This window comes from Triturus cristatus, chromosome 3_1 (genome assembly GCF_964204655.1).
Source record: "Triturus cristatus chromosome 3_1, aTriCri1.1, whole genome shotgun sequence".
Classification (NCBI taxonomy): domain Eukaryota; kingdom Metazoa; phylum Chordata; class Amphibia; order Caudata; family Salamandridae; genus Triturus; species Triturus cristatus.
Genome location: NC_140583.1, coordinates 1062111217 through 1062172164, shown reverse-complemented (window position 1 = coordinate 1062172164; position 60948 = coordinate 1062111217). Strand labels below are relative to the sequence as shown.

The 60948-nt window shown below is 46.1% G+C and overlaps 1 protein-coding gene across 1 annotated transcript; it reads right to left on the bottom strand.

Moving 5' to 3' along the window:
- Positions 1–21909: 21909 nt before the first annotated feature.
- CXCR5 (C-X-C motif chemokine receptor 5) lies at positions 21910–56494 on the bottom strand. Its single transcript, XM_085645874.1, has 2 exons — positions 56367–56494; positions 21910–25633 (listed from the first exon to the last, which is right to left on the bottom strand). The coding sequence occupies exons 1-2, from the start codon at positions 56403–56405 to the stop codon at positions 24512–24514; spliced, it is 1161 nt and encodes a 386-aa protein (XP_085502000.1). The 5' UTR covers positions 56406–56494; the 3' UTR covers positions 21910–24511.
- Between the last annotated feature and the right edge of the window lie 4454 nt (positions 56495–60948).

The window sequence follows — 60948 nt, the reverse complement described above, 5'->3', positions numbered from 1 at the left end:
CCCTGCACCTTGTTCACTTCTGAGAAAAGATATGCAAAACCTAATTTGTCATTCTTGTTCCAGAAAGCATTCCAATGCAATGTATCTATAGCCTCAGATATGATGAGCATATCTTGTAATGAACAAACATAATGAATTCTGCTCAATACTGCCTGTTTTGCTTCCAAAGATTTCAGCCTCAATGAGTGCATCGTCTATGTGGGGCCATGGCTAATCGCCAAAGATGGTGGTTGCATAGACAAGAGGCTCCTGACCTGGGGCCCGGTATCCTCTCCGCATCGGCCCACTATCCGAGTCATCGGCCCAAGCCCTCGGAGCTGAGCACTTATACTGTCAGCAGGAGCCCAGAACTCGTTTTTGGCGATGATAATCTGCCATAAACTGAAGAATACAGCAGATGCACAGCCCTGGCAAAATGGCAAACCCCAGCTCATGCAGAAGAAATCGACGGCCAGAGCGCTGTATGATTGCACCCGACTTCCATCCCGGACATCTGGAGCTCTCCCCCGACTGCTGTTGTGTGTGTTGGGAGCCCATGATGCCACCAAAATACACTGAGGAACCTAACCAGGGGCTGCTATCCAGCTTGGCGGTGGGGAGGCACGGGATAGTGCTACCTTAGCCGTCGTTTCCTTCTGGACTCCACTGGACCTCAATCCCTAAGCCCGCGCTGTGAGGGGCAGGTTTTTCTGTGCAGACAAGGAGGCTCACCACTTTGAGAGACCTTGATCTGTGACTGCGATCCTGGGTGGCGGGCCGCTCCGCCTGGGCTCGTACGCCGCAGCTCCAGCGAGTACTCTGCCTTTGGGCCAAAGCAGGAAGAGGCAAAATCATTAGGAGGGCCCGGCTGGGCAGGGAGCTGACTACCGCCTGAGGAGCGGGGCCTGGATCGCGGCTCCCTCCAGAATCATAACCCATTTTTGAAGCAGTAGACCCAAGCCTACTACGACGCGGTTGCATCGGCAATCCCTGCCTTCCCAGCAAGCATTTAATCCCCACACACGCCGGGACAACAAGACCTGGCAGCCGCATTCCATGCTGTGGGAAACTCGGCTGCCCAATTGAAGATCGGAGCTCCTAAAAAAAGACTGTCGAGTAGATTATTGACAACTTGGGCCCCTTGTACAGGCACAACTCACCTACAAAGTCTATGGGACACAAGCAAAACTCCTCATAGACTAATACTGATGGAGGATTTGGTGTAGTAGGCCATGATCAGGGCTCTACCAAGACCCTATACATCACTTGAGTCTCCTGCTGCCCTACATTAACAGCAGAGTTAAGCCCAAGTGCACGTTGATCGACCCTCGCATGTGGCGTGGCGGTGCACTGAAATCACCCCGATCCACACTATCTCTCTTCAGATTAAAGTCAGCAAGATACTGCCCACGCGCCATCCTTGAAAGAACCTGTTTTTTCTACACATCCAAGTCCTCAAGAATATAAACCACAAGGGCAGACTCATTGACAGGACACAGATCCGTGGCACGTAGAACCAAAAATCTCCAAAGAGAAAATCACCGAAACACTCCCAGTAGATTGAAGGACACACACCACAGCCTTTCCTCAGAACCAGGAAAATGAGGCTGTAGAACAATGGGATGGACTAAAGGAAAATAACAGGACTCTGAGGGAACAGAAAATATTGACATTAATGCTCTCCCTGCCATCGTAACAACAGATATAGTGCCCCCACTGTAGGCAGTTCACAGCCGGATAAATTAGATCTTATCCTGCAAGTAAAAAGGGAATCTCGCACAGTAATGGAACAGCAGCTTGGCTCACTTGCTACCGAGGTCACCCTAATCAGGGCTGACCTCAAGAAACTGACAGATAAAGTAAACGCCAACAGAGCAACACTACAAGATATAGCGCCATGGTGAAAAGAACACCCTGGAATAGTAGAAACACCTCCAGCACCAAGTCGCGATACTGCAATAACAGATTGAAGAATCGGAAGGGCAATCACGCCGCGACAACATCCGCATAGTAGGCCTACCCGAGAACAGTGAAGGCCAAAATACAACACTATTCATAGAATCGTGGCTGCAAACAATAAAGCCACTGGGAGGATTATCCGAAACCGTTTGTGTGGAGTGAGCCCACAGTGTCCCTACCAGGAGACGTGCACCTGGGATGCCGCTTCGTCCTATTGTTGCTCGAATTCTCAACTACAGAGACCGCGACCAAATCCTACATGTGGTGTGTGAAAAAGCTCCCATCAAACGTGATATCGCACGCATTTAATTATTCCTGGACTACACTCTACAGGTCCAGAATAAGCTTGCATCATATCACAGCATCAAAAAACACCTTCAATCACTTAATCTGAAATATCCCCTCCTCTATCCAGCTAAGGTCAAGATCATCCATGACCATAAAAGCAACTTCTTCGACACTCCAGCCGAGGCCTGGGAATGGATCGAACACACCTTTCCTGAGTTGCCTATAGATGTGTCCCTCAGGCAGGATTTGGAACCTAAGACTGGAAGATGACACAGACCGCAAACAAACTATTGAACTGAGAACAAGTGCCACTTAAATATCACCATCCCACAGGTCCATGTGAGAACCATCACGCCTACTGCTTGGTGTTAAGGAATTAACAGCATAAGAATTGTACTGATGCCATACGATCCTGCGGATACTCAGGAACAAGGTGAGAAGTCCACAAGAGACTACTAGGGGCGCTGCTTACAGCTGACCTCCGTGGGTTCCCTTAATTGGCAAGGTAATGTTGGAACTTTACATTTAGCTTCCACTATGGAAGCCCAAATAGACAAGAGGCTACATGAGACTGCCACAAAGGGGCAATTGCTAGATGCTTACAGGTGCTACTCTTTGATGCCACTGTGGGGGCAGGCTGGGCCCCGGGGTGGGAAATCACACCCCTTAAAGGAGACCTACCCGGTAACTCTTGGGGGATCCCAGGTAATGTTACGCCACTATGACCCTTATTTGCAGCTGCATGTTCTGCAACCAATTGGTTAATGAAAGTTGTATACAATGTTTGGTCAAACAAAGTTCCACAGTTGGTCCTAGTATTGGGTTATTTATGGGAAATGCTGACGGACTTTCAAATTTTTCAACTCAGAATCGACCAACACAGAAACATACTCCTAACATTATACACGAGAAACAAACGTGGAGCACAACAATATAATTGCATTACCCGCTGCTAATGTGTTATTAGATCTAAGCGCGGCCTTCGACACGGTAGATCACGAAATCCTTGTCAACAGGCTCAAAGATATTGGGATTAGAGGTACAGCCATGCAATGGGTGGCCTCATTCCTGAGCGACAGATCCTTTCAGTGTATGGAGGCCGGCATTTTGTCAGACACTTTCGCAGCCCCTTGGGGAGTAGCTCAGGGATCCTCCCTGAGCCCGACCCGTTTTAATATTAATATGTCCCTATTGGCTCATCTAGTACAGGAGTTTGGACTCTCCATTGTGTCATATGCCGATGATGCCGGTGGTTTTGATTGCCGATTCCCTTAATTCCAACCATAGGCAACCAACCCCTTGCCTGGAAAAAATAGGAACATGGATGGCTGACTGCAGTCTTAAGCTGAACGGGGACACAACCGAGCTCATGATCCTGGGCAGCAGTTTTAACCCATGCTCAGAGATCCCCTGGCCAGCAAATTGGGGTCCACCCCCAACTCCAAAAAGCTCCATAAAAGATTTCGGTATGTGGCTCGACCAGAATTTAACCATGGAGACGCAAGCCAAAAACCTGGCGAGTACCTGCTTTGGCATCCTCCAGATGAGCAGGAAAATTCTGAGCCTACTCCCAGAGAACTCAAGAAGGACGGTGGTGCAAGCCTTGGTAGTTTTGAGACTTGATTATGGCAACTCATTATACCTTGGCTCACCTAAATTTGTCACCGATAGGTTACAGGTGGTACAGAATGCGGTAGCTAGACTGCTTCTCAAGATGCCCAGGCATCAGTCAGTAAGATCGTCCTTGAGGGAGCTACATTGGCTTCCCGTTCAAACCAGGATCAAATTCAAGTCCCTCTGCCTGGCACACAGAGCCATGTTTGGTAGAGGCCCCGCCATGTTACGAACTTTGATCTCCCACTATTCACCCCGCCGCTGTCTCAGATCAGGGTCAAATTTTCTGATGAACACCACCAGAATCAAGAGGTCAAGGTGGGGTGGAAGATTGTTCTCACACCTGGTGCCCAAACTCTGGAACAGCATGGACCCAGAGTTGCGATTGATTGAAAATAAAAACTTAAAACATGGCTGTTCCCCTAACTCTCACATCAGATAGCCTCCCTTACCTGTCATAGCGCTGGGTGCCTGTGGGTAGCCATGCGCTCTACAAATACCTAAACATACGAGGTATGGGCTCATCAAACAAAAGGCACAAATTGAATGCACAGCTAGCTAGGTGGAAAGCACATATAGTGCTACTGCAAGAGACCTACCTAATGACAGCAGAGGCCACTAAATTACAGAGGAGGAGGGGGTATTTGTATGCTACAACACACTCTGCGTTTGCCCGAGTTTCTGCGATTTGGTTACGGTCAGGGATCCCATTTATTGCACATGAAAAACGTATTGACAGAGAGGGTAGGTACGTTTTAGTTCACGGTACTGTAGATGGTAGCCCAATAGTGAGAGGGAGCCTATACGGCCCTAATGTAGACCAAGAAGCATTTTACGCCCAGGTGGGAATGGTGCTCGCGGACTGGACCCTGTTCCCCTGGATACTAGGGGGTGATTTCAATGCAGTTATTCACACCACATTGGACGGATCCCATCCCCCCTTCCCTGGAGCGGTCTCGGTATGCCAAGCTAAATCGTTACAGATCTGGTTGCAAGGGTGGTCTCTGAGGGAAATATGGCATATCCATAATGAGGGCATGCGAGAATACTCATATTACTTGCCCACACACGAGCTGCATGCTCGGATGGATAAAATATTCTGCAGTACATCGCTCCTAACGCAAATCACCCACACGGCATACATCGGTAAAACAATATCAGATCACAATTCTTTAGAAGCCACCATCTCCTGGGGATGCATCCCCACCCCAGTTCCAACATGGAGGCTAGACCCTCGCCTCCTAGAAGATAGGGTGTTCAGAGACATCCACCATTATGAATTATTTCACTGAAAACGCTGGTACAGCCTCCTCGGAAGGGGTGGAGTGGGAGGCATTTGAGGTGGTAGTACGCGGAACAGCAATCAGCTCAGTCACGGGCACTCGTCAGAACATCAACAGGGAACTAAAACAGGTGGAAGACACCTTAGGCAGACTCGAACACGAAGCAGTCCAAAACCCAGTTGCCAAAACAGATCTTCGAGAGGCTTGTTTAAAATACGCAGAACTTCTAGAGCAATTGTGAGTTACAGATTATCGAGCATATACTCAAAAAGTTCATACAGAAGCAGACAGACCAGGTACACTGAATGATCCCCCCTCATCGCCGATAACAGAAATAACTTCACCACAACAGACTGGTGCAACCACACAAGATGAAATAAACAAGGCCTTCTACAACCACTACAAAGCTCTGTGCACCGCCCCACAGAAAGCAAACCTGCGGGAACTCCACACCTTCTTGGCCTCCAATACCTTGCCTCTAATAACAGCAGAAGCATGAAAGATACTAGCCGCTCCAATAACATTGGCTGAAATAAGGGCAAATATTAAAGATCTTCCCAAAAATAAAACTCCACATCTACAAGGCTTACCAGTTGAACAATACGCCACTTATGCCCAACAGTTGGCCCCCGACTTAGTAAACTCTACTAAGAGGCGTACCCAACTGGATCCTTACCCCCTACCACAGTACAGCCCTTAATAATCTCACTGCCTAAACCCAGTAGGGATCACACAAAACTCTCTGCATATCGCCCGCTCTCTTTACTGAATACAGAATTCAAAATTCTTCTTCTTCAACCCCTTTTACCAAGATTAATTCATACTGACCAGTGTGGATTTATACTAGCACAGAACACATCCCTCAACATACGCAGACTGTGTAACATCATATTCGCCTACACCACAGACATGCCCGAAGCGGGACGCATCTCACTTGATATCTTCCAAGTCTTTGATACTCTAAACTGGAACTATATGTTAACCGCCCCACAGAGATTTGGTTTCCCCTGGAATTCATACAATGGATCCAGATACTATATCATTCCCCAACAGCCAGGGTACGCAATGGGTCACACATATCAAGAGTATATCAAATACAAAGGGGCACGAGGCAGGGTCGTCCCCTATCACCCAAGTTATTTGTGTTTGCACTTGAACCCTTGGCCCATAGATTGCGAGCCTCATCCAATAGCTGGGGTATTACAATTATTCATACCCTCCACGCAATATCCCTTTACGCAGATGATATTAATTATACTCCAGAAACTTGAAGGATAATTTACACTCGGAAGGGCAAATCTTTACCCGGTTCGAATCCATCGCAGATCTCACCATTAACTACGAGAAACAAATTCACCATGCAAACTATCCCCTTTGGAGACCGAAAACATAACAGTTGCCCCCACTACCTTTCGGTATCTAGGAATACAAATCTACAGAAGCCCGCTGGACCTCATTGATGGGAATTAACAAAAAGCAATAGTTTCCATGAGGGCCCAGATCACCTTCTAGACATCCCTACCCCTTTCGATTGCTGGTCGTCTGGCAATATCTAAAATGGGGATGCTCCTGCGGCTTCTTTATTTCTTCACCAATCTGCCAGTGGTGATTCCTAAAACTATCTTCAAAACATTGAACACATTACTGACTGACTTAGTGTGGGCACAAGCCGCCAACATATTAGCCTGGAAAAGTTACAAGTCCCGTCAGATGCCTGTGGGATGGGGGCGCCTAATTTAATGCATACTGGGTAGTGGGCCGTAATCTGCATGAAATAGTCGACACAAATCAGATGATCGCTTGGGTACATTACACACCTTGCTGTGCCCAGGCAGCACTATCCCACCTTCAGCCTCAATGCTGCTCAGGAATGCACTTGCTTACTGGAAGCAAGCATTAAAATACACAGTAAATACTCCAACATACGCTCCAATAATACCATTACTGGACATTCCGACAGCTATGGGGACTCTCACAAGCCATAGACTATCTCCATGGACACAGGCAGGAGTATCTACAATAGGGGACCTGTTTGGGGATGGGATGCTATTGACACATACAGACTTCATAAATGAACAGGGGACTACAGTAGCACTATTTCTAATACATGCCACCCTAGTACGCCCATTAAACGACTTTGGGCACATCAGGGGTCAGAACCTGCCACGAACAAACAAGTTCACCTAATATTCCTAATGGGAACGGGAAGACACCTAACCCGCTAGTCTTATCGAGGGATTTGCACGCACCAATCTTCTCCCCTGATTTCGATATGCCTCAAGTGGGAACGAGACATTAATAGACCACTCTTAGATAAAGAATAGAAAACAATATTAGAATTCATCAAATGAGTATCTCGTAATACATGCTTTCAATTCATACCTTATATGATAACTCAATGAGCATGCCTAACACCAGACAAGTTACACTCCATTTATTCCAGCATCACGGCGGCCTGCGCAAATCTGATCCACATGATATGGTCCTGCAACGGCTTACAAAATTACTGGGATAAGGTGGTGGCAGTCCTGAGGGAGGTGGTGGGGGATCTGGGTTGCCAATCGGTGGAAACATTCATACTGGGCCTCTACCCATGGCGGAAGGGATAAGAAGATCAGGCTACATTTTCGTACTTAGCTCGTATCCTGGCGAAGAGATGTATCACCAGGAGGTGGAAATCATCAATCCCCCCCCCCCCCCCCCCCAAAAGATACAGTCCTGGAAGGAAGAAGTCGAAAGATGGGGGATAGCGGAAAGCTTGACCATCCTCAGAGAAAAACGTAGGGGACTTCGGAAGAGGCCCATAGCTATGAGTTGGGATATCTTATTAAACACCTTCAAAATATTAGATATACTAAATTCCAAAATGTAATGACGCTATAATAATTGAAACCTCCATAGGCTACATAGGGATCCCCCACAGGTCTCAGCCCGGGGTCCCCCACCTACCTCTTTGCCTTGTGGCACATCGTAACACCGACAAACTCGCTAGTAGCCTGAATCAGATCTACCTAAGAAATTGCGCCACCAGGCCCTCTCTCCCTCTACAGTCTGTGCCTTTTGCAACTGTAGGGACACCCTAGAACGTGGCGGTCCGTAGGTGCTAGATCAGCCGCCCCGCGCCCGTCATCGGGGGGTAGCTTTATCATCTTGCTGTTTTTACGAGTTCTTTCCGATAGAATCTTATACGCAGTCGGCAGACAGGTCTTAGACGGCCATCTTAACTGTTGATATGTGATACTCAGCTATGTTTACTATGAGACATAATGTGAATGTACCATGCAAAGTAATTGTAATAATATAATTTCTGGTTGATCCAGCTCTTACATTTGTGATAATATTGTATACACTGGATATGTCATAGCCTGAAATAACCAATAACATTTGTTTAAAAAAAATAAAGTTCATTGTTGTAAGAAACTGGCTCTATATACACTACACCAAAACGAAGTGTATAGAGTCCAAGTGACCCCAGAGGTAGGCAGAGGTTAAAGTTAGATAGAACCTTTCTCTCTGTTTGTGGTAGAGTGGTCGAGCAGTAAGGCAGTATCAGAGGACAGTGTTCAGCATTTGTTGTACACACTCAGTCAGCAACTGAATTGACACACTCGAAGACTGAACTTCAGACCAATTTATTTCTAGAACCAAGCAAGCCTGGCACAGGTAAGCAATAAATACTTTGCAGTAATAAATGCTGAATGTTATACAGTTGTATTGCAATTGTAAATGTACTTTGGTTTGACTTACATTATTGTTTCAGGAAAATGTAATCACTTGTAAATACAGCACATAGACTTCAATGGGATTTTCAGTAAAATAGCAGGTAAATTACTTTTGGATTACTTTTCTTACTCAGTGCTGTATGCCTGGATGCAGCACTGGGACATTTTCTGTAAACAGGTGAGTAAAAGCGTTTTGGTTAAATCGTACAATTTTAAAGCATTTCTTTAGTTTTTAAAACTTCACATCTTTTCAGGAAAAAGTGTCAGTGTTATCCTATGGAGGAAAAACAGGTTATCGGTTCTTAGGTAAGTATTCGACTGTGGGAGTTAAGGTTCTGGGGTTAGACTCAGGGGTCCCCCAGGGTCAGTGATGCACTGTTGTTGCACCCTCAACGGCACTAGGACGGCCGGGTGCAGAGTGTTGAGGCCCAATGTTATCCTATGGAGGATAGGGGTTCTCCAGTTGGTGGCTGCTGGCAAACAGGCCACAAGGTTGTGGGAGCAAAGCTCCTAGGGTTAAGGTCAGGGCAAATGGTGAAGAAAAGTAGCACAAAAGGTGCACCCTCAGCGGCACTGGGGCGGCCGGGTGCAGAGTGCTGTTTCGAAATCGGGCGCCCTGTTGTTCTCTATGGAGAACCTTCGTGTTGCAAAAGCATGGCAAGCAGGGAAATGAAGGACTTCTGGGTGCGACCACCACTTGGAGAGGTAAATTGGGAAGTTAAGGGTTGGTTAGGCACCGTCAGTTTGGGCACACAAGGCCGTGTGGCGTGGGGTCCAGGGGTGCCTTTTGGGGTCGGATCATCTTACCAGCTCCTGGTCGCGGTTAGTGGGGCCTTTTGGATTTAGACTGCAGGCGTCGACTGGAGGCTTAAGGCAGGTCAGGGGTCACCGGATCTTGGGTCAGGATCGCCGGGGTGACCTCCTCGTGGTGTTTTTCCACTCGAGCTCAGGCCGGGAGCAGAGTGGGCGGGATTCGCGGTCTCTGGCTGCTGCCAGGTATTGCTGTTGAACAAATCCAGTGTTCACAGGAGAAGCAGTCTTTGGAAGTGAAGGCAGGCAGGTCCTCCGGGGTTTTTGAGGTTGCTGGCTGCAGGACACACCGGGATTTCACAGGTTCAAGGGGAGACAGGCCGGTAGGGCTGGGGCCAAGTTAGTGGGTGTCTTCCTCTTGTTAGCTGCTGCACGGCTGTTCGGTCCTTCTTCTTTTCTTCTTGTTTGGATCTGAGGAAGCAAGGTTCAGGGTGCCCCCTAAATACTAGATTTAGGGGCGTTGCAGGTAGGTAAAGGGCAGGGACCAATGGGTCCCTTCCCTGGGGTGGGTACACCCCCTATTCTGCCACTCTCCAGTGGGAGGGGGGCAGGAGCCTGTCCCTGGTTGGCTGGGTCCCCCATCTTCAAGATGCCGGGGACTCAAGGTTGTGCTTCACCTCGCCTCCCCCACCTGAGGGATGGAGTTTGTAGAGGTGGGCACACCTCTCTTCCTCACTTGTTTTTCCAACCGGTTCTCCCGCCCAAAGTGGGGGGTAGAACCAGTGGGGATCAGTTGCTGAAAGCAGCAAATGGTCTGTAGAGGCTCAAAAAGGCGGCATGCCGTTGAAGCTTCTCCTACATGAACAGTGCCCATCTTGGGGGAGGAGGCTTGGCACCTCGTCCCAGGATGTGGATTGTTTCAGGTACCCAAGAGCAGCAGCTCTCAACCCAGGGGTCCAGAAACATGTCTGTTGGTGGCAGCCTGAGCAGCCCCTCAGTCAGGTCACTAGAAGTTGGTCGAGTTTCAGGGGGCATCTCTAAGATGCCCTCTGTTGTGCATTTTACAATAAATCCCACACTGGCATCAGTGTGGGTTTAATGTGCTGAAAGTCTTTAATGCAGCCATTATGGTGTGGTGGAGTTCGTAATGACAAACTCCCAGCACCATATACTCTTTTTTTTTTTTTTTTTTTTTTTTTTTTTGAAACCGTTTATTGCATTCGTAAAAAAGGTTACAGGTATGGGCCTACAACCACACGGCCGGCCGCTAGAGCATCACAATATAGTACATACAGACAGTAGCGGTCTCTCAGCGGTGCACAGTAGAAACACAGGAGTAATCAATGGTGCGGGCCTCACGGCATCCTGCCACAGAGTACGGTTTCATTTTTAAGACTAACAACAGCAAAAAACCACAACCGCAAGGCAACCCGAGATTCAAGGTGACAACATTTGCTCCTTAGTGGGGGATCCAGACTGGTAGGAAACATCTGAAGAAGGGGATGGGAGAAGATCAAGGACTGGGGGGTCGCGTGCCCGCGGCCAAGCAAGAGGGTCCAGCTAGGGAGACGGAGCAGGCGAGGCAGCCGGCAGCTGTGGCGGCTCACAAATGCCCCCACGGTAGGCGTTCCAGGGGCCCCAGATTTTCACCCACGCCCCAGGCTTACCCCTCGCCACATACACCACCTTTTCACGGAACATACACCAATCCATGTGCTCTTTCCAGGCTGACACCGCAGGGGGCCTCTGGGATCCCCACAATTGAGCAATATCACGTTTCGCTATCATGTATCCCAGAGTCACCCACCGCGTCTGCGGAACCGAGTAGTCATTCGGCTCCCATACATTCAACAAGCACCTCCTCGCTTCGGGCAGCAGCGCTACACGCGTGACCACACGCAGGACCTCATGCACACCACGCCAGAATCGCTCCACCTTCGGGCACTCCCACAGTATATGCATAAAAGTCGCCAACGCACCACAGCCACGCTTACACAGTCCGTCACCGGCAAAACCCATACGTAGAAGCCTTGGCCCCGTCACGTAGACCCGGTGAAGGATCTTGAGCTGGACGAAACGAAGGCGAGCCGGGATGGCCACCTCTTTCGGAGAGGCCACCGCGGACATCCAATCCTCGTCGTCCAGCTCCAGCCCGTCGGCCACCCACGCCTCGCGTAGACTAGTTAACAGGCACGATCTATCATTAATCAGCTTCTTATATATGAGGGAGATCGTGCTGTCCGGGACATGGCCATCCAGCACTCTGTCCTCCAGGGGGGACGACTCCGGAATGGATGCAACATCCGGGAAGACGGAGCCCAGCGCATGGCGGACCTGCAGGTACCGAAAGTACTCACTGCCCTGCAGCTGGAACTCCGCCTGCAGCGTCTCAAAAGTTTTGAATCCCCCCCTCGTCCAGAGATCCCCCACTGTGCTGATTCCGATCGTGTCCCACTTCTCGAAGCCCTTCGATGTCCACAGGGAGCCCAGCCTCTCAGATGCATACAGTGGAGACGCCCGGGTCAAACGGTCCTTCCACCCCATAGCTGCACTAGCCGCGTGCCAAACCCGCACCATGACACGCGTCGGTCCCGTCAGACGGGAGTCGGGCGCGCCAGAGTACAGCGCTCGATTGTAATCGCCACCGGGCAGGAGCATCTTATCCATCTCAAATGCCGGGTTCAGGGCGGGCCCGTAAAGGCCGTGATTAATTGCAGCTAGTTGGGAGGCCCAGTAATACCGTTTAATGTCCGGGAGGGCAATCCCTCCGTCGTACCACGGGAGCGTCAGTTTAGCCAGGGCGATACGCGGCCTCCCGTCCCAGAACAGGCGCCGCTGAAGGCCCTCCACCTCACGAAAGTAGCGTGCCGGAACCATATCCATGGTGTTCTGGAGGGCGTAGAGGAAGCGCGGCAAGGACATCATTTTAAACAAGGCCGCTCGGCCGAGCGGCGAGAGCGGGAGACGCCGCCAGCGCACCACATCCTCCCTCAAACGCTGGAGAGGGGGCAGCAGATTCCGCTCATAGCGGGCCTCCGGGTCAAGAGTGATATATATACCCAAGTACCGGAAACCCTGGGAGGCGATCTGGATCGGGCAGTCCCGCGGCAGGACCGGAGCCTCCCCAGAGAGCACGTAGACACAGGATTTCGCCCAGTTAATGACTAGGCCTGAGTTGCGGCCGAAGGAGCGCAAAACGTCAACTAGGACGATCAGGGACTTGCGCGGGGAGGCAAGATACAAAAGGATATCGTCCGCGTAGAGGGACACACGGTCCTCGTGCTCGGGGGTCCAGCGGAGACCACGGATGGACGGGTGCCACCGCAGCCACTCCGCCAGGGGCTCCAGGGCCAGGGCGAACAGAAGAGGCGACAGGGGACAACCCTGTCGCGTGCCCCGCCCCAGCGCGAACGGGGCCGACACACGCCCGTTCACCACCACCTGCGCCATCGGGCCCGAATACAGTAATTTGACCCAGCTGATGAAACCCGGGCCGAACCCAAACTTCGCGAGCATCGCCCAGAGATATGGCCACTCGAGCGTATCAAACGCCATGGTGGCGTCCAAGGACGCCAAGATGGCTGGCTCCCGCACGAATGGGACACGCGCAAGCACACCGTGCAAGCGCCGCAGATTAAGCGCCGTGTTGCGGTGTGGGATAAAGCCCGATTGGTCTTGGTGGACCAAATCGCCCACCACGCCAACCAACCGGTTGGCCAACACCTTGGCAAGGATTTTGGGCTCCGCGTTCAAAAGCGAGATCGGCCTATAGGATGTGACCCGTTCACGGGGCTTCCCCTCCTTGTGAATTACTACAATTGTGGCCAGACGCTGGTCCGGCGGGAGGGAGCCCTGCGAGTGGGCCGCGAGAAACATCGCACGCAGGTGGGGTGCCAGCACATCCGGGCGTAGCTTATATAGCTCAATGGGGATGCCATTGGGGCCCATGGCCTTGCCGGATGCAACCGAGCGAATAGCCGAGGCAATTTCGTCCGAGGTGGGAGGGACGTCCAGCGAATCCCTGTCTTCCGCCGTAAGGGAGGGCAGTGCAATGTCCCGAAGCAGGGCACGGGAATCCGCCTCCGAACAGGGAGAAACAGGGGAGTAAACTCCGCGGAAATAATCCGCGAAGCAGGAGACAATGGCTTCCGGCTCCGTGGCACACGCACCATCCACACTCTCAATCAAAGGCACCACGCGGCTCGCTCTCTCTCTCTTATCCAACCACGCAATCAATTTGCCGGCCTTGTCACCCACATCATACAAGCGCCCCTGCTGCTCTCTACCAAGGCCCCTGGCCGCCTCCGTGACGAGGGCCCGGTAGGCCGCCTGCTTTAACTGCAGAACATGTAACTTGGCGTCTGTTACCCCGCTTCCCAGGTCACCCTCCAATTCCGCGATCTCGGCCTCCACCCGGGACACCTCCTCCCGCTCGCGCCGCCGGGCATTGGCAATAAAGGAGAGGGCCTCCCCTCTAAGAACCACTTTGAAAGCCTCCCATAGGGAGATGGCAGATGGGACCGACCCCACATTCTCCTCAAAATAGCGCTGCAAGGATGTGATCAAGTCGGCACGAATGGTGGGGTCGCGCAGATACCAGGCGTTAATCGGGGCCACCCTGCCATCCCCCCTCGAGAAGACATCGAAATGCAACAACAATGGGGAGTGGTCTGAAATACCCCGTGCCAGATGGCGCACCTCCCCCACCCTCCCGGCATGGGCCGCCGGGACAAGGATGTAATCAAGCCGCGAAAGACTACCATGGGCCCCCGAGTGGAAGGTGTATTGTTGCAATACGGGATGCTTTAGGCGCCAACAATCCACCAGGCCCAGTGTGTCTAAGAGGCCAGGCAGCCACGCCTGTGCCCGGGGGAGGTCCCTAGGGGGGTGGCGATCCATAGATCCAGAAGCAACCGCATTAAAGTCCCCTCCAACCACCAACAGGCCACTCGGAAGTTCCAGAAGGAGGCGCCCCAGGTCCGCAAATGTAGTGGCCTGTAGCCCAGGCGGGACGTACACCGACACAAAACTAAACACTCTGCCCTCCATACGTCCCACCAGAGCAGTGTAACGCCCCCTCTCATCGTGGTGCACCTCATCAATCTCCAACGGGAGCGAGTTCCTAACCATAATACCCACCCCCCGCGAACCCGAGGTGAAGCCAGAGTGGGCCGCCAAACGATATCCCCTCCGATTCATTGCATGAAAGGTGTTACCTATAAGGTGCGTCTCTTGCAGAAAGACAACATCTGGGGAGACACGTTTTAAATACTGCAGGACCACACCACGCTTAATCCTATCCCCCAGGCCGTTAACATTCCATGACAACACAGTCAAGTCCCTACCCCCCATCATACGTCGAAACAATCGGTCGTCTCCCACTGAGCAGTCTAAAGACAACAAAACAATTGCGGGTTTGCCTTGCGGTACGAACAAACAACACCCCCCCCCCACCCCCCGGTCCCAACAAAACTCCCCCCTCCCTGCACCCCTGCATGAGCCCAGACAGCCCCCCCAAAGTGCAGTGTGCCTGTCGCCCCATAGCTAAATACTAACTAGTCCCTCAGAGGAGGAGGGAAGCCCCCAGCAGACCCCACATGACCTCCATGGGAGGGGAACATACTGAAGCAGTATATGGTGAAGGAACAATGTCTCGAGCAAGGCAATACAGTCACCCCTCAATTCTGGTCCAGCGGGCCCTCCTCGCCAGCCGCGCTCCCCCCACCCCCCCGGCCCCGATCCCCAGGCAAGGTGTCCAACCAGTCCCCAGCCGCCTCGGGCCGGTCGAAGAAATGCGTTCGACCATCCACCTCCACCCGCAGCTTAGCCGGGAAGAGCATTGAGTACTTAAGATTTAGGTCCCTTAAACGACGTTTGATGCCAATAAAGCTCTGCCGCTGCTTCTGGACCGCCGGGGTAAAGTCCGGGTAGAAGTTCACGTCCATGTTGTCCAACCTGACCGGTCCCTGTTGCCTGGAGGTCTGGAGGATGGCATCTCGGTCTCGAAAATTAAAGATTCGGGCAATGAGGGGCCGCGGCGGGGCACCGGTCTTAGGGCGGCCCCCGGGGACCCGGTGGGCACGTTCCACCGCAAAAAACTTACTCAGCCCCCGGGGCTGGAGATGGGTCAGGATCAAGTCTTCCACGAAGAGATCCGCCGCCTCCGCCTCACGTCCCTCCGGCACACCAATAATACGGATATTATTCCTCCGGGCCCGACCCTCGGAGTCCTCCAGTCGCCGGTCCATCAGGGCGCTCGCCTGGCCAAGCCGGCGCACCTCCCTCTGGAGGGCCACCACGTCAGTCGTGAGGCTCGTTGTGGTGTGGGTCAGGGAGTCGACTCGGTCGTTCGTTTTTGACAAGTCCGCCCTCACCAGGCCCACATCCACCAGGACCGAGTCAATCTTTTGCGCCAAGGTATCAAAACGCTGGTCCACTGAGGCCTTCAGTTCAGCGATGGCGCCCATGACGTCCCGGAGGGTTAGATCCACTGGCTGGGCAGGTGCCTCCGTCGGGCCCACCGGGGATGGCCGCGATGTCTCCGGAGAACCCTTTTGGAGCGTGTAGCGGTCCATACTATTGGCCTGGTGCGCCGTGCCACGGCGGGTCGTCTTCACCTTCGCACGGTCGCCATCTTGTTTGGTGGCCATGCTGGCCCTTCCACCGTCGTGCCAAGATCTCCAAACGGGCCGCCACACCAAATCACGGGTGTCAAGGGGGCGACCACCGAGCCGCGGGTCGACCCACCGCCGGCTGGTCAGCTGGGCACCTGGACAAGGCCACACCACCGCACCCCGCTCCGCAGCCCGACCTCGTCAGAGAGCAAGGAGGGCGCAAAAGCGAAAGTGAAAGCGCGGGGTACGCGAGTCGCCCAGCCCCGCACGCCGCTGTTATTCACCTTGTCCCCGGATCGCGCCACTACTCCAATCCGGGGGGCCGGCGAGGAGAAGGCCGCAACCTTCAGTCGATGCTCCCACCGGTGTTCGGGGTCCGATTTGAGCCCAAAAAACGGGTAGCGCCTCAGCTCGGGTTCCCCGACACAGTCCCCTTAACAAAGACAGGATATTTCCAGGATTTATTCAGGAGGTCGCGGAGGTCCTCGGGAGCCTCGCACCTACGCGGCCATCTTGGTTGCGCGCTAGGCTCCTCCACCATATACTCTTAATGGCAGCATTGCACTTACAATGCCCACTTACAATGCCCAAGAATGAACTTGGGCATTATAGGGGTACATGGCTCATGCACCTGTACCCTCACCACTGGTATAGTGCACCCTGCCAGAGGGGTGACTGATCTATGCCAGGGCAGTGGATTGTGGGCATGGCACACAGCCTGCAAAGGCAGTGTGTGTGTGTCAGGGTACAGGACCTCTAAGGGTGGCACAATAAGTGCTGCAGCCCTTAGAGGCCTTCTCTGGCCACAGGGCCCTGGGTACCTGTGGTACCTTTTACCAGGGGCTGACGTGGCCAGAGATGCCAATTGGGTTTTTAGGCTTCAATGCAATTTTAGGGAAGGAACATAGGCCCTGGGTACCTAGTTGGCAGGAGCCCAGGGCACACTCAATCAAAGAACATCAGCAATTCAGCAAAAAGTGGGAGCATACCATGCAAGAAAGAGGGCACTTTCTCACAATCGTCTATGCCACATCCACAGGGATAACTTCCTACATACCGCAACACAATTTTGTCATGTGGAAAATGCCCATCATTGGATAAAAAAAATCAAATTCTACTTGAATGCTCATAAAAATGTCAGTTGCAATACAGAAAACAACTTCATCACAAACAATTGGCAGGATAGGCTGGTCTTCAAGCTGAGCACACACATTTTTGAATTTTTTTAGAGCTGTGTATACTGTTGCATAGTTTATGATTGGAGATGGTATTACTGCTAAAAACTCAACTGTCTTTACTGGGACGGTATTCTGGGAGAGCACAGCATGAATTCCCGCCCATGGAGGAGCTGGCTTTTCTTTACCCTTTAGTCCACACCGAAAAAGCAATATGATAAATTCAGTTACATTAGCTTTGTGGACTGCAGCATCAGGTAGAAGAAGATCCATGTCCTCAGCCACTTTGAAACTTTCTGTTGGACTGTGGCATGTTGATGACTTGTAGTGATTTCGCACACGTTGGCAAGGCGGTAGGGTTATAAGTTTGCAGCTTCATTTGTTTATGCCTGCAGCTGACACAGCTTGTTTTCCAGCAGCTACTTCATTGGTACTGTCTTGAAAGAGCACCATGGCAGTATCATGTGTGCAGGATGTTCTAGACAAAGAAGAGCTGTCTGCTAAATTAAAATTATCAAGAGCATCAATTGTAAATCCTTTCCTGGTAAAGTGATTTGGAAGTAGTGTGCTGTTGGATTCATAAGAATTTACAGCATGAGCTACTAACGAATATGACACTTTACTCTGCACGCATTTACAATGAGTGCCATTTCCCTGTGTTTCGTTGTCTGCAAAAACTTTTACAACGCAGGTCTTTACAACGCAATCAATTACAACGCATTGTCCATTACAACGCAATTTACTATCCTAACTCCACTGGGGCGTTGTAATGGGGAATGCGTTGTAATGGTTTGCTTTGTAAAGCCCTGCAATGTAAACGTTTTTTCGGAGTAAAAAAAGCGGGGTAATGACATGCGTTGTAACGCATTCAGAGTAAAGGATGTTTCCCGCTGCTAACAAGCTCCTGCTCCATACTATGTCATTATAACTTATTGATACACTAATACTTTGCATTGAAGTGATTAGCTCTCTACGTTTGCACTTGTCATAGATTGTGTGGGCAGTCATCGTGTGTAGTGGAGTTTTCTTTTTGCAGTGATGTAATTCATAAAACAAGATTTAGAAGAGAGTACATTTGCACAGCATAAGCCTGTTGATTAATGGGAATGTCTTCCACTCCTTCGCTAATTTCTTCAAAGGCATCATCAAAGTTGTCGGCTTCTGTTCGGAACTCAAGAACTTTAGTTTGTGACAGTTTCCTTTGCTGATATTAACGCCTTAATTTCCGCCGCGGTGTAGGGCGTTCCATTGAGTGGGTGGGGCCGCGTCGGCCAACGGACGTGTGCAGCACTACCGAGGTAGTGCTCGCAATCGCCGTTGGCCGACGGGCGCACTTAAAGGGTTAAACAATTATGTACAAAATGTTAAGACAACATCAGGCATTCTTGTTGACTCCCAGGATTTGTGGAGCACTGGGGCATCACAAAATTTGTGATTAAGATTTAAAATCTAAATCTTTCAAGGCGTTTCTTAAAATGGGTCCTGCTGATTTTAGTGCATCCTGTGATCTTATTTTGGCAGCAAGAGCTTCAGGAGTCATATCAGCTGAGAACACCATAAGTGGCTCATTCTTTTTGTTAGTCTGACAAAAACGAATTCTGTTATTGTACATTCTCATCAGAAAAATCTCAATATCATTACTAGGCATCAATACGGTTTCATCAATGTTGACCATTATTTCTCTGATCTCACTGAGTGTAAACCCGTAGCTAGCACTCAAGAGTGGCTTTAAAACTTCATTTGCTTTTTCAACGTGCGCAAACTTAACTGAAGGCTGGCGGTTACGTTGCTGTTGTGAGCTTATTGTTAATTCATATTTTTGAATGTATGCACACATGTGTTTCATCTTGGAAGAAACTAGCTGCAGATAAGAAAATGTTTGCCCTTTGAGACTCACATACTCTGTACTTTGTTCTTTCATCAATCCCTTTAGCCCTTGTTCTGGCTAAACCACAGATAACACATTGAAGATCCACTACTTTCTGGTCAGTTGTTGGAGGGGGATGAGGGGTAGCCATCTATCTTCTAAGTGGATGGACATTGGGTCTGGTTGTCGTCACTCTCTCAGAAGACTCCGATTCTTGTTGTAATTCGTAAGTTTCTGTAATTTTTTGACACATTTTTTACAGACTTTCCATTGTGTATGAATTGTAGCACTTGTTGTTACAATGATAAAATATTTCACCCTCTTCACCTATCAGTTTCAATCTTTTGTGAACTTTGCATTGCCGTATTTCTGCAGCATCTTGAACTCTCTTCTGCCCAGCGGAAGCTGATGTTAGCTTTTCGTTCAGATTTGTTTGGCATATGACACATTTTTCTTTGTCGAAGAAGCCCTCAAATTTTGTAGCTAGCAATACTCTGTCAGGAGGTAAAGATCCTATGTTACCACCTGCTTCGCTCATGTTTACAAATTTGACTCATCGGAAAACCTGAAGCAAAACCAATTTTAAAATAAATTACCAATATGATGGCTAAAATTTTCTGTCTCTATAAGACTACTTGACCCCCAAAACCTCTGTTTTGACACCAAAATGAAGTATATAGGTCTCATGGTTCCTGAAATATTACATGATCACTGAAACATATCTACCATTTTTAAAAATGACGTCCAAAAAAATTCAACCTGGATTAGCAATTTCTATCCAACCTAAATTACTTCTCTAATGATTCAAAAATTAAAATCTCTGGACAACAATTTCTTTACTGAGTTATGTCAAGGGCCATGACTACACTGCGCTGGAGGCTAAATTGATAGGGCAAACAAAAGATATGGAACAACTCTGCCTTGTCCCTTTCCAGAATATCTTTGGCTACAACAAGTGGGAAGTCAGCTTCACCTTCATTGAGAGGCGCACAATGTTGTCTCATTGAAGGCTAGGAGTTAAGGCCCCAGCCCCTTTTTTGGGGAGTTTCTTCATGGAAACACCATGCACTGTATCAAATGGCTTTGCTATAACAGCGTGAGAAGGATCCTTCACATGTTGTCATATAGGGAAAGTTTAGCTACATTAATGCCAGTAAAATGTTACCCCATACTTGCTGGTATTTTATGAAGCCTGACTGGCAAGGGGAGATAGGTTTTGGCCATATTTTCTCCAGGTGCAAAATAAGCATTTTTGTGTAAGTCTTGCCTGTGCATTTAAGCAAACCTACTGGATGGTATGAACCATGCCATTCAAACGTCCTAACAGAGATCAGAATAGCCTTACTGGAGGCAAGATGAGCCTCTGAGCCCACGCGCTTTCGCTGCAGCCACGGTGCCCCAGAAGAGGTGGACTGGTAACATATAGACACTTCTAACAGATATTTGCTCTTTCTCTTCCCCTGTAGTTCTGGGGCGGTTGTGTCCATCTCAAGCTCTCCACATTAAAGATCTCATTCATGTTGGGTGCAGCAAACAAAGTTTATTATTACAAAACCCCAAAAATTCGCTGCCAGATCTTTTATAAAGGGTCAATGTGATGTGATTGTCTACTAAGAGTACTTGGTAAAATATGATGCAAACATAACCAAAGCAAGTTCCATTAAAACATCAGTTAAAGGGGTATTTTCATCATGCTGAACATTTTTAAATCAGTTGAATTTAGCTATGCGGCGATAATGCCCCATGCTATGATCTCAGATGTGACCTCGCCTATGGCATCTCATATGATGGCAACTATAACTTCACAGACCACTGATATGGCATTAAATATTACAAGATATGGAGATAAAAAGCCGTAGGGCTACCGACAGCATACAGATCTTCTGCCGGGGTTACATATAATCAAAAGGCTGGCTCAATATTTTACTTAATCTGCTACTTGAATTTCTCTCTGATAACCCGTTTTCATCTTCTTTTCTGCCCTTCTCTTTCAGTAGCCTAAATTTATTTTTCTCAGCACTCACGACTCCGCCTTTTACCGCTGCTTGGCTTCTCCTGTTTAATGGGATAAAATAATGTTTCTGTGACGTTGCTGTTGGCAGCAGTCCACCAACGTACCTCCCCCGTGTGACTGACTGGCGAGGAGCCAGGCTCCCATCATCAAACACCATCAATACATTCCCCAGAGGGAACATGTTATTCCCCCCCCCCCCCCACCCCTTTTCTTAACTATCTATGTGCATGCCTGTCAGAAACATAGTCTGTATTTAAAGGTGCAGCTCAGATTTCGATATCTTCCTTCGTCACTTCCCCATCCACCTCCAGTAAGGTATCCTTGATTCCATGCCTAGTTTCCGGATTGCACCTGCCTAACTTCTGAAAAAGGACTGACATACCTATATGAGAAAAAAAATCATTTCCTTTGCTTGTAAACAAACCAACACGGGTGAGAGACCTGCTTCTCTGAGATAGGCTCTGGTTTCTTTCTCCTGGTCCCTGGCTGTGTTAGGACATTGTGTTTCCTCCTGCGTCACACATCCGTCCATGCACCTGGAACTAAAGACGAACCTGAGGTGTGTTCATCAGCGTGAAGCTAGCCTCTGCGGGAACAGGAGATCCCCACCACCTCTTGTAGCTTAAAAAACAAAAAGACCAGTATTTTTTTTAAACGAGCAAAACAATTGTTTATTAATTTTTTTTAAATCAGACTCAAACTTCTCGTCAAAAAAGCTAAGCATTGGAGATATATAACACTGCAATGAAAAATTAACATATAAGCAGGACGCTATCTGCGTGTTCAAGTTTACCCCCTAAACCACCTTGGAACCGGTAGAGCGTTTAGTGAAACAGACTAGTTAAATGAAATCTATTCGTTTTTTAAAATAAATACAGCACACAGAAACCAGGACCTTCAGCATCTTTGGTATCTACCTGGGAGAGATGTATGTACTTTTAAGTGGGTTGTTCATCTCATTTATCTGACGAGAGCAGTAGCTCCAGACATCATTTATGCGCGATTAGAAACATACATTTGACAGAACATGTACATCCGGTACTGGCAGCCGGGGGGTGTTTGCCACAGCCACAACCTTTACCTCCTTGAACAGGTACAAAGCACACCCATCAACAGTGGGGGAAGCCAACAGCACTTCACGGCAGGGCTGCTGCTACATCGCTTTAAAGGGACATTATATAATTTCGAAGTTTTGGTAGGCAGTGGGCAGTGCCTCACACTGATGTTTCTACTCCTGGAGCAGAATTTTGTGGGACCGTTCATGAAGCAACTGAATGTTTAATAACTTGTGAGCATTTATATGCACTTCTAGGCTGGATATAGTCTAAGGATGCAAGTTAGCTGTCTACTACACACGTACATTTCTTTTCCTTTTACTGAGGGACTATCAGTGTTGATTTCTTGCGTCTGCTCCAATAAAGCTTAAAGACACAGGGGTAATATTGTAGTTTTTTTTATTCAAGACATACTCTCATTCTTGCTCTAGGTCAGGGGGAGTTTATCGCCCTTCATGCTGTGCCGGCACTGTCCTATTCTGCACTTTTTCCTTCAGATATGTTTCCCATGCGAAGGGAAAGCAGAGATGTCCAATGACGACAATACAAGGTTGCAACGTCTTAAATACCTTCAGATCCTATAATTCATTACACAACTCCCTCCTTTTTCGAGCGAAACTCTTCCCCCTATCCTTGCAGACAACCTCATGCCTTAGGGCTGGAATGCGGGTCCTTAGAGAAGGGCTGCAAGGTCCTAGCTACCCTCACCTTGTATAATTCACTACACCAAAACTCCCTCCTCCAGAGAAAGAGAGTTCACTCCTTAAGAAACCGCTTGTTTTGGGTATGACCGAGCCTTCCACCTGCTATAATGGGGAACACAGCCTATCAACTGACTGCAGTGCTAGTTTGACTCTGTCCATGAAGCTCTGACCCTCAATGCAATGGTTCCTGTCATTAAGCTTCTAGCCTGCAATTAAGACTGTCCTCTAGGGGTTGTAAAAATAACAGAGAAGGAACTTAAGGTTTACCGTCTCGGTAATTTCCACCTCCAGGGAAGATTAAATTGGGAACATTGGAGTAAGCTGACCGCTTATCATTTTCTCGTCCACAATGTTGCTAGATTTAAAGCCAAAGTAAAGGCCTGTCTCCACGCCCCCTCCTCCAAGCACATATACTGCTATGACTTTGGAGGACTCTTCCACCTATGCCTACTTTTTGACAGAAGCATGAGTGTCTTTAGATTAACGCTGGGCGTAGTACGCAGAGTGCCACTACGTGGAGCTCCACGGAGTTAAAAAAAAAAACTCTGTGGAACTCCACTCCGCTCCACCCTCGCAGAATAAAAAACATTTTTAAAAAACTGCTTACCTGCTCTGGCATCTCCGGGCTGCCCTCCTCGCATGCGCAGTCCTCCCAAGATGTGCAACGTAGGGGTTTGCGACCGGCGAGGACGAGGTTGGCGAGGAGGAGAGACCACAGCAAGGAGGAGGGCACCCCGGAGACACCAGAGCAGGTGTGTTTAAAAAAAAATGTTTTTCTTTGTGCCTGGGCAGGGGCTAACTCCGCTCCAACGCGGAGTCGGATTTTTGCCTGAACTCTGTGTTCCCAACGGAGCGCGGAGTTGGCAAAACTCCACAAACTCCGTTGGCGGAGCAGAGTTCCCCACCCAGGCATACTTTAAATATTCCAATTCCTACATTACCATATTTCTTTCTTAATTTCACTTTTGAAAATGGGCATCTATTTTGAGCAAGGGAGGGCGAGCCTCCACTGACACCCAGGTAATAGAATTGGGTAGCCCTTATTCTTTCCTCTCAAATTTGTCCTGCCTATTTGTCAGCAGAAATGTCTTCAGTAGAAGGACAGAGGCTTGAGCTGAAGATATTGAGGAGGGGCTACATGGTAACTAATGGGATTCTTAGACAGTGTAGAGTCAACCCCCAACTCAGGAGCTGGAATATCACAGAATGGGATTATCGCTCCAGCTGCATAGATGGGGGATGCTGTGTTTGTGTGGATCCTGCTTTTAGGTGCCAAGAACCTCCTCTGTGTAATGTTGAGGGCAGTGAAGTTGTGCCTCCGTCTACCTCTGCCCCAGTCTCTTCTCTGCTTAAGGTAGACACACACATGATTTTGGTACTGGCAGAAACTCCAGAGCTCCCATCCCATAAATTCTTAGGTGTCGTTTCTGGCAAAGCTGTGGTTGTTGCCTTTGCGACCTAGGGAGGACCTCCCCGACAGATCCACCTCAGTAGGTGGAGACGGAGGTGGCATTGTCAGAGTCAGTCCCACTGCTTCTTTTGTTTAGTTGAAGCACCCGCTGCAGCCCCCTCTGACCCAGGCAGCCCATCTGTCCCAGCACCCTCAGGAGCTCCTGGCGGAATTTGACGCTAATGAAGGCGTAGAGGATGGGGTTGAGGCAGCAGTGCAGGAAGCCCAGCGCTTCTGTCACGACGATGGCGCCAGGGAGGTATTGGCTCAGGCTGCAGTCCTGCACCGCTTCCAGCTCCAGCAAGGTGTCCAGGAAGATGACAATGTTGTATGGGGTCCAGCAGAGGAAGAAAACCCCGGTGATGACCAGGGCCACTCGCACCGCCTTCTGCTTCCCGAAGCCTTGCGATCTGCAGAGTGCCCGCACAATGGCTGCATAGCAGACGCTCATGACCAACAACGGCACCATGAAGCCCATCAGGTGGTACACAAAGCGGTTGGCATGCCACCATCTGCTGCTGTACGAGAACTGCGAGTAGACGCACCTACTGTAGTTGTAGCTTGGATTGCTGCTGCCATTGGCATTGATTCTGCTACCCACACCATTGACATGGGACACCTCCAGCATAATTAGGGATGGTACTGCCAGCAGAAGGCACAGAAGCCACACCGCCAAGCAGGTCAGGTGGATGGAGGCAGGATTCCTCTTGTTATAGGTGTGCACAGCATGTACCACAGCCAGGTAGCGGTCCACGCTGATGCAGCCCAAGAGCAGACTGCTACTGAAAAAGTTGACCTTGTGGATGGAGTACACTGTCCTGCAGAGGAACTCACCGAAGATCCACCCGGCAAGGACCTCAACCATGGCGAAGGGGAAAGTGAGAAGCAGCAGAAGGTCGGCGATGGCCAAGTGCAGCAGGTAGTTCTCAGTCAGCCGGCGTGCATGCTGGTAGCGCATGAGGATAGCCAGCATTATGCCATTACCTGCCACTCCCAGGATGAAGACCAGCAAGTAGCCGCACAGGATGAAGTGCATCTGGAAGGAGAGGAAGTTGGAGCTGCCTTCCAGAGTGGTGGAGTCCAAGGCAGGGCAAACATAGCCGGGGTATGTGAAGTTGTTGCTGCTGTAGTTCATCTCATAGGATAAATCCAGACCACTCTGTTGATAAAGAAATAGATAAATGAGTGAATGATACTTACACTACAATTCGTTGCCTTGAAGGAAGAGTGTTGCATATTCAGAGATAGACTGGCCAATTAGAGGGCCACAGAGAATACACCAAACTGTATCCCACCACTTCCAACATTTTGTGAGGGTGTGACCTGTTAAGCTGCATAAGATAGTCAGGCTGCCCTTAGATTTTAGGACCTTTCTGAGACACTGACCTGTCCAGGAACTAATTCCCCAGATTTCCTCTTGGGCCAGTCTGCCTCTGTTCACACTCAGCTGTGGTAGATAGTAACTAGTCACTTCTACCAGGCTTTGTACTTCTCAGTAGAGTGATTTACACTCCAGACTTTGCACTTTTACACACAGTACAAAACTACACCAAGTAATAGTGTCAAAGAGTTACAAACAATATTTGTTCTTTCCCAAGTTATTCATTTGGAATGTCTACATCTTATGTCCATGGACCCAAGTTAAGAGTGCAAGGTACCTATTTCCAACATATGTATTCCACAGGCCCCACAGGCCCCCTGGCCCAAGGAACTGTGGTTCCATGAATATTCCCATATTCTAAGCAGCATACCAATGCTTCCAACACTTGCAAATGGCTTCCTCATCAGAGCATCAGGATTCCTGAATGAAATGTACATGTTCTTTTGGTTGCCAGTAGAGGATTATTTCTGCTCACCCCTTTCACCTGCCCTTGACTCCAACCTACCTCTACAGCAGACGTACTACTGGTAGCAACCACCATATCCCAGGCAGCAACTATTTTTTATCTCCTTGCCAAATTTCTCACCACCACTCACCTCTACTGGGGTCATAGACAGGTCATAAGCCCTCCAGGAGCCCATCAAGAACCAAGTGCAAGGTGTCTCTTGGACATTCATGAAGAGACTGGTCATGAGGGGATCACTTCAGAAGCACAAGGTGGAAGGATAATGGATTCCCATTGTTAATCCCTATCTGTATCTTTCTCTGTAACTCTCTGTCTCTCTTCCCTTCTATTTCTTACTCTGTTTTCTCTCTCACAGACGCACAAATTCCACACACTCATGTAGCTCTCTTCTAGGCCATGCATTAATAACAGAGAGACCTCACCACACGCACCCAACACCATGCCTATATGCCTTAATTGGGAGCCATTGGACACTCAAAAGTCCCTTCTACCCAAAAATAGTTAGTTTAGACATTTTCTCAATTATACTTTACAATTTGCCTTTCTAAAACAAAACATGCTGGATGGACCCTCTTGCACCTCAGAAGCACAGCAGGGCACCAAACCCATGTAAGTGGCAACTCAACAGCACTCCACCAACAGCAATAGTATCACGTATCACCCCCGGGTGATACGTGCGCTATAGCAAATACCACTAACATAACATAACATAGAACACACCCATTAGAACCACTCAAAGAAAGATTCCTTACAACGTGCAAAACAGTCACACACACAACATTGCGTCAGAGCTATTTCCCAGGGTTAATGTTGCTATCCAGTATTCATATCTGTATAGACTATGCTGTGAGCAGCCAAAGTTCTCAGCTCACTGAAAAATGGCAAAGATATACACATCTGTTTATATAATACTATAATGTTCTCAAGTAGGATCTGGCTCTTTCTAATTTTACTTTAAAACAACATGAACTATTACTTAACTAGATATTTAATAAATCAATTGTAACCAAACACAATAGATTGTATTGTAATTGCATTGATATAGCGCTTACTACCCCTGACGAGGCGTCAACACGGTTGATAAAAATCCCAAAGCTGCATGGAAAGTGTGCCCAAAGTAAGGGAGTGTTGCCATACTGTTAAGACCTATGCCTTAGGTGCAACCCTCGATGCCTTCTGCCAGGTTAGAATGTTAATGTGATTCTTTGTTGGTGTTTGATAGTGAGAGTACCGTGGCTCGTCAGTTACTTTCTGGCTGCCAAGGGATGACCACGCCTGAGTTGTGCTTGTCAATGAAACCCTACAAATATCAGTACATGTCTCCTGCTGTTTTATAACACAGACAAGTGACAGAACGTAGTATACTAATACTGATAACATAATTAAGGGCCCGATTTATATTCTGAAGGACAGAGTATTCTCCCTTGGCCTGGTGGAGGACTTTACATCCACCAGACTGAGACTACACCACCCGCCAGATTTGTAAATGACCGCCTACGTGGCGGCCGTTTATAAGGCATTAGCAGGAATTGCCAACACAGCGGTACTTGTCAATCCATTTTACTGTTTGCTACGGTCTGCCCTTTACTGTTTGCTACGGGCTGCCCTTCAGCAAACTGTATTTTTTAATTTTTTTTAAAGAAAATACAGTTTCAGGCTTCTTCCATTGCCAGCGAGGGGATGGGGGAAGCGTTATAATGTTTTTACTGTTCGGAACAGTAAACAAGCATTTGCAATGCAATAGGTCTCGCATTTATAGGAGTTTGAGCTATTGGCATTGTAAATGACAATGCTTTTTATTTAAGTTTGGTTTTTTAAAAACATAAATAAAAGGCACTATCATTTAGAATGCCAATAGCTCAAACTCGTATAACTGCGAGACCTATTGCATTGCAAATGCTTGTTTACACTGCCTACATTTTGCTGTCCTATAAGAACACTTTCAATGCGCACCTCCGCCAGGCATATTCCAGTCATGTTTTGCTGCATAGCCGGATGCGCCACACCCTCTCTGAAACTACAAACAAGGCAGGGGGTCTTTTAGGAGTGAACCCTCCCTGGGCTACTTCAGATAAGCAGCTAGGGCTGCATGCATAAACTCGGATGACCCCTTGAAGCGATGCTGGCGGGAGGCTGGCGCGCTGCAGTGTGGCTGCTGAAAGTCTGATGTGCATGTTAATCGCATTGACATGATAATATCCCTTTTAACAATGCCATCAACATGCATTCCAAAAGCAAACATTACGTACAACAAATTCATTTTGGTTTACACTCAATAGAAATTAAAGACGGCATTTTGTTTAAAACTAGAATTAAACGCTGGTATCACAGCAAGCTGAGTCCAGATCTAAGGTACTGTTGCCCCTTTTATTTAAACATATTTACCATCGGTCCGTTTTGCAAAGCGACACTAAGCCGCATGCCACCGGCAGCTTTGAACAGTAAAACAAGCTAAGACACAAATGGACTATGTTTGTTGGGGAAAAAAATGTAAACAAACAACTATGTCGGGGATTGCGACGTCGGGAGTGAGCTCCAAACTAAAATACTTGCTCACGCTAAACACACATTCCACATTGGCAAGCAGCGGGGCACTGTGTATACTCTTCCGCACGCTGCAGAGAGTTGGTAAACACTCAGATTAAAGGGGGGGGGGGGCGTTCCACAATAACTTTAATACAAACTTCCGGTCATCTCCATATATCTCAGCCACAGAAGGGAATTCCAGCTTACTACAGAGTGGCGCGAGAGGCAGCGGTTAATGGTGTCCTCTGTCAACATTAGAGACTTTTGTCACAAACTCCCGGTCACCTCTATAAGTCTCAAGAGTGTACATTTGTCAAATAGAACACGTGTGTGCACTTTGCGAATGTGCCTGCTGTCAAACGTGATTGTTGTGTAATACTATCCCAAATGCATAGCCGCGCCTCAGCTTGATATGTACAATGGACACGGTGTGGATGTGACGTAAGTCCAGAGCTGCCGACTATGACACTCTACTCAATACAATATAAATACACTACACACAACAACACGCAAAAACACCTACTTATACCACATCATTAAACTATACTAAATGCAACATATACCATGCATAATAACACTTAATAACATATATTTACATGCCACAAAATTACATAACACATAGTAACATTATACTAAATCCAACACACACCACACATAATGCCACATAATTAAAAACACATTTTTAGACTCTACTCGATACAGCATTATTACAATCAACATACTATCGCATTGTGAATGTTGTGCAGCACGTTGAAAATGTATAAGTTATAATAAAAAAATGTTATAACCATTTCTGGCACCTTATATTGCTGTCTTAACAAGTTGCTGGAAATAAGATACCATGTTTAGTGTAAAACTTGTCCAATCATAAGAGTGTAGAATTAGGATACATTCATGCAGTGCAGAACTGATGTAAACTGATGGAGTGAAGTACTGAGTGAAATTCACAAAGTAGAGAAATGTCTCTAATTGGCGGTGTGGGGAAACTGTATACATTTTTTAACACCCCGGAGTTTCCAGAATTCAGGAAGTGCAAAATTAGAGTAAACACATGCAGTGCACTATTGGAGTTAATATGAGATTACGCTGCATGCCTCTGCATGTGTGTTCTACTGTGGCAGACTAATCGAACAGTCGTTATGAAAGTTGCATGCATCCCACAAAGCTGCGGGTTAAACATATTCTGCAAAGGATTATTACCAGGCCATTGGCAGGTGAGGCCCAAATTATGCGGCAAGATTATGCGGCAGAGAAGGACCAAATTATGCGATGGGGAGGGCCAATTTATGTTGCAAGAAAGGGCAAATTATGCGACCTAATGCGGTACCTTTTCAGATAGTCTTGTTTTTATAATTTTTTCCACATATTATCACTGTCTGGGCAAAGGTCGCACCTCATTACCAGTTTAACATCCAAATGCAGTCATAAGCATCTGAAAGATGACCCGTCAACCGTACCATAGGGCCTTCCACTGCACGGCAAACAGAGATCCCGTGATTTTAATAAAGTTTGTTCTGTTTGAGTTGGAATTTTTTTTGTTGTTGTTAAAATCTGTAGATTGTATAGCAGATGATGAATTATGTGAAAAATGCCCACAAATCCATAATCATGCCGAAAACACGGTGGCCACAGATGCACATAATTCCGGTGGCCCCGACTGTAACAGAAAGAAGTAGATAAAAGTATTGCAGCGGAGGGAGGGGCAGGCTGGGGGTTAGGGCAATGGAGGGGGCACTCGGAGGGAGATAAGGAAAGAGACACATCTTCAGCAATTGTGATGCAGACAGAGCCCTCCAGGGCAGCCCACCCCACTCTGACACAATCTGAGCTGTCACCGAGCCCTGCGCTTCTACAAGATTGTAAACTGGCCGTGGTGATAGTTTGTGGGAGGGGGTGAGAAAACGGGTAAGGTAAATCATGTCTCCCTGAGGGTTACTGTCATGCGAAGATATCTCGAACAAATTTCTGTGCTTGTAGGCTTTTAGGAGTTATACGAGTGTTTCAAAGGTCGTGTGCTAATGGCATATAAGAGCGGATATGGACGCGCTATCCAGGCTTCCTTAGACAAAACTGGAGGCGCTCATGTTTAAACCATACAGTATAGTAAAAGAAGCGAAACAAAACCAGTTTACAAATGTACAGGTCGTCCATTACCGCCTTCCGATCCAATTTCAGCACTTGTTTCACGATGACTGTCTTGCGGGAAAGCGCTTCCTACGGCACGTGCTCCAAACACCATGTGGCACTAATTAGCAGACAAGCTCGAGCGAAGATCCCTTGCCATAAACATGCATTTCCCAGTCCATTATCTCATCGCTGGGAATTCTGCGGCTGTGAAAGTGAGCAAACAAGTGGTTTTCAGGCTGCCAAATGGTGCGCGCGCCCGGCGCACATGCACTGTATTTGGAGGCCTGAAAAGCACTCGTTTGCACTTCCAGATCCCCCTTTAACAAAAGCTCTCGCGAGAGCAGCACTAAAGCGCTGTCTCAGGCGAGACCTAAAAATGTCTACAAGCTTCGAACGGGTGTAATATGCTCTATAAAGGAATTTAAAATGAATACAAAGCCCAGTGTTCAGGAGAGAGCAGCCCGTCTGAGTGCAACAGCACCTCTAGATGTCATCAAATAGTGTCTCCCCATCCCAGTCTCCCAACCCACCCTGGCCAGGGAGGCAGAACTAGGGGCCTCATCTAGTATAGAATGAAATAAAAGAGAGACAAGCTGCCTTGTAGATGACCTTGATATGGGTTTATCAAGGGTTTTAAAAGTCTCTGGCTACGAAGAGAAGGGCTGAAAAGTGGATCCACAGATGCTAAGCATAAGGCAGTATATGAAAATGTCAAGAAGGGAGAAAAGGAAGATTTCCCTCATATCTGCCAGGGTCTTAAAGCGGCCGTTTTTGTACAAACGACCCCATGTCAAGAGCTCAAGGGAGGGCATTTGGGAAATTGGTCTTACTTTGTGTGTGACTGGACGCAGCAGTTGGAACACCAGAGGGAGATCAGGACAGTATATTGTGTTACATTCCACCCTCTTCCGCAATCCTTCTCATGCACGTAGAGTGCAGCAAGCAAGAGTGATCAGAGTGGTAGAGAAGCTACATTCTCTAGTTCAACGCAGTGTGAGGAAGGTAAGTATATGGGTGGAACCAATAGTATGCAAAGTGAGCCTGGGCACACTAACATTCAACTCAAAGTCAGGTACCTCAAATCCCCCAAGATGGAGAGATGGTGTCAATGTCTCCCGCTTAATTCTGGCTGTCCACCAGCCCACAGCATTTCAATCATCATAGATCTGAGCGTGCAAAAGGATTTGTTCAGAGAAATGGGGATATTCACATAAAATAGATCAGTTTTGGGAGGACAATCATTTTCATTAAAGCGATCCATACCACATTAGACTGCGGGAAAGATGACCAGAGGACGATCTGTTCAGAAAGCTTGGCCATGGCAACCCCGTAGTTCTCCCTAATGACTAAGTCCGTATCAGGATTGACCCAAATGCCAAGGTACTTTAGGGAGCCCTTACCCCACAATAGCAGGGAATCTGGAGTGAATCTAATTGTGCTATCTTGAAGGGGGGAAATTTGGCATTTACTCCAGGTGATATTCAAGAGCTACAAATAGCAAGAATGCATGCACAATTCAATTCAGACATTCACCAGGTTTTCTTAAGTACGTGGTCATATCGTCAGTAAGTAGGGAAATGGGCATGTCCAGACTAGTGCTGCCAAAGCTTAACAGCCAGGGTCTCCACAGCAATTGGAAAAAGAATGGGTGGAAGGGGGAAACCCCGAAGGCTGCCCTGAGAGATAACAATAAGCAGGGAAGTACAGTTATTGATACAAATTGAACAAAAGTATTCCTGTAGAAATCATTTTTGGATAACAGATTACACAAATGGAGTTGAGAAAAGATAGTCCTACTGAAGTCTCATAGTTTATTTACAGAATGTATCCTTTTCACTAAGAATAAAATTTGGAATTTAGAGGCCCCAGGACGGATCTCCTGGATATAAAGCATTAAGAAAAACATGTCTGTGCTTGGCAAAAGTGTTACATTTTCAAATGACAAAGAAGCCCATTAAAAAAAAAAAAAAAGTATGCGTGTGTATATATATATATATATATATATATATAATCTACTGGCGGTCGCCAGTAGATAGTTATAGTTAGGACCGTGTTTCCATAGGAAATCCGCAACATTCTATTTGGAATAACTTTGGCGCCGGTCGACGAATCCTCGCAAAATTTTCTAAACTAATGGGGCGCTACGCTCCGCTCCTACCCTGAAAGTCTCGGGGGGGATTCGTCAAGCGGGGGCTGAGAAAAAAGGGGGGTCCCAAAACACGTTTTCCCCATGCATTTTCCCATAGGACCTTTAGTCCGAGCTACAGCCCGAACGGCTGAACAGAATTACTTGAAATTTGGCAGAGAGGTAGTCCTCAGGTCAAGGATGTGCCTTTTGTAGGTCTGGTGTAAATCTTTTCAGTAGGTCCTGAGAAAATAGCATTTAAATCAATATATATATCTGTAAGCGCGCTCCGTGCGCTTACCGTAAGCTTACCGTACGCGTACGGTGCCGTGCGCGAGCTCAATTCTGATTGGTGGTTACATGACTGTAAACATTCGAATCGGTCGAAATCAGGAAGTGTCGGCCGCCATTTTCTGTCTCTCGCACTGAGAAACAAAGGTGGGGAACGTGAAAAGGGGGCAACGAAGAGAGTTGCAGACCCCCTAGTGTTTGTCAGGGGGTCCAAGAAGGACCCAAAAGTACGAAAAATACATTTAACATTTTTTTTTAAAAATCGCGGAGTGCGCGTACGGTAAGCTTACCGTACGCGCACGGGAAAAAAAAATAAAAAAAATAAATAAAGAAGTAACAATCACATTTATTAAATAAATTAAAGGACCCAGAAGGGAGAAAAAAACAAATGTTACTGTGTAAAAAAAGACGAGGCGCGCACGGCATGGACTGCGCAACGGGGGCGCTCGGTGCGCGAAGCGCACCGTGCGCCCACAGAGCGCGCACGGGGCGAGAAGCACACCGTGCGCGCAGGGTGTGCGCACAGTGAAAAAACCAGAAAAAAAAATAAAAAATAAATACATAACTTAGCATTTAAAAAACCGTACAAATTCACTGAAAAAACCATAGGTTTCACACACGTTATAGTTAGGAATTATCATTTACAAAACCTTGCAAATTCACTTAAAAAACCATAGGTTTCACACATGTTATAGTTAGCTGTACATTTCACTCGTAAAAAACCAATGAAATTCCACGTTATAGTTAGATCAGGTAACTATAACTTGCGCGACCGCAATCCACAATGTGTAATTTCAGATGTCATCATTGATGTCATGAGTGATGTCACTGACCATGTCATGAGTGATGTAATATGTGACGTCATCAGCAGTTTATTGTGGGCACGCAAGTTATAGTTACCTGATCTAACTATAACGTGGAATTTCATTGTTTTTTTATGAGTGAAATGTACAGCTAACTATAACATGTGTGAAACCTATGGTTTTTTAAGTGAATATATATATATATATATATATATATATATATATATATATATCTTAGATATAATTTAGGGAAACCCGCTTTGGTCTCAGAATTGTGGTTTTCAAAAATCCCACTAAGGACCTAGACAAGAAAATAGGGGAAGAAGAAAAGTCCAAACAGAAAAACAAATATTATTACTACGCAACTGATCCTGCAATGCGTCCAGAATTTCTTTTTGTTCTGTTCCTGCTGCCAACCACTAAACAAAGTAGAGGCCAGACTGTACAACCCCAAAGTGCATCACTGAAGCCTAATGAGTCATGCTGGAGATGTGCTGTGACATCACAATGTAAACACAGAGGTCAAGGGTGATTCTGGATATGCCTCCATCCAGCCTTACTTGGAGAGAGATCTGTTTATGGTCCACCAAAGTAAAATGGCACTGATGAAACGGCCTGGGCTGTGGGAGTCACCATGCAGGCTGGACCCAGATGTTGCTGGCTGTCTTCCAGGTTCAAAGTGTGTTCCTGCCCAGACCCTCCACCCCAGATCATGCTGCATATAGTAAGGATTATCAGTTCTGCAGTCAACAGGTTGTCTGATGATGAACCACTGAACAATGGCAAGAAATATGAATGGCACATGGACCATGTTCATGACCTTTTTTTATGCAAAGTGTGGAAAGGCATGATAGCGCCAAATGTATTTTCCTATTAACTTAACCTGATTGATCTATGGGGAAGCTTGGTTGAGCTTTTATTTTTATGACATAAGAATGTCTTTGATGTAAACACTGCCACGTTTTAAAGGATGTTATTGAAGCAACGGCACAGATGATTGGTGGTTATTTCCCATGGCAACTGGTTTTCTATTTCTAAGGTCACTGTATCTAGTGAGTAAATATAGACGCACCCTTTTTAGACAAAATGGCAAGTACTAGACTACATTGATGTTCTGTAAGTTGTCTTTGGTGCACGGTTTGCCAAATCATAAGAGTTCTAATCATGGTGACGTCCTTATAGCCACAGAGCATATTTATTTAAATTTTCAGTGCCGTAAGATAAGGCAGACATTTTATTAAGCCACTTGGCAGGGGGGTTAGACAGGGGTGCGTTTTAGCACCCCTGTTGTTTATTATTTACCTCAATGGCATAGCAAAGGTTTTAAAACAAGTAACTAGAGATGTCCCAATTGTCCAGGGGCATCCTTTGCCAGTTCTACTATACGCAGATGATGCGGTCCTCATGGCCCGCACCCCTAACGCCCTCCGTTTGCTTGTGGAAAATTTTGTACATCATATGGAGGGTCTAGACCTGCGTGTGAATTTAAAAAAATCTTTTGTTATGTCATGCGGACCTGGTAAACGGAAACTTAACACCATCCATATCGGGTCTGATAAACTTGATTCTGTAAATTCTTTTATATACCTTGGGGTGGCTTTCGCTGCGAACAACTCATGGAGTGGGCATTTCGCCCACGCCACGAGTAAGTTCTCGAAGGCCATCAACTCAATATTGAGTCTCCCACGCCCTAAAAAATTAGGTGCAACCAGTGCTATTTTAATTTTTTTTAGATTGCAGTGTATTCCTGTTGCCACTTACGGGGCTGAAGTCTGGGCCCCTGCTAAAAACCCCGGCATCCAACGAGAAGAGACACGTTTCTGTAGGAAAGTATTGGGTGCCCCAATTTCGTCCCCTGAACTTATTTGTCACAAAGAGTTGAACCTCCCTTATATCAGCGACTTTATTAGAAGTAGACCAGCCCTATTCTGGTTGAGAATCTGGAGGAACAACGCAGCCTCCTTAACACAAGATATAATTAAAGATTGTCTAAAATGTGACCACGGTCTCTCAATCCCATGGCTTGCTGGAGTCTTAAAATTACTAAGTGCCGTGAACAAAGGAGATCTCTTCTCAGATCCCTCCAGAATCGGATGTCAAGATAAGTTAGAGGTTAAACAAGCATTATATGCACTCTTTGAAACTGAAAGGATGGAAAGGGAAATATCCAAATCAACTGTTGTCAGATACATGGAGAATGACCTGCCCAGGCATCCCCTCCCACTTTATCTTACTCTTCCTATGTCCAATTGGGAGAGGTCTCTGTTATTTCGATTAAGGGCAGGCTTTATAAAATATTTGTTGGGCTTCCCCTTGGGTTATAATTACACCAAAGAACGTAACCCCTGCCCCTGTGATGGTAGCAGCAAACAGAATGATCTGCATTTTTTATTTTTCTGTAAATTTTATTTAAAATACATTAACTGGTTTTTAACACCCTATTTTAGAAAACAAAGACCCCTCTCCCTGGAGGAGTCCCGCTTGATGTTACTCTCCCTGGATACAGAGGAACTGACCTTTCGTACTAGTACCATTTTAAGACTAATAATCCGTGTACGTAATATGATGGAAAACCCCTGAAAGATCGCTGTTTTAGTTCCCTTTTTAATTTTTAAAGCTATTGTATTTTGTACATTGTAATAATGAACTGTTTTTATGTCTGTACTTTTATGAATTCAAGTAATTCGAATAAATGTCTTTTGATTGATTGATTGATATTAAGCCACTTAACTATATCATAATTAAAATTCACTTTGGTGATTTAGTAGTAATTATGACTTAGCCCGTCTTTATTATATTTTAGCTTGCAGAATATTAGGGAGGCATATTATCAAAGCTATCTACCACTCTGTAAGTTAAACTTCATTGAGCTATTTAATAGTCTTTGTGAATTAGCACATGCATGCTTATCATGCGATATGTGAAAGAGAGTCCGGCATGTTACATTATATCATATTGTGTTAGGTGTTGTAGTTGCATGTATTATTAATATTTATTTCATTTAATTATGTATTACCTGGGTCTTATAAGGCATGTGCTTTCCCCTGCCCCTCATGCATTCCCGTGTTGGGTCATGATTTATGTATTCAGTGGTTTGTTCCTTCTATTGTATGTGTGTCCCATGTCAGTTAGATGATTGAGGAGTTGGTTGCTGGACTTACTGCAGTCCAGAGTGGTTCTAAATATTTTTCCATTTTCTGCATATCAGATGTATATCAATCGATGGCGACAAGTTTGTAGCATTGCCTACCAGAAGCTGGACAAATCTTACTATTCGACAAATTAAATCTTGATTCACAACAAAAAAAATAGTCTTTACTCAGATCCTTTAGATATGATGCCTGGATCCTTAAACCTATCTTCTTACCACCCCGTAGAAGACTTGCTCTTGCCCGCACAAATATCTGCACTAGAATGTTTGTCTTATGGCAATTTTTTTAGCTTGAACGAATACATCTTTTCACAGTTTTGACAATGATCTCTTTTAAACCAATAAATCAATCAATCAGGGGAATTGTAAGTGCGCTACTCACCTGTGAGGGTCTCAAGGCGCTGGGATGGGGGTGTGAGGGGATTCCTGTGGCCTAATGCCTGCTCTTGTACCTCCTGACAATGTACCATAATTTCACTTTGAATTATGAGTGGGTGCAACTCGCGGAATTTCACTCGTCAGAATTCCACAGAGTTACTTAAAAACTCTGCAAGATTCCGCAGAGTTCCGCCAGCTGCGGAATTCAGCACGTTAATCTGCTTGTGGTGATTTTTAACGCAGGGAGCTTGTCCAATGCTGTAAAAATTAATGTGAACGGCATTATTTTCTACTTGAACAGCAGCTTTCTCAATGCAGCGGTAGCGACTTTCCACTATTGCCTCTGTTGGGAGATCTTGGTGGGAGGTGTTTTAGCGATTGATTTTCTCGCTCACCAATTTAACGTTGGTGAGCCACGTACAAGTAAAAACTCTGCCACATGGTGGTTGGTGCAGTTTTTTCAGAACTTGGCGAAACTCCGTGAACTCTGCCAGCGGAGCAGAGTTTATCGCCCACCTCTACTTCTAATATAATGATTGATGAAACCACCACATTTGCATTAAGATGCCAACATTCTAAGTGCTTCTATGTGAGATTAAGTAGGCTCTGTGGTAACTGATAATGTGTGTAGAATTTGTGTCTTTCCGTTATGATGTGTGGCTCATCAAAGAAGTGCAATTTCAGGTAGTCCACAACCTCAGCAAATTCATAATAATCTCCAGCTGCTGTACCTCGTGGGGATTACATTCAGGTAGGGGCTCACAAACATATTGTACTTCTCTCCCTAATAAGGTCATCAAAAGTTCTTAATTTACTCAATATCAAGACTTGGGGCCATATGTAGGTAGCATCACATTTACCGATTCATAAATACCGAATTTTACCGATTCGGTATTTATGAATCGGTAACTAGTATGTAGGTAATTAATCGGTAATCATTACCGATTCGGTAAATATCGGTATTTATGAATCGGTATTTACCGAATCGGTAATAATGCATCCCTTCCCATTGATTCCTATGGGCCTGGAGGCCCATAGGAATGAATGGGAAGCCAGTTACTATTACCGATTCGGTAAATACCGAATCGGTAATAGGGGAGGCATTATCATGGGTGGCAGGGTGTCACATTGACACCCTGTTGCACCCCTGATTCGTGCATGTGTGCACATGTGGCGCACATACATGCCCTAAGGGCATGTATGTCTGCCACATGGCACTTCACAAATTGCACAAAAATGCTTTTTTAAAGGTATTCGTCATTTACCATCAACTTGTAGTTGGTGGTAAATAACGAATCCAGACACCAATTATGCACTCACTTGAGTGCCCCCTACATAGCATTTCTGGATTCGGTATTTACCGAATCGGTATTTTACCGATTTCTTAAAATTCCGAATCGGTAAATACCGAATCCAGAAATCAGCCACTTACATCTCAAGTGCCTCAATACCGGTCGGTAACGGGATATTTACTGAATTTCGGCCGTTACCGACCGGTATTTGGCTTCCTACATATGGCCCTTGGTGATTATAGCTAGCATATATTTGTTAAAAAGTTTGTTCCATGTTTCCCATTTCATGGCAAGGTCGCCAGGATTCTCCAAAAATAATTGTGTTTAATAGCAACTTTGCATTTTACGATATCCATGTGCAAAAGTAATGCAGAAGCAGATTGAGAGGGGTGGTATGATGTAGTTAAAGATTTATAGCGACACAAAAAGTTGAATTGCTTTTATGCCACTGCTTGAGGTCTTTGCCATGGCCCAGAGGACAGGTGTACTTCCCCCTGACATTTGGTTGGCCGGAATCCTGGTTATACCTAAACCCAGCCATCCACATGATCATTGCTTCTCATACCACCCCATCTCCCTCTTGAATACTGAGATTAAAATATTGGGCCTGATTCACAGAACTAACTTAAGACAAAATCCTAAACTTACTACCATTTTGGTATTCACAGAAGGCACTTACTCATTTTGGTATTCACAGAAGGCACTTACTCATCAATGAGTAAGTGCTGTCTGTGAATACCAAAATGAGGAAGTGCCTTCTGTGAATACCAAAATGAGTAAATGGTAGTACATTTATGATTTTGTCTTAAGTTAGTTCTGTGAATCGGACCCATCATTATTATAAGGGTGGGAAGCGCCCTCTCTGAAGTGTTCCTGGTACAAAGGGGGTCGAGGCACGGGTCACCCTTATTGTTTGCCCACGCAACTGTACTCGTCAAAGGAAGATTAAGGGTGATTAAACTGATCAGGGGTGTGTGGTAATTCAAACAGGATAGTGTTAATACTCTGATGACGTCCTCATATTCCTAGAAAATGGCAGGAGTCCAGTTATCGTGACTCTCCAAATCTTTGATATATTCTTGGGACTCTGTGGATTCCATATATTGCCCCCTTCCAGCTTTATAATGGGCCTCTGAACTACAAGTCTTAAGGGACGGCTTCAAATACCTCAGAGTCTACATGGCACCCATAAAGAACATGGGATACTGCCGCATATTTTATATGAACTACAGAATTATCCCTTTTCCTTGCTGAGTTTTTTCTTTCAGAAAGAAGACTCAACTCCTGCGGGACTTCCTGTGGAACCACCAAACTCAGAGGATAGCACTATCTAAACGTTATAAATCTACATATGACGATGGCATCGCAGTCCCAGACATTGCCTCTTACTACAGGGTGGTTTGATAACACGGATGACTCAGCATTTGCTTCAAAGAGCTAGGCAATGAACGAAACACCTCTCCCACATCTTCTTTATGGTTGAGCCCCCTCAGAGTTCCCTCCCTCTGGCCACAATGGCGGTACACACTGTATCACAAGATACTCACAGGGCGCGCGGGTGGTTGGGTGTCAGAGTAAAGAGACTCCTCTGTGGTTTGGGACTGCATTGCAACACATATCTGTGCTCCAGGGCTTCAAGTCTTGGGATACAATTGGTCTCTCCAAGCTAGGAGATGTCATGTCGGGCCTGATGTTAAAACCCTTTGCAGCGTTGTAGGCAGAATATTATCTACAGCATCAGCAGTCCTTTTGATATCTACAACTACGGCATGCTCTTACGCCATTTATAGCAGATCTAGTAGACTTACCGGACTATAGCCTAATAGAGTCCAAGATCCAACTTGTTTAAATGACTGTACTTAGGATTTCCTACGTATATCGTTCACTGGTGTTTAACTTGAAAGAAAAATGTATTTGACCAATAAGGGCAGCATGGGCTGAGGACTTAGGATTGCTGTCAGACAATAACTGGAGGGAGGCTCGATCATCTCCCCGAGAGGCAGAAATAGCCTCACAGTTTAGAGTCATCCAACTAAATTATGTACACACAGTCTACTTACTATACGTGGGACAGACTATGGAGAATAGGGGCGATAGCCGCACTAAACTCTCTGAGATGTGGGGCTCTGAGAGGGAAAATGTTACACACAGTCTAGGCATGTGAATGATTGCTTCCATTTTGGGAGGGGGTGCTTGTGTGCTTGGGGCGGGTGCTGGGATGGCGGTTACCCAGGGATACCAAACTTGCTCTCCTCCACATCACAACAGTCATTGACAGTGATAGATGTTGTGCAGCCTCCATGTGGTTGGGACAGGTTGTGGCCAAAAGGGACATTGCTAAACCATGGAAAAGTTTGGACTCTCTGCCCCTGGAAGGATGGAAACAACGGTCTGGAAATTGCCATTTATGTGGCCATAGGCTGTCCGCGAAGCATTACAAAACATGGGGCCAATGTTGCCATTACAGAGGGATTTTCCTTGAATGGCACGGAGACCCACTAGAAGATGAAATATGGACCTATGAAGGTACTACATCAGCTTGAACCTTGGGGGCAGATCCGGGGGGCGGGTGGGAGTGCATGGTGCCTCTGTCATGTGATTAGTAGGCTACTTGCGAAATGGAAACAGTGTTGTTTATTTGTGAAGCTCACTTATACTACTTCGGCCCTATTCCTAATTGATATGTCTGAATTCAAATCCATAAAAGTTTGGGTCACAAAATTGTTGACTGTGTCATCAAACCCAAGGATTCATTGCTAACAGCGAATCATGAAGAACCTTGTCCAAATTTTAGAGACCAAATGGCTTCAATTTTAGGGATTTGGGAGTACTATTTGCATCTTGGTCAACTGTTTTCCTCTTTAACTGTCTCAGTGAGGTTCCATATTGAAAATTCGATACCAAGTTTGAATAGACTGGGGACATGAGTCCTTCAGGACTCCTCTCCGTTCAAAGACAGCAGGTCCAGTCCTCTTCTTTTCTACCTCCGGTCCAGAGGTACTCTGAAGTGGGTGCCTAGAAATGCCACATTTATGCCTGGCACAAGCTAGTAGATAGGAATGACTCCTGGGCATGCCCTAACCAATGGGATAAAAGCTCCCAGGGCCAACCCTACCCACAATGAGGAGTTTCAGAAAGGTGAAAGTCTTTGGCTATGCTAAACTTGGGCTGGGTTGGATATGGGAAGTGTCCTATGGTAATCCCAGTGTCCACCCACATCTATCTAAAGTTAAAATCCAGTTTGAAGAAGCCACTATAACTCCAATAAACCCTTAGACAGAAGTCCAGTAGGACAAAAGTAGGGGTTTCCAGAAACCAACAGTAGGTACACAAGAATTGGAATATAGCATGGTACAACGCATGCTTTTACATTGCGTTCCACTACAACGCGGTCGTTACAACAACTGTGTTGTTAGAACGCGATACCTTTACAATGCAAGTCATTAGTTCGACTTGCTCTAGATGGCGCTCCAACCTTAGGAATAGTATAATGTACTATTCCAACTCCACCCTGCGCAACAGTAGGGAAGGTGTTGGAATAGTAAATCATACTATTCCTTAGGGTGGAGCGCCATCTAGAGCAAGTGGATCTAATAACTTGCGATTTAAAGGCATCGCGTTGTAACGTGGTCGTTGGTCGTTGTTACGATCGTGTTTTAAAGGTAACGTGATGTAACAACCGCGTTGTAAAGGCTGTTTCCCCAAGAAGTGCCTTGACATCATGTTTCCTTCCTTTCAAAGGCACCCTAAAGTGTTACATGTAAATAAAGAGAAGAAGTCTGGTAGTACAAAAGCAGTGTTTCCCGCACCCAAACAGTGGATACACAAGAATTGTCTTGACCTCCTATTTCCTTCCTTTCAAGTGTGCCTCAATGTGGTATATGTAAACCCAGCATAAGCAGCAAGCAGTCTTTGACATTAAAGCAGGATTCAACACTGTATTGTTAGAAAGGATGCTCACAACCCCCACCCTACTGCTGATCTCAAAGTAATCATCCCTGCCCATTCAGTTTGACCTTTCAATTTCAGTGAACTATTGCATAGCTCCTAAGAGGCATTTCTCACTATGTTCATACTTATTTAAATGCAAATTACTGCATATGAGAAGTAGGTGAGCAAATGCAAATTAGCCTCCAGGAACTTCCAGCAGGGAAAAGGTAATTTTCTAAAAGTTACTTTTCCTTATTATATATAAAAAAGCCAACTTCACCATTAATTGGATTGCTAATAACTATTAAAATAGTTGTTTGATTGTGTTCTAGCTAGTCCTTTTACCAAGACACAGCATTAAGATTTTAATCTGTACTCTTGTTTTCTATATATGACAGCTAGGCCAGCCACAGTGAAAAATTATGTTTTAGTGCTAGTCATTGTAACAACATGCAGACATTAAATGTTTCCATGTCTTACTTTTAAATAGAAAGCACCAGGCCTTGTGGACTCCAAGACATACATAGGAGTAACATATTAGAATTTAAAAGGGGGGTTTTGACCTGTCCAAAGATTTTATAGTTTATTTTGGCAGGTTGAATTGCAGTATTTACATTGCTATAATCAGGCTATGCGGATAGATCTGAAGCCACATTTTATACTGTCACTGTGGTAGATGGCACACTAGGTGCTGAAGTCTACTAATGACAACTCACAGGCCCTTGGTACACTTTGTTCCATACACTAGTGACTTATAGCTAAGTTAAAAGTACCAGTTAGGAGTATACTATTTTCATCATGTTGAAAGGAGGAGGACAAACACTTTACCACTGGTTAGCAGGGGTAGAGTGCGCACAGCTCTACAGTCAGAAAAAAACAGATAAAGAAAAATATGGGGTACCATCACAAAATATGATCATTTCTTACACTCATATAGTGAAAGAAATTGCTAAAACATTTGTTGACAGAGAGGATGGGGGTTGGTGCGGCTGTAGGATAGTGGTGAAGTTGGATAACCGTTCAAATTGACACATTGTGAGTGATTCATGTCAGAAGGAATTGGGTTTGTTAGATGTTTGGGTAGATAACACTTGTTCATTTATTCCATCTGAGGAAATTGTAGATGGAAACTCAGCGGGGAGTGGTGGTGATAATAATGTTGTTGCCGAGCGTCAAAATGAGTTTTTCATCAAAATCAATTAATGGGTTTTCTATGATTGTCTCAATGTAATGATTAACCTTCTGCTTTTGTAATAGTCTTTCTTAAGTTTTAGTTCTCCTAGCAGTTCTCTACTTTATTTGAGTACTATTTTACTTTTCAAGTGTATGAACGAAAGGATGTAGTTGCACGTGTTGCATCTATTTGTTGCTGGTGATAAATTTCTCTTAAGTCTTGCACTTTCTTTTGTCCCTCAAGCTGTCCATTGTCGTCTTATGGAGTCTGTATTCCATTTTTGAGTTCCTTATGTTGTCTCTGCTCCATGTCACTTAGATGTTTGATGATTTCAAGACTGCAGTCTTCAATTTTAGGATATTTTATGTTACCAGCATTTGTACGTGCACTTCTTTCTCCATAGAAGTGATACACTCTAATGGTAATGGGATTCTTACGGACCAGAACTGTCTATATTTGGAACTTTATCTCTTTGTTTCCTGCTCACTGTTCTTTGTGCTGTTCACCTTTTCCTTCAGCCTTGCATTTCCATTTGTGTAATTTGTGTCAGTTGATTTGTTCTTCCCCCTCACTCTTCATGTAATATGGCACTCTAGGGCACTCCATTTGCCCTATTTTAATGGCTATTTCTAGAGGCAGCCCTCCATTTCTGAGCTGATTTAATGGGGCCAAGGGGTTGGAGGAATAATCTGGGTTTAAACGTTGTGAGTAAAGTGGTGTATTATATGGTGTGGATGTGTGGCTTCACTGTGTAATACACTCACTGTAGCCTCTTAGGTCCGGTCAGGTTTGTTTGTAAACCTTAGTTCAACCATGGGTAGCTGTGACTTCGAGCAGTCCCGCTTAAACAATGGAACACGTGTAAAGGATTTAGAAGTACCAACACAACACAAAATAAATCTGACACCAATTTATAAAAATAGCTTATTTTAATGAATTTTTAGACATCAAAATAAACAAAATCGACCAAAGGGTTCCAAAAATAGATTTTTAGGTAAAACCTAAATCTCAGTTTTTAATTCAAAATGCAAACAAGCAATGGCAACTACTGTGGTTAGCAGAAACTTTGGAAACTTTATAAAAATGTTAAAGAGTTGTGTTAGGTACTTTGTCTGACTTTGGGCAGCCAACTCCGTTAGGGAGGAGATCAACGGGGCCAGTAAGTAGTAGTAGGACAGTTACCTTGTCACTAAAGCAGGTTCCAGGTTCAGACTGTATAGGTGAACTGCCATAGACTATAGTGGAGTGGTCCTGATGTAAGGGATAGAGGATGCTGTAGGATGCTGTTCAGTCAAGGGTGGGGCTACTCAGGCCACAGGGGTCAATGTCCCTCAAAGTCCTCATGGGTCCAACAAAAGTCCCGTTACTATAGGACTACTGGTCTCCAGTCACAGCAAAACAGGCAGTTCCCTTTGGGGAAGGCTAGTGTCCATCTTAGGCAACCAAACTGCACTCCAGCAGACACAGGTGCAACATTTGAGCAGTGCCATGGGTTTCTCCCTCAGTAGTAGTGCCTAAAAAGGGCAGTGAAGGAGCTGTACAAATATGCGCTGACACGCGTCAGGCTAACACGGTTATTGAACAAAAACAACATTCACGTCCGCACATTGCTGACAGGATGACGCAATTAAATGATGGAAAGGATCTTCTCTCACCTTGATTTAAATAAAGGTTATCATCAGTTAGAACTTGAAGAAGGTTGCAGGTACATTACAACCTTTTCTGGACTCCGTAGAACTGTGACATAAATGTTAAAGTGGAGTGCAATGAAATCTAGATTAGACTGTTGAGTTTGCAGTTACATGCAGACAAATTAAGACATGTAATACTAAGCTCCGTGTGTGGCGTAGTCAGTGGCGGGTACCCAGCCTGGGGATGTTGCTACATCTCCCACCTCTCTTACTCCCTAGTCTGTCTCTTTCTCGCCTGTCTCAATGTCACCTCCTTATATCTTTCTTTTTTTTCTCCCCAAGTCTCATTCAGCTGTTTTTTTCTAACCTGTCTCTTTTTATCACCACTTTCTTTCTCTCTCTGTCTCTCTCTCTTGCTATAAACTGTATAACCGCTGTCTCCTATTCAGCTCTGTTACTTTATCACCACTTTCTCAATTGTCTCCCATCTTTCACCTGTCCCTTACCCAGCTCTCCACTTCCCCACCTCTCACAGCTACCTTTCTAACCTGGCTCTTTACCAAGCCTCGCTCTCTCATACCTCTCTTCTCTTCTCCTTGAGCTATCTCTCTCATCATTGTCTCTATTACATCTCTCAAGTGTCTCCTCCACTACCTTCTGCCCCTCCTTCTCTCTGAACTGACTTTCTCACCATACTCCTGTCTCCCACTCTTCCTCAGCTCCCTATTTATTACTTATCTCTTAGCTGTCCATCTTTGAACTGGATTGTATGACAGAGGCATGCATGGATAAACAACACATGCCTCTACAAAGTAGCCTGAACAACAAAGGCGTCGAAAGAACACATTCCTTTACCACTCATGCCTTTACCAAGTAATTTCGTGGTAAATGCATGATTGGTAAAGGGATGGCTTTACCCTGTGTCCTAAGCCCTAAAACCCGGCCTCCTGCCCTATAAACAAGCCTGACCTCCCCCTGAGCCCCAAAAACTGCCTCCACCCCTAAAACTACCCTCAAAACGCGTCCCCAGCCCCACTTACCAGTCCGTGTCCTCTCCCGAGCCTTCCTCTTCCTGTGCCCGCCCATCCACAAATCTAGACCGCGTACTGCCTTAGCCATGCATGTGCATGGTTAAGGCATATGCATAGTTAAGGCAAGCGTGGTTATACTTGCGGGGAAACAGCACGAGTGTCTGCCCACATTGAAAAGGCTGTTTCCCCTGAGCTGTATTATTCTAATAGGTTTCACTTACCCTCTGCCTCTCCATGTGTCTATCAACACCTTTCTCGTTATCCCTTTTCTCACACCTGTCTCTCCCTCTCCATATCTTTTAACTATCACATCTCCTACACTATCATCCACTCTCACTCATGTTTCCCGCTCTTTGACTCTGAGTAGTCACCTCTCTATGTAGCTATCACCTATCGCTCTCACCTTACTCTCCTTCACCCACACCTTTCACCTCTATCAAATGTTGCTTTACTCCATTTCTCTCTGTCTCTATCTCACACACACAGACACACACACACACACATCTATTCTCTCTCCATCTCTCACCCGTCTCTCTGTAGTGTCCTTTTCCTGCTCTTCCTTTTATTATGTCCCCTTGCTGTACTTCTCTTGCCTGTATTTCTTGCTCCTTTCACATGGTCTGGGGCAGCAGAAAACAGAGATGCCTTTTTATTGGGGTCTGCACACAAGGTAGCCGAGGGCTCCAGAAGGTAAACAATACACATAAGAGACTTGTCTAACTAAGGTCTGTGACACTGAATTACCACCTCTGAAGCCTGGGGTCGCAAGGACAGTGCCACAGGGTGCAGCTGCAACCCCTTCCGACCCCTACATGATGTCCAGGATGGCCTGTGAGTCATGAATAGCTAGGTTATGCGTAGCTACCAAGGGCCAGAGTCCGCGGCTACTGTCAGTTACTGTGTAAATTGCCAGGTTCTGCCATGCTTTTGGAGCAGGGGGTGGCATGTTCACCAGGAACAGGGTTATTGCAGTAAAACTATCCTTACCATATCAGATATATACGTTAAAATATTGCTGACACTGTAACCAAACAAATGTGGCTGTCATCAATTTGTATTCAGTATCTGGACTTTCTAAAAGCTTTAAAGCTTTTTGTAGGACATGTACCGCTTCATCAAATCCCCCATTGCCTCCCACCTGGAGCGTTGAGCTCAGAGCCCGTATTTTCACTGCAGGGAACTGGCATTGGGCTGGTGAATAACTAAATAATGGGAGCAAACTGACTGGAAAATCACCCAACTGCACTTGCCAGCATCCTCTACTACTGCAAAAAGAACAGATAATGGACTGAATGCTGATAACATCAAACATTCACCCCCAGTCACAGATCTGAGTTAAATCCATCATTTGTTTCCATGCCATTCCAGTTTAGACACAGCCATATGCAAATCAGTCTACAGCCTTCTCCCCATGGGAACAGTCCAGCCCGTACTGTCAGGCCAGGTCCTCCTTGGACCAGAAACAAGCATCCTGGAACCGGTTTCATGGTATCCCCCCTCATCAGCCATGCTAGCTTGAATCTGGTGGTGTGGCGAGCACGGGACCCATGTCGGGGCATACCCTTCCCATTTAGGGCGACAAATGCAAAAAATCCAGATGATGGATGGAATGCTGAACAAATTAAACATTCACCCCCAGTCACAAATCTGGGTTAAATCCACTCCAGCAACAGTTCTTAACGTGTGGTTAGGTGACTCCTGGGAGTCCACAAACCCATTTGAGGGGGTGCGTGACTGCTTGGAAAATTAAATAATATTAACAGATTATTAAAGTGTAAATAAATAATGAAGCAAAATGTACGATTTAGTTTTTTTAACGTTCTGCAAATGTGAAGGAATTTGAAATTGGAGGCTAAAAATTAAGTTGGTATCCTCAGAAGGATTCGTGGGAGCTGTGCAAGTGCATCAAACAAAATATAGTATGACTAATAGGTGTCCTCAATTGACTATAGAACAGCTCCAACATTTATGAATTAAATATAATATTTAAATTAAGTGTGCATTTGTTTAAGGGATGCTTTTTCTACATTTGTGTGTATTGTTTTGCCGTTCAATCATCGAAATTGCTTAGGCCGGGGTCCCTGGATTCCAAATAATGACTGTGTGGAGGTCTCTGAATTCCAATAATGATTGAATGAGGTTCCACAGAAGTCAAAGTGTTAAGAAGCACTGCTCTACATTTTTCTCACCCTCGCCTCACCCCAAGGGAGAAGTAGCTGCATAGTATGTTTTCAGCAGCAACTAACACTGTTCTTTGTCTTCTGTATCTAGTCACATCTGACTATACAAGTTTTAAACATCCCTCCTACCTAAGCGCTCATTTCTAAATGCCTCTCTAACTTCAGCCCTGCAGCTATAAATACCTCTCTCCCCTCAAACCAGTTTATTATAAATACTTCTGACCCCACTAGTAATAAACACCTCCTTACCTCAGCCCAAATCTGTTTTGCTATAAAAAATTAGAATACCAAATGAGTATAGAAAAATAAGAAGAAAAGTACAAAAATGACTAACTGTAGAATAGATACACAATACATTTGAAAGTGTAATGAAACATGCTAGAGTTAGGATTGGGTGAGGAAGCCACTTAGGATTACAGTTAGGTAAGGGGTAGGTTAAAGTAACGTATGGGGGAACAACCTTTACAACGCATTTTTTACAACGCAAAATCCATTACAACGCATGACATTACAACGCATGACACTACAACGCATTTTTAAAAACTACCTTTACAACGCATTCCATTACAACGCATACTATCATTACAACGCATACCATTACAACGCATAATATTACACTACACTATCCAACACTTACCCTACTGTTGCACCCCCTGGAGTTAGAATAGTAATTTTTACCCCTATACTATCCAACACTTACTCTACTGTTGCACCCCCTGGAGTTAGAATAGTAATTTTTACCCCTATACTATCCAAAACTTACCCTACTGTTGCACCCCCTGGAGTTAGAATAGTAATTTTTACCCCTATACTATCCAACACTTACCCTACTGTTGCACCCCCTGGAGTTAGAATAGTAATTTTTACCCCTATACTATCCAACACTTACCCTACTGTTGCACCCCCTGGAGTTAGAATAGTAATTTTTACCCCTATACTATCCAACACTTACCCTACTGTTGCACCCCCTGGAGTTAGAATAGTCATTTTTACCCCTATACTATCCAACACTTACCCTACTGTTGCACCCCCTGGAGTTAGAATAGTAATTTTTACCCCTATACTATCCAACACTTACCCTACTGTTGCACCCCCTGGATTTAGAAAAGTAATTTTTACCCCTATACTATCTAATACTTACCTTAAATGCAATTTAATATTATGCGTTGTAATGGTATGCGTTGTAAAGGTAGTATGCGTTGTAATGGAAATGCGTTGTAAAGGTAGTTTTAAAAAATGCGTTGTAGTGTCATGCGTTGTAATGGAATGCGTTGTAATGGATTTAGCGTTGTAAAAAATGCGTTGTAAGTGCATGCGTTGTAAAAGTGTGCGTTGTAACGACATACATCCAACGTATGGTATGAGGGATGATGCAAGATAGGGTGTGCAGGTTAGGGTTAGGTTTTGGGTAACTGGGATGGAGTAATTATTGAGTTGGGTTAAAATTAGCGGGTGGGTTAAGGATAGAGTAAGAGATGCCCTAAGGAAATGCGTGAGGCACGGTGTTGTGGCTACAGTTGGAGAAAGATATAGTGCAGGGCCACTGGTATTATGCGGCAGGTGAGGTCCAACATCTGCGGCAGGGTTGACCATATTATGCAGCAAGAAAACGCAAACTATGTGGCAAAATGCGTCACATATTGTGAGAGCATTACTTTGTTATTTTGCCTTTTTTACTCATGGTAAGACTGTCTGGGCAAATATTTCACCTCATTAGTGCCTCTTTACCAACCAAATGCAGCAATATGCAACTGGAAAGATGACCATTCAACGCCCATTGCATGGGAACTTGTCACTCCATTTTTAGTAATATTTGATCCGTTTGAGCTAGAAACTATTTTTGGGGGTAAAATCTGCAGATTATGCAGCAGGTGATAGATTATGTGGCAAACGCAGCAAATCCTTAGTTATGTGGACAATGCAGAATTTTATTATCCCAGTGGTCCTGGGTTAGTGTTGTGATTGGAGCGAAGGAGTTCAATGTAAGCCAGATTCAGGAGCTGAGATAGTGCTGGAGTATTTCAAGGTGTAGCTATTGGTGGGAGGAATGGGGTAAGAAGAAAGGCGTGGCCCATGGGAGAAAGCGTCTTGGGTGGAGGGACAGAATGCCCCTCAACCCCTTGAAAATGACAGAAACAACTTGGTGTAAGAGAAAAAGGTTAATGATAATGAAGAAGCAACATGTGTTGGATTAAGCTGTAATGTATATGTATGCACACTTTGCAAACGTAGAGGTAAAAATTCTACTTTTTTTACTTTTACATTTTAGTATTTTTCTAGGCTTACATGTTAACCCCACTTTTGTTACTGCTACTTTCTTTAAAATTGACTTCTTTTCTCTTATGTGCATGTTTCAGTCTGTTTATTAGATAGTAATAGTCACACAGATGCATCAAAAATAACAATACCTCATCAAAATCAAGTTTGAGCGATGCAACGACTAACAAAGGAGATGGGTTTAAGGCCTCATAAGGTCTTAGGGAAAGGGGGCAGCTTCAAGGAGAAGATGCAATAGTTAACCAAACTGCTAGTCTCTCCTATTAGGAAGTATTTACCGATCTCTAGCCTGAACTCAAACCAAAGGACAACGCCACACCACAGAAAACAAAACACTGTGTGCCATATCCCCTTCCCCCTGTTAAAAGTGGCTAAATTCTGCTCCGTTTCGAGCGAACTTCGTTAAACGTAAAGCACTATTTATCACCCAATCGGCCCTACATGGAAAGAGGCCCCATTACTTTCAGAATTCTTTCTCATAGTATTTACCCCAACGGCCCCTTAGGTCATCTACTGCCCATTTAGCAACGATAGCTAAAATAAAGAAATCCAGATGGGGTGGCAGACGTTTAACGCATATAGTCAGTAAGCTATGGAATTATCCCCTTTTACCCTTAAGATTCCAACCTAGTCTTCAATTTTTTTCCCAGAGTTTTTTATAGCGCCAACATGACTTGAAGTTATCAGAGCGCTTTACATGAGCACCAGTTGCGTTACATAAGGACACGTTCCCTTTTTTAATTTGTTGGGCATGGGGAGATTACATGATTTGCCCAGAATAACAGGATGTTGAAAATGTATAAAGCGCGACAATCACCCGGGGGTATCTAGGATGTTGAGCGTCCTTGCTGAGACGCAACCCCGGTTCTCCAGATTTGAGGTGGACCGCCCGAGCCCTTAGGCCACATCCTCTACCTTGTTTTAGAAAGTCACAAAAAACTTGGTAGTTTCCACCGTCAGCAATTTAGTTTTTTTCTCCTTTCCTGCTGTTTCTGAGGATCCACTTCAGCCCTAATACACTTTGGTATAAGTGTGCTATATAAAATCTCATTCATTCATTCATCCATAGGCTAGTCCATTGTCTGCAAAACGTCTGACAGAGGCCACCTGGGTGAAGATGTACTGTGGCCCAGGGTAGTCCACCCTCGGCGCACTAGGCATTCAACTGATGCCACCACACCCCTCGCCGCCATTGTGCTATTTACTGCCAGGAGGACCTTCTTACAGGTCAACATCCCCGTCTGTGTTGTGGGAAGCAAAGCAGTCGAGACCCAGATTTACTATTGCCAGTGCTTTAAATGGGCAGGTACTCTCTGGCACTAAGTACAGGTACTTCGTTTATTTGGAAAGGATCATGGCGGCACTTCCCAGCACTGCTCCAAAGCTTTTAATGTGAGATTACCACTACATCTCAGCAGCAAACAGGTACTCTGTGACAAGGAGTCCCTGACTTCGATATCTCCAGTTCAAGCACTGACTATGCCTTTTTTGTTTGCAGCACGTAGGATCCATGTTCTTGGCTTAGCTTCTGCCAGGGTGAGCCTCACAGGGCTCCTTTGACTGCATTGTTTCCCCGAGATTCCTACAGCAGCCTGAGGATTTCCCTCACCAATGACCATACTTCATCCAACTCCACCTCAAGTAGTCCACTAGACACTGCACTCAGTTCCTCCTTCAGATGCTCAGATGGGATCCGCGCAGGTACCCCCAGCACCCTGAGGCGGGCCTCCAGCCACAAATATTCAGTCTAGAACTCCATCAGAGGCATTCCCTCTATTGCACTAGAAGTAAAGCCCTCCAAATCCCACACCACAGTGGACATGTCCTCGTGACCCCGGTGTTGCGGCTTCCTTGACGTTGTATCTTGCTTTCTCTCAATCCGCACCACTCTCGTAGCCATAGCCTCCAATGTATCCTCCATGAGCTCACTGCGCTTCCAGCGCACAGCCTTCTGCCCCATGTAGAAGCACATTGGTTTATCAAACTCAGCAACCAGGAATGAGCTGTGTCTTCTCACTCTGTCCGCCTCTCTGCGTCTTGTGATTTCCCTTTCACTACAAAGAAGTTCTCCCTGCATTGGCCTTTGTCCACCATTTCCACCAGGAGCAAAGGGTACAGGGAATCAAAAGTACTCAGAATGCAAAGAGCAGGTTGACTTCACTGCTAGTCCCGCAGGAGGTCATCGATTCACAGCATAAATGGGTCTAAGGCTCACTGCTATGACAAAGGTACCACCATCCAGTGTCAATCTCCCCGGAGACCATGAGCCCGTGTTCTTCTTCATCGGCTCTCTGGGGACCTTCTCTTCTCCCCAGCCATCTCCCTGGGTGCCACACACCAGGCCACATCCTGTCAGAGTTGTTTGTCTTGCACACACGGATTAAGATAGCTCTTTCGGTTGCTCACCATCAGCCAAGCCTGTTAGGTACTTCAAGCCACATTTCTCTCTTGGGTACTCATTAAGACCCATTTTTCCAAGATTTCGTATCGGGTTGCGTCACTTTTAAAAATACTTTTTTGCCGTTTACTAAGCCACACAAAGCCACTTTGCGTATCTTTCCATGTAAATACAAAGTAACGCAAGGCAGCACATAGGGCTGCTTTCCACTTTGTATCGGGAGCGCGTTCCATCTGTGGACCTTGGGTGTTACCATGCATCCACAAATGGAGTTCGACGGAATTCTGGAGAAATTCAGGTGAGTAAACCTAGGATTTCACCAAAAAAACCTAAGCTTACCTGAAGCAAGCATAACAAGGAGAAATACCTTTATTTCGCCTCGTTACTTCCTCTTTCTATGCGTGCTCCATTCTGCAGCATGCATAGAAATAGGAAATTGCTGCTAAGGATAGTTTTTGTGCAGTAAGGTATCCCTTCATGCACGAAAACACTCTGCCTGTAATGCAGATTGCAGACACCTATGCACCATGGTGCAAGGGTGCTTTCATTGGCGCTAGGCAGCACATTGTGCACCAGCTCTAGGAGACAGAAGAAAAGCACCATATCTTAGTAGATCTGGCGCTTCTGCTGTCTCTCTTTCACGACATGCAGCACTGTAACATTGCTTGCTGCCTTACTTTGCGTGAAATGAACGTAAATTCGCCCCTCAGCCTGTATAGTGACTAGTGACATGGTCAGAAATTGATCTGATATCAGCAAAGTCATACATATCTGCCCGGCACTCACACATTCAGATGTGTCACACACGTCCAACTGCTACTCAAAGTCAGCGATTCATGTATGGTATTTATAAAATCAGAGAGGTCTGCCTGGCACGTAGAAAGTTAGGGATGTCTGTCTGGTGCTCATAATCAGAAGGGACTGACTGCTACTAACGCTTCTCTGAAACTCACAATGAGAGGTGCCTGTCGCTCTAAGCCAGACATGTCCTGTCCTATGACGTACAAAGCCACAAATGCTTGTCTAGTGATAACTGAGATGCTTGTCTGGTGCTCCCAAAGCCCCAGCCATGTTACTTAGAAAGTGTCAGATATCTGCCCAAGACTAACTATCAGAGATGCATGTCTTATATTCAGATCACAAAGTCAAAAATCTTTACATGGTGTTCGACAGAGATGCCATTCCTGTACTCACACAGTCAAGTGTCTTGTACTCCCATTCAAAGATGATCTGTCTCATACTGCCATTCAGAGATGTCCATTTTTTATCCAGAGAATCAGGTAGCTGTCAGTTACTGGCAAGTACAGAGGTATATATCTGGTACTTTTACAGTCAGAGATGTATACTTGGAACTCACAATCTGAGATGCCTGGTACTCACATACTCAGACATCCAGAGATGCCTGGTACTCACATACTCAGACATTCAGAGATGCCTGGTACTCACATACTCAGACATTCAGAGATGCCTGGTACTCACATACTCAGACAGCCAGACATGCCTACTACTCACATACTCAGCCAGCCAGAGATGCCTGGTACTCACATACTCAGACATCCAGAGATACCTGGTACTCACATACTCAGACATTCAGCGATGCCTGCTACTCACATACTCAGACATTCAGAGATGCCTGCTACTCACATACTCAGGCAGTCAGAGATGCCTGGTACTCACATACTCAGACATTCAGAGATCCCTACTACTCACATAGTCAGACATTCAGAGATGCCTGGTACTCACAAACTCAGACAGTCAGAGATGCCTGTCACTAGCGCAGTCAGACACACGTATCCAGAGAAGTCTGATAATTGCTTAGTCAAAGGTGCAGGTCTGGTAGTCGCCTAGTTAGAGATGCCTGGTACTCACACAGTGAGAGATTCTTGGTACTCCGAGAGTCAGATGTCAGCTACTCACACAGTCAGAAGCATTCTTGGTACTCACGCAGTCAGAGGTGTCTTGTACATCAACAGTCTGACGTGAATATGTGTTACTCACAGTCAGAAATGCGTAGTACTCACAATCAAAGATGCATGGCTGCTACTCCCAAAGTCAGATACGTTTTGTACATCAACATTTCTGAGGCAAATATTTTGCACTCACAATCCGAGAAGCTTAGTACTCACAGTCAGAGATACATGTTTGATATTCCCACGGTCAGAGATGTATTAGTTCTCACACAGTCAGAGATGTTCTGTAAGTCCACAGTCTGACCATGCATGTTTGGTACTCAGAGGCAGAGATGCATGTTTGGTTCTCTCACAGAGATGTCAGGTACTCACACAGCCCCGGACGCATGCTTAGTACTCACAGTCTGAGATGCATGTGTGATATCTCCACAGTCAGAGATGCATTAGTTCTCACACAGTCAGAGATGTATTAGTTCTCACACAGTCTGAGATGTTCTGTAAGTCCACAGTCTGACATGCATGTTTGGTACTCAGAGGCAGAGATGCATGTTTGGTTCTCTCACAGATATGTCAGGTACTCACACAGCCCCAGACGCATGCTTAGTACTCACAGTCTGAGATGCATGTGTGATATCTCCACAATCAGAGATGCATTAGTTCTCACACAGTCAGATATGTATTAGTTCTCACACAGTCAGAGATGTTCTGTAAGACCACAGTCTGACATGCATATTTGGTACTCAGAGGCAGAGATGCATGTTTGGTACTCTCACAGAGATGTCAGGTACTCACACAGCCCCAGACCCATGCTTAGTACTCACAAAGTCAGTGAAATCCTGACTCTCATTGAGGACCTCCATGACGGTGGCGGCGGTGTCCTTGGGGGATGCTCTGGTGTCCTGTGATGAGCACTGAGGCTGAGGGCTTTTGGTCCTCAGGTCTGAGAGACTCTTCCTTACACAGGGTAAAAGAGGAACTGAGCCCTGTGCTGCTCACTGGTGCAGACAGCCACCCTTCAGCCACGCCCACGCATGGTGTCTATGGTGGCCCCAGTGGGATTGACAATGAAGGCTGATGACAGACCCCAGACAATGGACAGAAACGCAATTGAGTGTGTTGTGGCCTTTGCCGGATAACATAACAGGTGTATTTGTAAAGAGCACAATTACCCGTAGGTGTCCTGGAGCTGAATAACAGATGTTTATTGTTACCCAACTCAACGGTACTCATTTTATCGACCTCAGATGGATGAAAGGCTGAGTGGACCCGCTGGAATTTGAACCTGTGACCATGAGGTCGAACACAGGGCTCTGCAGTGGCTGCTTTAGACCACCGAGCCACCAGACCCGGATATCCAAATATATTCACTGGGACTGTTGGGCAGTCAAGACACTGTTTGCCCATGTTTCTGACTGCTGCAACAGCTGGCAGTAAAAATGCAGTGGTACAAACGTTGAGACATAAATGTGCTTCACTACTAGTTTACCGTTGTACAGTTGTTGATGAAAACTTTATTAAAATGCCAAATGCAAAAACAACAATTGATGGACAGAATGCAGAACAATGTCATACATTCACCCCAGTACAGAGATCTGGGCCTAAATCCATCGTTTTTTTGCTCACCATGCCGTTCCAGTTTGAACCCAGCTATATGCAAATCAGTCTTGACCCTGTGCCTCATGGGAACAGTCCAGCCCGAACTGCCAAGTCAGGTCCTCCCTGGACTGGAAACAAGCATCCTAGGACCGGTTTCGGGCATTTCAGCCGTCTTCAGCCAGGCCTGCTTGATTTCCAGTGGCATGGAGAGCAAGGGACCCACGTCTGGGCATACCCTTTCCACTCGGGGTGACAAATGCAAAAACAACAATTGATGGACAGAATGCAGAACAATGTCATACATTCACCCCAGTACAGAGATCTGGGCCTAAATCCATCGTTTTTTTGCTCACCATGCCGTTCCAGTTTGAACCCAGCTATATGCAAATCAGTCTTGACCCTGTGCCTCATGGGAACAGTCCAGCCCGAACTGCAAAGCCAGGTCCTCCCTGGACTGGAAACAAGCATCCTAGGACCGGTTTCTGGCATTTCAGCCGTCTTCAGCCAGGCTTGCTTGATTTCCAGTGGCATGGAGAGCAAGGGACCCACGTCTGGGCATACCCTTTCCACTCGGGGTGACAAATGCAAAAACAACAATTGATGGACAGAATGCAGAACAATGTCATACATTCACCCCAGTACAGAGATCTGGGCCTAAATCCATCGTTTTTTTGCTCACCATGCCGTTCCAGTTTGAACCCAGCTATATGCAAATCAGTCTTGACCCTGTGCCTCATGGGAACAGTCCAGCCCGAACTGCCAAGCCAGGTCCTCCCTGGACTGGAAACAAGCATCCTAGGACCGGCTTCTGGCATTTCAGCCGTCTTCAGCCAGGCTTGCTTGATTTCCAGTGGCATGGAGAGCAAGGGACCCACGTCTGGGCATACCCTTTCCACTCGGGGTGACAAATGCAAAAACAACAATTGATGGACAGAATGCAGAACAATGTCATACATTCACCCCAGTACAGAGATCTGGGCCTAAATCCATCGTTTTTTTGCTCACCATGCCGTTCCAGTTTGAACCCAGCTATATGCAAATCAGTCTTGACCCTGTGCCCCATGGGAACAGTCCAGCCCGAACTGCCAAGCCAGGTCCTCCCTGGACTGGAAACAAGCATCCTAGGACCGGTTTCTGGCATTTCAGCCGTCTTCAGCCAGGCTTGCTTGATTTCCAGTGGCATGGAGAGCAAGGGACCCACGTCTGGGCATACCCTTTCCACTCGGGGTGACAAATGCAAAAACAACAATTGATGGACAGAATGCAGAACAATGTCATACATTCACCCCAGTACAGAGATCTGGGCCTAAATCCATCGTTTTTTTGCTCACCGTGCCGTTCCAGTTTGAACCCAGCTATATGCAAATCAGTCTTGACCCTGTGCCTCATGGGAACAGTCCAGCCCGAACTGCCAAGCCAGGTCCTCCCTGGACTGGAAACAAGCATCCTAGGACCGGTTTCTGGCATTTCAGCCGTCTTCAGCCAGACTTGCTTGATTTCCAGTGGCATGGAGAGCAAGGGACCCACGTCTGGGCATACCCTTTCCACTCGGGGTGACAAATGCAAAAACAACAATTGATGGACAGAATGCAGAACAATGTCATACATTCACCCCAGTACAGAGATCTGGGCCTAAATCCATCGTTTTTTTGCTCACCATGCCGTTCCAGTTTGAACCCAGCTATATGCAAATCAGTCTTGACCCTGTGCCTCATGGGAACAGTCCAGCCCGAACTGCCAAGCCAGGTCCTCCCTGGACTGGAAACAAGCATCCTAGGACCGGTTTCTGGCATTTCAGCCGTCTTCAGCCAGGCTTGCTTGATTTCCAGTGGCATGGAGAGCAAGGGACCCACGTCTGGGCATACCCTTTCCACTCGGGGTGACAAATGCAAAAACAACAATTGATGGACAGAATGCAGAACAATGTCATACATTCACCCCAGTACAGAGATCTGGGCCTAAATCCATCGTTTTTTTGCTCACCATGCCGTTCCAGTTTGAACCCAGCTATATGCAAATCAGTCTTGACCCTGTGCCTCATGTGGCAAAAGAACGATGGATTTAACCCAGATCTCTTGACTGGGGGAGAATGTCTGCATTGTCAGCATTCCGTCCATCATTTGTTTGTTGTAACGCTTTTCGCCCTAAGTGGGATGGGTATTCCCAGACGTGGGACCCGTGCTCACTACGCCACTGGAGTCAAGCTATCCTGGCTGATGACGGCTGATAGCCAGAAACCGGTCCTAGGATGCTTGATTCCGGTCCAGGGAAGACATGGCTTGGCAGTTCGGGCTGGACTGTTCCCATGAGGCACAGGGTCAAGACTGATTTGCATATGGCCATGTCTAAACTGGGGTGGCGTAGTGGGCAAAAGAACGATGGATTTAACCCAGATCTCTTGACTGGGGGAGAATGTCTGCATTGTCAGCATTCCGTCCATCATTTGTTTGTTGTAACGCTTTTCGCCCTAAGTGGGATGGGTATTCCCAGACGTGGGACCCGTGCTCACTACGCCACTGGAGTCAAGCTATCCTGGCTGATGACGGCTGATAGCCAGAAACCGGTCCTAGGATGCTTGATTCCGGTCCAGGGAAGACATGGCTTGGCAGTTCGGGCTGGACTGTTCCCATGAGGCACAGGGTCAAGACTGATTTGCATATGGCCATGTCTAAACTGGGGTGGCGTAGTGGGCAAAAGAACGATGGATTTAACCCAGATCTCTTGACTGGGGGAGAATGTCTGCATTGTCAGCATTCCGTCCATCATTTGTTTGTTGTAACGCTTTTCGCCCTAAGTGGGATGGGTATTCCCAGACGTGGGACCCGTGCTCACTACGCCACTGGAGTCAAGCTATCCTGGCTGATGACGGCTGATAGCCAGAAACCGGTCCTAGGATGCTTGATTCCGGTCCAGGGAAGACATGGCTTGGCAGTTCGGGCTGGACTGTTCCCATGAGGCACAGGGTCAAGACTGATTTGCATATGGCCATGTCTAAACTGGGGTGGCGTAGTGGGCAAAAGAACGATGGATTTAACCCAGATCTCTTGACTGGGGGAGAATGTCTGCATTGTCAGCATTCCGTCCATCATTTGTTTGTTGTAACGCTTTTCGCCCTAAGTGGGATGGGTATTCCCAGACGTGGGACCCGTGCTCACTACGCCACTGGAGTCAAGCTATCCTGGCTGATGACGGCTGATAGCCAGAAACCGGTCCTAGGATGCTTGATTCCGGTCCAGGGAAGACATGGCTTGGCAGTTCGGGCTGGACTGTTCCCATGAGGCACAGGGTCAAGACTGATTTGCATATGGCCATGTCTAAACTGGGGTGGCGTAGTGGGCAAAAGAACGATGGATTTAACCCAGATCTCTTGACTGGGGGAGAATGTCTGCATTGTCAGCATTCCGTCCATCATTTGTTTGTTGTAACGTTTATTAAAATGCCAGCATTGTTCAATGTAGTAAAGGTCCCTGATTGCTTGGCTGACTATGGTGGGGAATAGATCATAACAATTATGTACTTGTTTACAATATGTATTTGATTATGTGTCAAAGCAATACTACCTTATCATATACCTTGATATTTGTGGGGGAGTTACTCCCCTTCCAAGAACTCTACGCACTGTAGGATTTTAGCAATTTTTATTTTGATAATTCAGTATCTGTATGAATGTGTTATTTGATATATCTGTTTATCTAAATAAAACTTGTCTATATTAATAAAAATCTACAAAAAAATTAAAAATGGATGTACACAGTCTACGCATTTTCTTCAACACAAAATTAATTAGGGTTAGGACTGGTGTTAGGG

Coding starts and splice junctions, on each gene's coding strand:
- CXCR5 (XM_085645874.1), bottom strand. CDS start 56,405: ATGGAGGTCCTCAATGAGAGTCAGGATTTCACTGACTTT. Junction 25,634..56,366: donor GTCAGGATTTCACTGACTTT/GTGAGTACTAAG, acceptor CTTTATCAACAG/AGTGGTCTGGATTTATCCTA.